The 71,651-nt window shown below is 45.7% G+C and overlaps 1 protein-coding gene across 3 annotated transcripts; it reads left to right on the top strand.

Annotated features, from left to right (window-relative positions):
- Positions 1 to 14,697: 14,697 nt before the first annotated feature.
- Positions 14,698 to 69,718, top strand: TNN (tenascin N). 3 transcript variants are annotated; one of them, XM_089910851.1, is made up of 19 exons: positions 14,698 to 15,691; positions 17,336 to 17,710; positions 18,831 to 19,094; positions 22,795 to 22,980; positions 24,322 to 24,411; positions 33,030 to 33,293; positions 36,665 to 36,928; positions 44,511 to 44,774; positions 48,135 to 48,398; positions 49,053 to 49,316; positions 51,037 to 51,300; positions 52,518 to 52,781; positions 55,103 to 55,233; positions 56,642 to 56,774; positions 57,229 to 57,380; positions 62,472 to 62,568; positions 63,473 to 63,640; positions 65,892 to 66,055; positions 68,370 to 69,718. In XM_089910851.1, the coding sequence occupies exons 1-19, from the start codon at positions 15,286 to 15,288 to the stop codon at positions 68,508 to 68,510; spliced, it is 4,155 nt and encodes a 1,384-aa protein (XP_089766977.1). In that variant the 5' UTR covers positions 14,698 to 15,285; the 3' UTR covers positions 68,511 to 69,718. The 3 variants fall into 3 exon arrangements, with proteins under 3 accessions (XP_089766977.1, XP_030618072.2, XP_022412303.2); XM_030762212.2 differs by lacking the exon at positions 36,665 to 36,928; XM_022556595.2 differs by lacking the exon at positions 44,511 to 44,774.
- The last annotated feature ends 1,933 nt before the right edge of the window (positions 69,719 to 71,651 follow it).

Genomic DNA, 71,651 nt, shown 5'->3' with positions numbered 1-71,651 from the left:
GCATAAACAACAAAATAAAAAATAATAAAAAAAATTTATTTTTAAAAATTAAAAATTTTTGTACTTCAAAGTACGCTATCAAGAAGGTGAAAAGACAATCCAAAGAATGGGAGAAAATATTTACAAATCATATATTTATTGAGTCTCTTGTCCAGAATATATAATGAACTCTTACAACTCAACAATAAAAATATGAATAATTCAATTAAAAAGTAGACAAAGGATTTGAATAGACATTTCTCCAAAGAAGATATACAAATGGCCAATAAGCACATAAAAAGAAGCTCAACATTATTAATCATTGATGAAGTGCAAATCAAAACCTCAAGATATTACTTCACACACACTAGGATGACTATAATAAAAAAGACAGATAATAACAAGTGTCGGAGAGGACATGGAGAAACTGGAACTCCTATACATGGCCAGTGAGAATGTAAAACGGTGTAGCCACTTTGGAAACCATTTGACAGTTCCTCAAAAAGTTAAACATAATAAAGTTACCATATGGCCTAGCAATCAATTTCATTCCTAGGTAAATATGAAGAGAAATGAAAACATAACATCCACACAAAAACTTGTGCACAAATGTTCATAGCAGTAACATTCATTATAGGCAAAAAGTGGAAACAACCTAAATTTCCATCAGTGGATGAATGGATAAACAAAATGTGATATATCTATATGATGGAATATCATTTGGCCAGGAAAAGGAATGAACTACTGATATGTGCTATAGAATGGATGAATTTTAAAAACACTATGTTAAGTGAAAGAAACCACTCACAAAAGATCATATACTGTATGATTCCATCTATTTGAAATATCTAGAATAGATAAATTCGTAGAGACTGCAAGCATATTAGGGTTTGTCACGGGCTGGAGGAGGGGGAAATGAGAAGTGACTATTAATGGATATGGGGTTTGTTTTTAGGTTGAAGAAAATGTTCTCAAAGTAAATAATAGTGATGGCTATACAACCTCACTAATATACTAAGAACCACTGAACTTTACACTTTAAAAGAATGAATTCTATAGTATTTGAGTTATATTACAACAAAAATATTTATAGGACTGTCTCAGGCCTTGGTGGGGGGGGCGGGTAGAATTGGACAAAAAAAATCAGTGAGCTAATAAATGTTTAGTTTGCAAAATTTACAAAATTCTTTTACGATTCTGAAATTTACACATTCCATTTTATCTCCTTCTGCCTCTTTGGTCCAAAGAATTATTGTACAGACCAGTGGATCTCAACCCTGGCTGCACATTTTGGAAATCACCAAGGGAGCTTTCAGAAAACATAATGCTTTGGCCCCACCCATGGCCAATCAAATCAGAGCCTCTGGTTTCCTTCCCCAAAGCCCTGGCATCTTATTTCATTAAAAACTCCCAAGTGATTCCCATGTGTTGCCAAGACAGAAATTTAAAAGTAGACCAAGATCTGGGCAGCACTGGTTCATAGTTTGAGATGGTTCTTTAGCTAATTCTTTTTTCCCCCTTGAGTTTATTGAGATATAACTTATATACATTAAAATTTACCCTTTTAAAGTATACAGTTTAATGAATTTTGACAAATGTATACAGTCCTATGATAACCACCACAATCAAGATAGGGACCATTTCCATTACTCCCCCAAATGCCTTCATTTCCCTTTGTAATCAGTCCTTTCCCCAATGTATTAGATGCATGTACTAGAATACTATGAAACATTAAAAAGCAGGTCCTTGAAAATACATATAAGAAAATGGAGAAAAAAAATTTACTATGTACAGTTAAGAGCAAAGAGCAGAAAAAATATATAATGTAATCTTAATTGTTAATCTTTTTTTACACATGTGCACAGATATATACATCTCTTCATATAGGTATACATTTGTAGAAAACAAACCAGTGGTTATCTCGGGTTGTGGGAATTTTAGGAAACGTTAATTTTCTTCTTTACATTTTTCTCCATGTTCTAGTTGGTCTATAATAATGTTACTTTTATAATGAAAATAGCAATGATACCTACAAAAGAGTGATCTATGGGCAAGTGATACATGAAGAGCCTCTTACAGGCCAAACTGCCATCCCCTACACGGTTCCAGGCCCCTACCTGCAAACCTAGCCCTCTGACCCCATCCACTTCAGGTCATGGGCTCATAGCAACTGTTATAGCCAGAAGAGATTAATAAGAAGATATTGACTTCTACTGAGATAGATATCAAAAAATATTGAACCAGAGAAGAAAATATTGATGGAAGAAGAATCAGGGTCTTCCATTGCCTTGAAGGGAGTAATAAACCTTCCTGTTTGTCGAATGCCATATTCTGTTTATTTCGCAAACGCTTGTGCATTTAAAGCCAAAGATGGCACATCCCTGTAAACGCTATTAGAAGTTTGAATTCAGAAACTACCACGAAGGGAAAGTGTCCATATGGGTACAAAATAGATATAATTTATAGCGGAGAGAGGAGTAAGTGAGCTGAGACAAGATCTTGACAGTGGAAGTCTACTCAGGTTTGGTTTCAGTTCCTTTAGATTCAGCAGAATCCTAGTGAAAGATACTAAAGACATATCTTCCAACCAGCTCAAACCAGACCCAAACCAGCTGAAACCAGCTCCAGGTCTCCAAACTAGACACAATTGATTCAAGCTCCCTCAGAACCAGCACACTGGTCTTCTGGATTTGGGGTGATTTCTTAGGACAAATAAAATTGGATATGACTGCAGTTGGCATGCTTTTTCCAACATTTTTCTCAAATAAAAGAAGCTGATATAATAACATGTTGGTTGAACCACCATTTGATCCAGCAACTTTGGTGTTCTGGAATGGGTTACACTTATTTGGATGAAATAAAGGGGTGAAATTAGTTTCAAGTTAAACTATTCCCCTAGTTTGGGTAGAGGCTCTGTATCATTTTTCCATTGTTGCATAGCAAACCTGTCCAAAATACAGAGACTTAATTACTTCTTTGCTCATCATTCTGTGGGTTGGCAGTTTGGGGTAGACTGAACTGGGATGGCCCACATAGTATTGGCTGGGCTCATTCATGTGTCTGTGGCCTCAGCTAGGACAGTGAGGCCTCTTTGTCCTCGTGCTCCTTCATCCTCAGAAGGCACTTGTATTCCAAGAGGGTGAGAGCAGAAGCTGCAAGGCCACTTAAGGCCCAAGCTCAGGTTCATAGTGTCACTTAGTGTCACATTCTCTAGGGCAAAGGAAATCACAAAGTTAGGCCAGGTTCAAGTGGTGGGGAAGTGGACCCAACCTCTTGCAGGGAGAAGCTGCAAAGAATCTGTGGCCGTTTAAAATCCACATGGACTCTCAAACTGAAGGCAATACAGTGTAGCTAGAAGAACAGAAAGCTTTGGAAACTGACTTCCCAGACTCCAAATTATGGCCTGTCCCTGGCTGTAATGATTTCTTCCTGGAGTTCCCTACATCTCTCTCTCTATGTTCTCAACAGGATGTCAATAAATCTCTTTGCTACCAAGAAATTAACTGAGCAATGTGGAATCCCTTAGAATGCTTTCAATTCTAAGAAACAAAATCCTAACTCAAGAAAGTTCTGAAGTAGAAAAACTTGAAGGGCAGTGAATTCAGTAGCTCAGTAGTGTCATAAAAAACCCAGATTCCTTCCATCGTTCTGCTTGGCCACACTTGATACATTTTCTTTGTCTTTGGCTAGGACCCCTTACCTTTGGTTGCAAGGTGTCTGACACAGTTTCAGGAATTATATAAAGATGTAACGATGTCTGTCTCTTCTTTGGGTCATTTATTTATTTTTTGAGTGAAGATTTTTCCTTGAAGCCCCACCAGCAGCCTCTCCCCACAACTCACTGATCCCAAATGCATTGCATGTTCCTGTCTGAATCAGTCAGTGGCAAAGACCATGGGATTACTGGTTGGTTTAGGTCAGTCAGAAGTCACCTCCTGGAGTCCAGACTCCCCTGAAGCCCAAGATCAGGAAGAGGTGAGTGGATATCTAAACAAAATTGGGGTTCTCTTGGGAAAGAGGAAGGGCAAGGCTCTTCAATAGGCAGACAACCCAATGCCTTCCACCGCGGATTAGGCCTGATATGTTTGGGGAATCTGCTTTGTCCTTAGGCATCTTGAGGCATAAATGATGGAATTTAAGGGAACATATTATGTACTTTGCAATACCATAGATAGTGAGGGGAAAAGAGGAAAACTAAGTCCTTATTCTCCAGGAGCTCATATTGAAGTTACGGAGCCTCTGCATAAACACATGGAAAAGCCAACCAGCACTACGGGTCTCGATATGAAGACTACTGAGAAGAAATCCTGTAACTCAGGTTCCAGCTGAAGTCACACTTCTTAGAGAGTTAACTAAAATCAGCTCCAGCGTCCCCCTAACAACCTGTGGCAAATCCAAAGCACCCTCTGCCCCTGTTCCCATCACCAATCTCTGTGAATTCTGTCTTGGACAGGGCGAAGGGGCTTATGGCCTGTGGTCACATCTGGCTCTGGATTCTTGCTTCCTCTGAACTCTATTGCACTGTGTCTTACATCTTATGGCTGTTTCCTTCTCTTTGTGCAATGCTGACCTGATGAAGGACCCCACTCCTCTCCTCTGATTTTTTTTTCTTCCCTTCAGGCCAGTGGGGTGAAAAAAAGTCCTTTTCAGGTTCTTTTCCATTATAGGTTATTACAAGATATTGGGTTTTGTTTTGTTTTTGTTTTTTGGCCACACCGCGTGGCACACAGGATCTTAGTTCCCCAACCAGCGATTGAACCTGCACCCCCTGCATTGGAGCGGCAGAGTCTTAAACAACGGACCTCCAGGAGAGTCCTTATTACAAGATATTGAATAAAGTTCCCTGTGCTGTACAGTAGGTCCTTGTTATTTATTTTATATATAGTAGTATGTATCTGTTAATCCCCAATTCTTAATTTATCCCTCCCCCACCCCAAAACTAACGTTTATTGAACCATCATTGTGTCCCTGGGACTAGTCAAAATTCTTTACACGTATCAACTCATTTAATCCTCACCATAACCATATTATTCCTCTTTTAGAGAGACGTAAAAGGAGGTAGGAAGGCGTTAAGTCAAAGGTCATTTGCAAGTAGCAGACACAAGCTTCAGACACAAGCAATCTGGTTCTGGACACACCCTCACACTTCTGGGTGCAACTCCTTGATCCCCCATCTCTCCTGTCCTCTTCCTTCTCCTTCTCTCCCTCTGACAACATTTGATTTCTATGGAGGTGAATGGAAAACACGTGGGCTCCTTCCATCACGTAGATCTGCGCTCCAGAATCTGCCTCAGGCAGGGCAGGAGAGGGGTGGAGGGTAGGGCTGTGACCTATTGGAATAGCTCTGGTTTGTAGAAAGTGTAAAGGCCTGGCCATCTGGTGGCAAAAGGGAAAGGGTGCTGTGAAAGGGTACCTCTATGCTTTCCTGGTGATGGGGGTCTTCTGTGGGTGGTGTGTGGGAGGCCTCTGGGAAGGGGTAGGGGCCAGAATGAGCTGTGGAATGGACTTCCTGGGTCTGCTATTGCTCTCAGGTGTCCTCAGAACCCCGCCACTCCCAGCTGTGAGCTGATGGAGGCAGGAGGTGGGGGAATCACAGGAGGTTCTGTCTCTGAGGGTCTCTGATCATTTCTTTCTGTGATGAAGGTCTCTTCCTATTTTAAAAATGGTAGACAATGAATCCCAGAGTGGCTGAAACAGAAAAAGAGAGAAAGAGACTTTATGAACGCACTTGCAAACCAAGCTCTTGGCCAGGAGACATGCAAACTCTTTCAATAACCTTATTCTGGACCTACTTAAATGGAAACAGCCTCCTGTATTTTTAGCTGCTGTGTAATTGAAGTAAAAATGAAGGGGGAAATGTGTATTTTTTTTTTCCTTTCCTAGTTAGAGGAAGAAAGAGTTGCTCTTTATCTCTTAATAGAATTTTTGCCTGGAAGAGAAAGGAAGACCCCAGAGTCCTTGTTGGCTCCTCCCCTCGTCTGGATGGGATTTAAACCCAGAGAGGGAAGCCGAGGAGAGGAGAGAACGAGGGACAGACAAGCACCAAGGTCTGCAGCCCCAGGGGCCTGGCTCCCGGGTGGCAGAATTGTTGGAAGTGGTGCCCAGCAGCCTCCGAGGTAAGAGCACCAATCTCTGAAGATTTTACCTGTGTGAGGGAGGATGGTGGCCAGGTGGGATGAAATTCACATGCCTCAGTTCCTGAGCCTGAATATCCAGGCAGTGTAACTGGTCTCCTATCACCTCCATAAGGAGTGAAAACCCAATTACGAAATATTTCCCAGGACCTGAGTAATGTGTCCTTAGATAGTAGTCTACTTGGTTCCGCGACAGGGCCAAGTACAATATTCTTCTTACTTGGCCAGATGCAGTCTGTGTTGTAGGGAAATTTCTACCTGGAGTAATAGATTTTTATGTTAAATATTTCTTTTAAGTTTAGCGTGTTCTCATCTCTATTTTTTGTTGTTGTTGTTTGCTTCTTTACAATGTCAAAGATCTCTCTTTTTGTAATTTATCTGTTATAGCTCACTTTTTTAATCCTAAAATGGCACTTTTATTTCGGTTGTGATCAGGAAACTATTATAACTTTTCCTTTTTCTGGATTTTGTATATACCAATTAAGATGATGTTTGTGAATGTACTTGAAGAGCTTTAAAGTTTATTCAAATGTTAAGTTTCATCAGTTTTGATTCTTATTTGTAAGAGGACAACTTCTCAACATTCTCATGCTATTACCCTCACAATGCTGCAAAGGAAATAGTTTGAAACGTTTCAAGAAATGATATGGTGGGCTAATTTTTGGAGGTCTTTTTATTTATTTATCTATTTGTTTATTTTTATGTTTGAGAGAGAGCTGGGGGAAGGAGAGAGAAAGAATGAGTCAGAACAATCACTTAAAAGCACAGAACTGAGTTGCTTATATAAGCATTAAAAAAAAAAGTCCTAACATAAAAACGAGAAACTGCCCACATCTGGACATAGGTTAACCACAGTGCCCGAAGTCCATTGGTTCGTGGAGAAGCCAAAGTATCACTAAAGTATCAGGTGACACCTGATCAGCCAGGACTATAGATTGGTAGCTGGCAGAACACAGGATCTTCATGGAAAAAAATCAGTGGTTTTTGGCCTTTGGGCATTTGTTGGAGACTCAGAGTTAAGGTGTTGGGAGAAGGGACTCAGGAAGGAATAAAGAGTACCAACATCAGTATCATTTTCCCAGGGAGGAGGGAAAAAAAACCACCTGACATTCTTTTATGCAATTCTGAATCCTGCTATGTCTCCAAGTATGTGGGCCGCAACTGACTCCTAGAAGAGGGAAAATAGGACAGCATGACTTCAAATCATCCTGTGGCTTCTGTTTCCATTCTAGCCCTGTTCTGTGGTTTGAAATGAAGGGTAGACTGAGGTCTGTTCCTGAGAAGTTGCCTGAGGAAATTGTGCCCAGACCCAGTGGAAACTCTTGTCCACCCAGTGCTCATTCCAGAGCCTTTGTTCCTACAGGGTCTGGATACAGACATGAGATCATGGTTTAGGTTCTGCAGCAGCATCTGGAGCTGCCAATCTGTGAGCTGATAATGCTAAGATCTCAGACCTGATCCCTGGATGGGCAGGGGCTTTGCCGGGTTTCACCGCAGTAGACTCATTGCTAATGCCAACCAGCCACCATCTGAATATGTGCTGTTGGCTTCAGAGAGGCCCAGGGAGAGTGGGTGGAGCAGTGCAAGTCCTCGGAAATTAACAAGAAAAAGCCTCTCCTCTTTGATAGAAGGCTGGAACTTTGAAGTTATTTCAGTATGTGGAAAACCACACGCTAAACTAAAGAAAGGAATTGCAACTTTTTCCTCAGGTGCCTCTCTTCATTATCAATCAGTTGAAGTAGAGTTTGTCATCAGATGCCCTAAGGACCATGGGGAATAAGGCTAATTGTATATAAGGTAATACTTAGTCATTTTGGATACTGGGTATTTGGTTTGATGTGATGTGAGGTCCCTGAATTCTTGCCCTTGTGCCCATTTTATCTCCTCCTTGTAGAAAATGGTAGCCACCATTCTCATCACCCATTTGAGCCTTTACAAGGTGGATCAAGATTCAGTTGATAGAAAAACACAATCACACAAGCCTGTGGCCACCCGTGAAAAAGTGATTGAGTGCTGAGGCTGAGTCAGCAAATGCCACCCTTTATCTTTTCCAGCCTATGGCATATGGCAGACTTGATGGAAAGAGTTCTTTTGGGAGAAGGGGTATTGCATGGCAGTGTGAGGTCTCTACAAAGATTTCTTGGGCATTCATTGGGTATATTCTACTGAACTACAAGAGTGGCCGGGGTGGGGCGGGGGGAGAAATGATGCCTGCAATATGACCATATTAAGCCTTATCACATGAAATCAATTTTTCATTCTCACCCACGCTCAGCTGCCTCGTGTCCTATAGGGCAGGGGTCCCCAGCCCCCAGGCCGTGGACTGGTTGAGCCATCCCCCTCATTGCTCGCGTTACTGCCTGAACCCTCCTCCCCCCGCCACCCTCCCTGTCCATGGGAAAACTGTCTTCCACGAAACTGGTCCCTGGTGCCAAAAAGGTTGGGGACCGCTGCTATAGGGAATGCCTGTGTAGAGAGTTCAATGTTGCAGAGATTAGAAATAAAAGTGTTGTATATAATTGGTCTGTCTGGAGTTGGACCCAACAGAAATAGTACGGCCTTGTGCATCATATGTGCTTGCAAACTGAAGGAGAAAGAGACACAGAGGTGAAACCCGTTACCTAAGGTCTCCAGTCCAGGATGAGTTGAGCCAGGGTAAGTTCTCAGTTGCACAAGAACTTGCTCTCCTAGACTGAGTATTTGGGTCAAAAGACCCTAGATTCACTCAGTGTCCAGGCTGTGGATCACTGGTAGAATACGCCCAAGGGAGTTTGGGGAAGGAGTAAATTTTCCAGGGGACTTTTGTGACATCGATGTATCCCTAGCTACCAACCTCCCTCACTTTTCCTTCATAGTTCAATGATGTCCACCCTGTCATTTGGGGATAGAATATCTTCTTTTTAAGTGATTCCACTAGAAACCCAAGATAATACAGTTTTTCTAAAACCCAAAGTAGCGCTCTTATTTGCTTGTGGTTAACTGTAAGGGCAAGATGAAGTCATAAGGGAACCCGAGAAAACCCCAAATTTAAGTAGAAGGATCTGTGACGGTGGCTAGGGAATTGGCTGCCACTCTCTTTGGTGTAAGTAGTATATTTTATTCCTGCCCTTCTTTGGAGAAAATGAGGTGACACGAAGATCATCAGCTCTAAGATTGGAGAGGACCATCTGGGATCAGAGTCCATCCTTCTCCTCTGGCCAAAGGCTTGGTTGGTAACTGACCCTACAGACAGAAGTCTTCGTCTGCTTTGTGTTTCCTAGGAAGGGAATTTTCCAGCCTCTCATGAGAAGTGACTAGAATTTAACCTCTCTATGGGACAAACACTAATTTATCTTTCCAGGGAATCATCCTTGGTACTGCGCAGAGAAAAGTACAGGCATAGGATTTAGTTACTGAGAAACTAATGTTTAACTGAGCACTCAGTACACCTTGGGTTTCCTTTATTTCCAGGAGAACCCCTCTCTTAAATATCCAGGAAGGAGGACATTTGGTCTCTTTTTCACATGTAGTAATCTTCTCATTGGATTTTTTCATTTGAGGCAGTACATATAGCAAAGAGATAAAGAACACAGATATGGGGAATGGGCTGACCTGGTGCTGGTCCCAGCTTTGCTGCTTATTAGCTGTGTGTCCTTAGGCAACTTAACCTCTCTGAGCACGTGTAACAAAGAATGACATCAATTGACTCCCAGGATTTTGAGGATTAAATGAGAATAATGTCTATAAACTGTCCAGCACAGTACCTGTCACCTAAAAAAGACACATGCAGAAAACCCAGTGGCTATTATTATTTACACAAAATATTACTTTGGCCGGGACTGTGCTGTGAGGCTGTGAATATGGAGGGAATCAACGCAGTCATGGCCACTGTCATCCCTGAGCTTATAGGGATGTCTGGGCTTAGGAACTCACACACAGATTTGGGAGACGTCAGTGTTTGGCTGGAAGTTAAAGCCACAGGAGTAGATGTGGCCGCCAAGAGAGAATGAATAGGGCATAGATGTAGAGGCCAGTGACATCAGTGTGCCTCCAGGGCTGAACCAGGAGGACTGTCCACCCTTTTCATGGTGCTTCCAGTTCATCATCACCAGGACACACCTCAAAGAGCCTTTCTCGAAATAGCAACAGCAGGCAGCATTCGTCCTGAGTCTTAATGTGCCCCGGCTCCCATTTCCCACGTCACCTACCACCCGTCCTGCAGTCAGAATTAAAGACATGTTCAGTCAATGAGACTGATTCTTGCGGACGTCTGGTTTCCTGCATGCACATTCCCAGCATGCAAACGCCCTTCGGTACATTCCTTTAGCAGTTACCTCTCTTTCGGTGGGAAACTATTCCTCAACAGAATAATCATCCCCATTCAGAAACTTATTACCCTGCATTTGTCTGAGTGACATTAGCTGCCCTCACCACCCCTCCCCATCCTTGTAGAGCTCGGTCTGTGGTCGCTGTGCACAGAAGAGGCGGGGAAGTCATCCCTTCCTTATGCTGATTTTCCTGCCACGTGTCGAAGGGAGAGAGCCAGAAGGCTTCTCCTGCTGCTCATTAACCTTGACAGAAGCGCTAGGCTGAGGACTTCCCTGCTCTCATCTTCTTTCGAGCAATCACCCTGCCCAGGAAAATCTGAGCTCAATGTGTGGCATCTGAGAGGCTGTAATTAACGAGAACGTCTTGCTATAACTCAGCAGGACGGGAGACAGCGAACGTTCCTACAAGGGCTTCTGGGGTTACTCCTATTCCAGGCCTCAAACACAAACACTGTGAGACGGCTACGCGCAGCCCTGCTGCGGCTAGTGGCAAGAGTCCATGGGTTTTTTGCATTCGCTCAGAACTGCTGAAAACCATCTGCACTCCATTTATATCTTGGAGAATAGTGAGCCGCAGGCTGGGGTTGGGGGGTTGGATGCCAACAGTGGACAGAGAGGTCTGAAGCCTGCCTTTTTAGCTCTATCGTTGCCTGGGAAGGGGAGTTTTGACAGTGTAAACTCGCGTGCAGCCCATCCATAGTAGGTGCTTTTCAGATCCATCGGTGTGGTTATTGGTGATGGCAGAGTGCTCAGGTGTTAACAGCTCAGTTAGTGGACACCATGAGTCTGGGTTCCAATCTGCGATCTTGCAGTCTCATTGCATAATCAGGGGCACATTGCTTGTTGCCTCTGAGCCTCAGTTTCCATCCTAGGGAGTAAAAAGAGAATGAGTGTGTATGACTGATTTATCATTGGGCTGAACTTTTGAAGATAGCAACGGTGAAATATCATAATTTTTATCCTATACCTGCCTTCCAATCACTCTACTGGTGTTCTTCACCTCCTCCATTCTCTGACAAAAGTCTCAAGCAGATTCCAGGGCTTTTCTGGTCATTTTGGGGGTTGGAAGAGAGCGCTTTTGTGAAAGCCAGGTCCATTCCCCATATCAGAGCCTCAGTGTCCTATCCAGACCACGTCTTTTCTTTTCACCCAGTTTAGGCCGATGCTGGAATCCACAGATAAGCGGGAGGGCAGGGGACCGCGGTTGGCCCGGTGCTTTCTTTCCTGCATCCCCCCAGTCCAACTGGCACGTTGCTGACTGAGGCAGGGACGGATGTCAGAAGAGAAGGAAAAAGGCGTCTTTATTTAGCGGGGGCTGGTGCAGTTCCCTCCGGTTGTCAGAAGCCCTTGTTATGGCAGCTGCTACCAGTGCTGGCTCCACCGGCCCCCTCTTTTATTCAGACAGTCCGCATTCTACCTTTTGTCACCTCCTCTGGTAGTTTGCCCACTGGGGTGAGCTGTGGGGCTGCACCGTAACTCTGGCCCCAGCGGCATTGTTTCTGTGACATGGACTTGACCTATGGCAGGACTTAGATATCCTTGTCTCCCCACACTCTGGGGTGCAAGCCCCTCCCTCTTTGGCCTCCCTCCATTGTCTGCTATGCAGCCTGTTCCAGGCAAAATCCCATCTCTGAATTCCTCCAGGCACGGGGCAGGCACTGGTCTCTTACCCTCCACCTCCTGTTTACCTCAACCTCCCAGCCCCAGAAAAACCTTCGGTAGAGCAGCTTTCTTTAAACTGTGTGGACATTTATTACCCACTGTCCAAATCACCTGACAACAAGAAATGTCTCACCGACCATTCCATTACCTCTGCAAGGTGTTGCATCCAGTTTCTGGGATGTAGTAGGTGCTCAGAAAAGGTGAGCTATTACTATTATCAATAATACATACTTCAGATAATAGAAAGAGCCAAGAAGGAGCGTGGGGCAAAGGGGTAACATGAAGAAGAACTTTCCTTTGGAGTCATTCTGTTGAGTTTGCAGTGGTGGCATGACCTTTGGGTACAACATACAGGACATTTTTCCAAAGGAGGGCATTGCATAGAAATGGTATACACTGAACTCATTTGTTCTTTGTATCAGAATGTCAGTTGTATCGATGCAGAACAAGCACAGGCTTGCAATCAAATGCACTTAAATTAGAATCCTGACTGTGCCGCTTACTAGTTGAGCAACTCCTGGTAAGTGAGTTTACTTTCAACACCTGGTTCTTCACCCAGGGTAAGGAGAGTAGCACCAATCTTACATGAGGATTAAGTATGAGGATTACTGCACGTAGCCAGTGCCTAGCACGTAGCGGCAACCTGACAAATAACATTTAATATTATTGTAATGTTATTATTATTTTTTTACATAACAATTCTGCCAGGGTCCTTCAGCCTCTATTTCCTCCACTTTCTGATACTGAATAAATGATGACTATTAAGAATTAAAGATTTTACACAGTATTAGAATTTGGTTTCATGACTAGGAAGTTGTCTTCCTTTTCTGAAGTTATCTGCCCAGGTCAATTCTTTTGATGGTGTTTTCAACTATGTATTTGGAGAAGAGGCAGCATCACATGAGGGCACATGGGGGACTTCTAGGAGCTAGCAATATTCTTATTCTTTTTAAAAAATTTTTAACTGAAGTGTAGTTGACTTACTACATTATATTAGTTTCAGGTGTACAACATAGTAATTTGATATTTTCATAAGTTACAAGCCATACAAAGTTATAAAATATTGACTATATTCCCTCTGCTGTACGTTATATCCTTGTAACTTATTTTATACCTAGTAGTGTGTACCTCTTAATCCACTTCACTTCTTTTGTCCCTCCCCAACCCCACACCCTCTGGTAACCACTAGTTTGTTCTCTGTATCTGTGAGTCTGTTTCTGTTTTGTTATATTTATTCATTTGTTTTGTTTTTTAGATTCCACATATAAGTGAAAACATACAGTATTTGTTTTTCTCTGTCTGACTTATTTCACTAAGTATGATACCTTTCAGGTCCACATTATTCTAGTTCTTAACTTGGGTGGTGGTTCCATGGCTGTTGCCTTTATAACAATCGATTAAAACTATACAATTTATGTTGTATATTCTTTTCAATATTGATATCACCCTTCCCAATAAAAAAAAGATAACAGAGAAAAGGAAGTCATACTCAGTAGTTGATTAAAAACCAAACAAACCTCAAAACATTTATTGGGCCCTTACTATGTGCTTGGCATGGCGCTAAGTGCTTTCCACATACAACGCAGTCAAGCAGGCACTGTCATTCCCACTTTACGGCTGAGGAGACTAAAGCTTAGGATAAGGTAGTCTTCGCAAGGCTAGACACCTAGGACCTGTCCAATTCGCCCTTTCAGTACGTCGCAGTTGCCTTGCACAATGGGGAAGGAGAGCCCGGGCTTGCATGGGACACCAGGTAAAGGACTAGGCTCCCTGACTTCTTCAATCTCTGGTCCAAATGCTTACGAGTCTCGAGTTGGTCACAGAAGTCCATTGTCAAGAGGCAGCTCTGCAGATTGGTTTCTGGGTGACAGCCTGACTGAGAGATGTCCTGGTGACTGAGTGCCTGTAAGTCAATGCGAGGCACAAACCCAGTCCCTGTGGTCTGCCCTGACTCGGCTTGTTAGTGGTCAAGAATGTGCCATCCCAGAGGGGGGTCGGGGGCACCAGGGGAGAGGGGTCCTCTTACACACTGATGGTGCTGGAGGCCCTCACCTCCTGCTGGCGGTAGAGGTGGCAGAACCTAACAGCCAGCTCTGGTCCGGGTGGTCTGACTTACTAACCATCTGAGCGCTGGAGGAGTGGAGGCTGACTGAAACCCTCAGCACATGGGCTTCTGTGCTTCTGCCTTGGGAGGTCCCCGAGAGGAATTGGCCTTGGGTCCTAACCTTACGAGGCTTACAGCCTCGCATGGACACGAGCTGCATACAAGAGTGATTTACAACACAAGAATAACCGCCAAGAGATGCACAGAGGGACCAATACATTTTTCTGAACGCTTAGCAGAAGGAGAGCTAGTTTCCAGCTGGGGTGAGGCAGGGGGTGTGAGAGAAGACTTCGTGCAGAAGGTATTTTTATTAGAAATTCTCTTCTTTTGCTGGCTTGTGGGCAGAGGTGGTGAGCAGCACACTGATCTGGGGACTGAGTACAGGCTCTGCCCTTTCCTACTGTGGTACCCAGGTCAACATGCTCTATCCCTTGAGCCTTTGCCTCCTCATCTGTGTGAGGCAGTATGATGTTATCGTGACCAGAACAGACTCTGGAGCCAGATTTCCTGGGTTCAAATTCTGCCACTCTCGGCCATGTGCCTGCGGGCAAGTCATTTGAGGTAGCTGTGCCTCAGTTTCCCTATCTCTAAAATGGGGGTAACAGTATATCCCATGAAGGGTTGTTGTGACGATTGAATGAACTTATAAATGTAGAACATTTAGGATAGTGCCTGGCACACAGCTTGTGCTCTATGTGCAGCTATAATTGTTGGTGTTGTTACTGTGGGGGTGGTATTAGTGTCAATGTATAGATCAGGGATTAGGGCGAGCAAAGCCTGGCACACAGTATGCCCTGACTACAAGACATTGTTCTTGTCATTACTGAAGTGCAGGTGAAATACAGAATTAGAAATGAAAAGGAGGGCCTCAAGGGAGTAGGAACAGTGTCAGCAAAGACAGGAGGCAAGAATGCGCAATGTGTGAAGAAGGAACAAAAAATAATCTAGGAGGCAATCTCTCTTCTGGTTTCTCAGCTTCCTGTGGACTCTTAGAATCCGTTAAAAAGGCCAATTTCCATCAGCTAATCTCCATGGCTTGCTTTTGCATGTTTTTCTGGATGCAGGCCTCCTGGAGCATCTGCTCCCCGTCGCTCCAAGGATGGGTCTCCAGGGGATGTTCTGCTTCCCCCTGGGGCTCCTGTTTGGCTCTGTGCTCTTGGTGGCCTCAGCCCCGTCCGCTCTCGAGTCTACCGGCTGCAGCGAGAAGGAGCAACAGGTCACCGTCAGCCACACCTACAAGATTGATGTGCCCAAGTCCGCCCTGGTCCATGTGGAGGCTGACCCCCAGCCCCTCCGTGATGATGGAGCCTCACTCCTGGCCCCAGGGGAGGCTGAGGAACAGAACATCATCTTCAGGCACAACATCCGCCTGCAGACGCCCCAGAAGGACTGCGAGTTAGCAGGCAGCATCCAGGACCTCCTGGCTCGGGTGAAGAAGCTGGAGGAAGAGATGGCGGAGGTGAAGGAGCGGTGTAGTGCCCAGCGCTGCTGCCCGGGAGCTGCTGGTGAGCTCACCACCTGGTATCCATTCAACAAACACTGAATGAGCACCTTCATGTGTTCCGCCAGCCTCATGAGCACCCCGCCTCTCACTCTGGGTTTTCTCTAGGGGGTGCCACCATTGGCGCTTAGCTTCCAGGGGTTACCTTCAAGCCTGAGCAGGGAGGGACCAGCAACCCTTAAAGTGAGTCTGGACTCTTGGGTCAGTGCTTCTGGATGAGAATGCTTTTGGGTGCAGTTTTACCTGGGGATCCAGTCTCTATTGTAAGGGAAAGCAACGGGTTAGAGAGGAAAGCTCAATGGCCTTGGAGCTAGACAGGATTGGGTACAAATCCCAGTTCTGCCATTCTTTAGCTGTGTGACTTTGGGCAAATTCCTTAAGTTTCCTCAACTGTCCATTGAGGAGAATTCTATCAGCTAGTCTAGTTCTGAGAACTACGGATGATATACAGAAGATTCCCGGCCATTAGGCAGAAAATCGTGAACTCTTTTATCAGTAATAAAGCACTACAATTTTTTTTTTTTTTTTGCGGTACATGGGCCTCTCACTGTTGGGACCTCTCCCGTTGTGGAGCACAGGCTCCGGACGCGCAGGCTCAGCGGCCATGGCTCACGGGCCCAGCAGCTCCACAGCATGTGGGATCTTCCCGGACTGGGGCACGAACCCATGTCCCCTGCATCGGCAGGCGGACTCTCAACCACTGCGCCACCAGGGAAGCCCCTAGTACTACAATTTGATTTTACAAATAGTGAGTCCCCCCATCACCACGTTCGTTTTTCAGCATAAACGGCCAGGCTGATCCAGATGATACTAACCAGTAATACTTTGGCATATATTTTAATGCCTGAAGAAATCGCTACCGTTAAGAGCGCCTCTCATAAGCCAGACACAGAACTAGGCACGGAGGATGCTGTCATGAATAAAACAGCATGGAACTGTCCCTGAGGGACCTTGATGTCTAAAGTTTTTAGGAAGGAAAGAGGGTGTTCTGAGACAGGAGCTGGGGCTGGTGAAGAGACAGGGCTGACTGGCCCGCCCTCCAATTGCCTCTTGCTGTCTGGGGTTAGAGAGGGGAGCCTGGTTAATCCTTCTCCCGTCTGCCACCCCCATAATGAGACTGGGCTATTTGATAGCTTCTGCAGGTCCACTTTTCCAGGCTTCACTTTGGGATCATTTCCCAAGGACCCAGCCTTGCTAGGTCCAGCCCCCTCCAACCAAGGCAAGCTCTCACCCAGCCTGGAGCTCTGATGCCTGGCCCAGGAGCCCTGTCCCTTAGTGTAAGCTGGCCCGCTGACATCCAGGTTGGGGCATTTAAGGCGGCTTCATAGAAAGGTACTAAACAATTAGCACCTTTCACAGGGGAAGGAACCAAGAGAAGTCAAAGAAGCACTCGGGATGAAAAGGGAAAGGCAAATGTGGTCCCTGTGGCTATTCAGGCATAAAATATATCAATAGATTGCGCAGGTCCTCCTCTGGCCTAGGTTGGAAAAGGCAGACTCCTTGTCTTCCCCATAGGCCCTACCCTCCTCCACAGAAAGAGCCGTGCAGGACCCTGAAATCACCAGCCTGCTCTTAGGGGCCCCAGGGAAGGAGATTCCCCGCTCACAAGCCCTCAAGTCCCAGCTGACTGTTTTCCTCTCTCGGGCAGGTCTGAGTCACCACTGCAGCGGCCACGGGACCTTCTCCCCGGACACCTGCAGCTGCCACTGTGAGCAGGGCTGGGAGGGCGCCGACTGCGAGCGGCCCGCCTGCCCCGGCGCATGCAGCGGCCACGGGCGCTGCGTGGACGGCCGCTGCCTGTGCGAGCAGCCCTACGTGGGGGCCGACTGCGCCTACCCCGCCTGCGCGGAGAACTGCAGCGGGCACGGCGTGTGCGTGCGCGGCGTCTGTCAGTGCCACGAGGACTTCACGTCTGAGGACTGCAGCGAGCGGCGCTGCCCCGGCGACTGCAGCGGCCAAGGCTTCTGCGACGCGGGCGAGTGCTACTGCGAGGAGGGCTTCACAGGCCTCGACTGCGCCCAGGGTGAGAGCAGAGATGCGCCTTGGCCCGCCTCTCTTCTTAACTTGCCCCGGCGGTCCCCACGGCACCGTTTAACCATTAATTACCTTTTGTCCTAAGAAGGGCACCCCCCCACCTTTCGCCTACATCAGAATCCCCTGGAGGGCCTGTTAAAACACAGATTCCTGGGCCCCTCCCGCAGGTTCTGGTTCAGCAGGTCTGAGGGACGGCCTGAGAACTTGCATTTCTAACAAGTTCCATGCTGATACTGCTGGTTTGAGGACCATAGTCTTACCTGATGGTGTGTGCCTGTGTTAGGTGTTACTGAATGAAGTCTTATGGCCCCAGGTGTTACTGAATGAAGTCTTATGGCCCCTGCTCGGGCCCTAGCCCTGCTGAGACTCTCTGCCTGGTTAGGGGAGGGTTCTGGCTCTAGCAGCCAGTAACAAAACTTGAGCTGAAATCCACAAAGCACAAGCTTTGCTCAGTGGCCAAAGAATGGAGAAATGGGAACTAAGTTCACAGATCAACATCTCGCACACCTGGCAAGAGAGATTTAATCCTAATGAGTAAAGACAAAGGGAGTAGGAGTGAGGCTAATGGTGGGGAGGCATATGCTTTAGTTTACCTGAGAAGGAGCAGTGCTTTTTCGAGGGAGTGGGGAGCCACTCTTTTCATCCTTGTTTGGTCCTTAAAGTCCCAGTCATGGCTGCTGGTAGGTGTGTCATTTAATATGCTAACGTAGTAAAATAAGTGTAGAGTGAAACTCAGGGTCTGTCAAAGGTCAGGTTCACCATCTTGGTCCCAGCTGCTTCCATCTTTTTTGTTCATTTGTTTGTAGCTTCCTTTCTCATCCCTGGACCATTTTATTTAATGATTTGTGTTAACTCCTGCTAAACGTGGAGGTTGGAGGGTTTTGAACAAAGACTTGGAGCAGCTCTGGCAACATAGGGGGTCAATATTAACTCCTAACCAGATAATAACTTTTGGGGGTCCACAATGGTGCCTTACACAGGCTCTGTATCCTCCACACCCACCGTCATATTGTTAAGTATAAAGTAGGTGCTCAATGAATACATATTGGCTGTGGATTCCCACCCTTCTTTCCTCACCGTCTGCATGCTTGTTCCTGTTCTGTGTGCAGTGGTCGCCCCCCAGGGTCTGCAGCTGCTCAAAAGCACAGAGGATTCCCTGCTGGTGAGCTGGGAGCCCTCCAGCCAGGTGGACCACTACCTCCTCAGCTACTACCCCCTGGGGAAGGAGCTCTCTGTCAAGCAGATCCAAGTGCCCAAGGAGCAGCACAGCTATGAGATCCTTGGCTTGCTGCCTGGAACCAAGTACATAGTCACCCTGCGCAACGTGAAGAAAGAGATTTCCAGCAGCCCACAGCATCTACTTGCCACCACAGGTGAGAAGCAGCCAGATGCCCCAGGTCTCCCAGTAGAGGCTCTGTTTTAAGCATTTTCTTCCATTGTCCCCACAAGTACCCTTCTACTACCCCAGGCCATTGCCCTGATTTGGGGTTTGGAAAACATAGCTGCTGCAATCCTAGGTTCTGAAGAAAAGTCTCCATTCTTGTTCCTCTCTCTTTCCTCCATGATTATTGGGTCCTCCAAGCCAGTGATGGAGCCTGCTGGTTTGGGGCTCACAGCATCTTCTCCATCCCTGAGATTAGTGAGGTCTGATTGCCCTGCACCCACATACAAGCAGCCTTGGAGTACACCTGCATCCGTAGGCCCTCACTGAGCCACTGTGACCATTCAGCAAGATCAAGCTGGTATGGATGGGGGTCTGCTGAAGTCACCTGTATCAGTTAGATTCATCTCAGCAGAAAAGAGAGGGTACAAACAGGGTAGCTGAAGGAGGTTTAATGAAGAGGTTATTTATAGAGGTATAGGTAGGGTTTGGAGGATGAAACACTCTAGGACTAGCATCAGTGGGGATCCACCCCAGTCTGAAGGGGCAGGGGATGGAAGTTTGTACTGAGACCCAGAAAGGACTTTAGGAGAGGGCTGCCTGATGGTAGAGGGATGCAGGCAGTCTACTGTGTCCCCACCAGGAGGGAGTGAGGAGATCAGTTGCCCTCTTCTGGTGACTCTCAATGGCTGAACATGACCAGAAACCAGAGGTCCAGGGAACCAGGCTAATGCATTTCATAGAGGTCATAATCTGGGATACAGAGCAGGAAGGAGGATGGATCTGGAGGGATGGAGTCTCCAGGGCACCACTAAATGCTATCAAAATGCTTGGAAGGACAAGCATCATTGCTTATTCTTTAGAAATTCTTATTTTCTCATGGAAGTACTTGAGGCAGCCTAGATCTTCAAGGGTTTGGAGAAACCTAGTTGTTTGAGTGATTCGGATTCATTCCTTTTCTCAGCATACTTTATTGAACATTTACTATGTGCCAGGCACTGTCCTAGATGCTAATAAAAATGAGCTGTCTCCATCTTGCCCTAAACTCTTGAGGAAAATCCAGGGACATCCAGGTGGATGGGCCTTTGACATGCAGTGTCTTTGGAGAATCATCAGACTGCCTGTCCTTTTTGGTGGTAAGGGTAGAATAGGGTAGGGATAGCTCAGTGTTGGAAAGAGCCACGAAGGACTTGTCATGCTTGGGAGGGCAATTTGTGATTGCCTTTGTCAACGCCCTCCAGCCAAAGACCCCTCAGGGCACCCCTGTAGTTGAACAAGTTGGGTTTCTTGTTGGTTGCAGCATCGGAGCACACACACCATGGGGGACCATGGGTGTCTCAGTAAGACAGTGTAAGAGGGGACTGGTGTAGAAGCTGGGCTTGTATTAGGTGATTTGGGGGAAGAGTTAAGGAAGCAGGGATTTGCTTTGGATTGCATGCTGTCAGGAACTGGGGGTAATCCTTTGATTGGTATCTTAGTGAATCTTATACAGAAAGAGGGCAGACTAGATGGAGGCTAAAGCTGTCATTGGTAAAAAAGGAACAGTCACTCATACCAGTCAGGAGGGAGGATGTTTAGTCACTTCTGTGAGTTGGACAACGTTTCGTTCATGTTTTGCCTGGGTGCAGATGTGATCTTGGAATCGTCTCGTTTGGTCTTAATTTGGCATGGCCACAGAGCACCTTGTCTGCTGTTGATGTCCTGTGGAATTGTTTATGTTCAACAGGAGAGCACTAAGGCCCACCTGTGAGAGCCAGGCCAGCTCCCAGCTGTCGGGCTCCTTTTCTCTTTCCCCATTTTTTTTTTTTTTTTTTGCGGTACACAGGCCTCTCACTGTTGTGGCCTCTCCCGTTGTGGAGCACAGGCTCTGGACGTGCAGGCTCAGCGGCCACGGCTCACGGGCCCAGCCGCTCTGTGGCATCTGGGATCTTCCCGGACCGGGGCACGAACCCGTGTCCCCTGCATTGGCAGGCGGACTCTCAACCACTGCGCCACCAGGGGAGCCCTCTTTCCCCATTTTTGTCTGTGGCTGCCTCTGCATTTAGACAGGACGCTGTTCACAGCCTCTCAATGAAGAGCCGAGACACCTGTTCTGAAAGTCTTAGCAACCCCTCTAGGCTTCTTGCTCTAGGGACTTGTAAAATCCTGTGACTGTGAAGTTGTCTTTCTAAGCTGATTCAAGTGAAACCCATTCTGGTTTGCTCCTGGGGGAGCCTCAGCCGGAGAGACACTTATCCCCATAATCATCTTGAACATTTTCATTAAGATCCTGCTTTTTCACTTGTGAGCCATGTAGGGCCCCTTCTGTAATCCTTGAGTCACTTTCATTACTCGCCTTTTGACCTGTTCCCTCAAGGAATTCCCATCTTTGAGGGAACAACCTGGAGGCGGGCAGGTAGAAGGCAGAGCTTGGGCAGGAGTGCTTCAGAGGAAACGCTCCGTGAGCTTCTTTATCCATAACAGAGGGAATCAGAAACATTCAGAGCCATGGGACCTTGAAAGCGTAGAGTTCACCCCTTGACTGATGCCCAAATTCTCTGTCCTACGTCCTTGACAAGGGGTCAGTCAGTCTGGTGGGAACACCTTCAGAACCAAGGCACTGGAGGTGAGGAAGGGGCGAGGCTGAAAGTCTGGGGGCTTGTCTTTCCTGTTACAAACTTCAGGCCAGGTGACATTGGCCTGGGATATGGACGTTGGAACTCAAAGTATTCCCAGAGACCCCAGACCCCTCTTCAACACCACCCAATGGTTCTTCCCACAGAGCCACATCAGCGATCCATTCCTTTGTAATAAGCATTATATTTTCATCTTTTTCTGAGTGGAGGGGTGAACATTTAGCCATTAATACTTTACTATGGGAGTTCCCTGGTGGTCTAGTGGTTGGGATTGCAGAGGCCTGGGTTTGGCTCAGCGTGGCCAAAGTACAAATAAAATAAAATAAAGCACTGCACTCTCTTAAAAAAAGTACTTTACTATGAATAAATGTGCACAGTAACTCTCTTCCTTCACAGGATGGACCGGTGGGGCAGCTGAGGACACCAGGTACCTGGTGGAGGTGCTAAAATTTGGTAGAAGGTGCAGGAAGAATGCTCAGAAGGACCAACTTAAAATTCTCCTACTTTATAGTTTTGCCTGTGTTTAATCCTTATAGGAGAATTTGAGAGAAGGGGAAGGAGCTGTGATTTGGGAGACTGAGGAAAGAGCTGGTTGTATTACCAGTGTTATACTCCAGAAAATTGGAAATGCATTTCCCAAACTCTACCTGGAGGGGCCTTGAGCTTCTCATCCTGAGGTTGAGTCTCTGTGGGCAGGGGCTCTGCAGCTAAAGGGTGAGTGTTTAGTTCAGAGCTGTGTGAACCCTGGCCGAGTGGGTTGGCTGGCTGGCCTAGGAGGCGAGGTTCAGGGCTTGGCCACAGCAGCGTGGACAGGGCGGACTGCATGGCATCTGATGGGGTGGGATGGGGGAGAGGCTTTCCCAAAGGACAGTCTATCCTCCATGGACAACGTAAAAACCAACAATTATTTGCTACTTCGGTAGTTCTGGGACACCTTCTAAGGACTGTGTCCTGGGGCTGAAGCCAGCTTTCAGTGTGTCAAGAAAGGGAGCTGACCTGGTAGCCAGTGTCTTGCTACAGACCTGCGGGCCCCTGCTGTTCATTGCTTTCTCTTGCCCTCCCTGGCCCCTGCCCTAGATCTTGCTGTGCTTGGCACTGCCTGGGTGACGGATGAGACTGAGAACTCCCTCCACGTGGAGTGGGAGAACCCCCCGGCCGAGGTGGAATACTACAAGCTGCAGTATGGCCCCCTGACAGGGCAAGAGGTGGCCGAGGTCACCGTGCCCAAGAGCAGTGACCCCAAGAGCCAATATGACATCACGGGTAAGAGCCAACACTGGGGATGTGAGATGTTTGCTGGTGGATGCTGAGGCGGGGACAGTGTGCGCAGAGGGGACCAGCATCTGTAGCGCTCAGGTGTGCGCAGAAGGTCCTGGGGCCCTGGGAATCACCTGAACACTGACCCGGGAACTCCCAGAGGTGAGCCCACTCTGGGGGCCCGAGGTCTCTGCTCCAGCATTCCAGCACTGCCTCTGGAAGCTTGGAGCACCTGGGTAACAGATTACACATCCGAAATGTTCTCCCAAGTCAGTTAACCCTCTGGAAGCCCCTGTCTGTGTCTCGGGGTGGGACACAGACATTCCTTTTGGAAGAACTGTGTGTGTGTGTGTGTGTGTGCGCGCGCGCGTGTGAGAGAGAGAGAGAGAGAGAGAGAGAGAAAGAGAAATTGGTTGACTGAGGTTGGTTTGTTCAGTGCCATATGTGGAAGGAGTTGAGCTAGGCGGCCTAGGGTAGGGCGCTCCTATGCCAGGTGACGGAGCTAACTCTGGCAGAGCTGGAAATCAGACGGCTGCAAATAGAACGGGGCCACGTAGGGCTGGGTAATGTTTTGTGACACCTGAAGTTTGTACAATTTTCAGTGTCTTCTTTAAGAAAAGTAATACACAATCACGAATACCCAATTCAGCACATGGCCTTGGAAGGGGCTGGTGCAGGTGAGGGGCCCTGAGGCTTTTTAGCTCCACAGTGAGTCCTCCTCTGGGGCCTTGTCCTGCCATCTACTCCCTGCATTCTGTCTTGAGAGGTCATCTTGCAGTTCTCAATGTTTTGTGCGGTGGCAAATAACGTGTGTGCCTCATACATGCTGCTGTTTGCCCACAGTTCACCACCAGAGTCTGAATATTTGTGTCATGAGGAACAATCATTCAAGTTACCACTACAGAGAAACAACAAACAAAGATAAAGAAAAAAGAAAAAGAAAGGGAAAATTAAAGCAAAGAAAATAAAGAGGGGAAAATTAAGCTAATTATTACAATGGGGAGGAAAGAAACTTTTGAGGGAAAAGGATTGTTGGGAGCAGAAAAACATTTGGGCTGTAAATACAATTGGGAAATAAGGTCTCAGTGGTCCAAGGAAGGAGCTGGAACTCCATTAACTTCATCTCATCCGCTCTGGCCCGCGCTTCATGACTGATAAGCTCCGCAGTGATGCCTTGTATTCCACTGGTCCTGCAGCTCTTTAGCTGCCTTAGGTAGATTATAGTCTTGAGGAGAGAAGCTTAGCCCTCTCCACACCCTCACAGGAGAAATCCTGGGGAAGAGCAGTGCTGGGGCTCGAGGGTCTGGAGCCTTGTACTCACACCCAGCACTGGCTGCTTGTTTCTAGGTCTGCAGCCCGGGACAGAATATAAGATCACAGTCGTCCCCATGAGGGGAGACCTCGAGGGCAAGCCGATTCTCCTGAATGGCAGGACGGGTAAGAACAACGGGGAGGCACTAAGAATGCATCTCATGTTTGTATTCTGATATTTTCTTGGCTGACTCCTCTTTGGATAAAAACTCTGGGATCTGTGTGTAGAGACAGCCTGTCTCTTTGTGTACTGACATCTTTTGGGGGGCAGGAGAGGGGAAGCAAACTTCTTCTATTTCAAATATGTTTTGCTGTTGAAAATCTCTTCAGGATCCTGGAGTCAAGGGGAAAGGCCATTTCCAGCACCTTTCTGCTTATTTTAATAGCTTCAATCACTGGGGTTTTTTTTAAGGCATTTATTATCTTGGACCTAGGCACACAGCTCCACATTACTTAAGACAGGTGATTTATAATTTTTTTCTTGTCATTCCTGTGGTGTTTTCATGGCAAACACACTCAGGGAGTTTGCTTTAAAATGTCAAAAGATATTAAAGACTTTCACATGGGAGTAGCAAGAGATTTAGCGTCTGCAGATTGAGAAAATATACAATGACCAACGTTGCTATAAATGAGTAACATGTGACAGTAAGTTTGTAATTTATTAATCAGAAAAGAATTTGAAATCCTTGTAGTTATATATGCAAGATATCCTATGTAAGTTTTAGTTTTTAGGCAGTGCTGAGCCTGTATTGAATTGTGAGCCTCCTGTGGTCACCCTGTGCTCCTGCCAAGTCGAGTCGGGAGGTGGTGATCTAGAGCCTACAGTCACCCACTAGAGGCTAATCCTTGGAGCTGGCAAAGAAGGGATCTTTGAGTTTTGAGACTTCCTTGAAAAGTTTCGTAGTTCTTTTCAGTTCAGTCCTGGCAGTAGCTGGTTAGGGTGGTGAGAATAAGGGTGAGATGGTGCAAGAATTGAATTCACTATTTCAGCTGCCAAATAGGTTGCATATCTGGAGTGTGGAAGAGTTATAGAGTTGGGCAATTATAAAAGATACTTTAATTTTCAACCATACACTATAGACTGTGCAGCCTGCATGAATGGTGAACTAGTGAAACACGTTGGTGAATTAGAAAATGGCAAGTCCTTCCTTGCTTCTAGTGCCTTTCTCTTTAGCTGTGAATTAATTGAGAGCCTACCATGCACAAGGCATTATACCACTAAGCACTTCTCATAAATTATCTCATTTAGTTCTCATCATAATCCTGTGTGGTAGGTCCTATTATTATTTCCAAGTCACATATAAGACAACTGAGGCTTGGAGAAATTAAGCTCAAGGTCGCCCAGCCAGGAAATGATAGGGCTGGGATTTGAACCCAGGATGTCCACTTTGGTGGACCCAAAACTAAAATGCCACCTACTTTTACTTCTCTGTCCATTATTTCTGGTTAATTTTCATACTTTTTACTCCCTAACTAAAAAAAAAAAAATAATTCTGTGAGTCCTCATTGTCTTTGGATAACATAGACTTCTTTTATCTTGGCCTCTGTGGACCCCTCCAACCTGGGCCATTGTTCTCAAAACTTCCCAACAGGAAGCCTTCCTGCAGCTGGACTGTTCTTGGGGCTCCCTAACACAGAAGGCTTATCTCTACCTCGTGGGTTTGGTCATGTTGTTACCCCTGCCTAGGAAATTCTCCATTGTTATCTCTAGCTATCAATTAATTCAGTTCAACAAACTTTAATTGCAGAGTACTATTGGGTCCTAGAGACACAAGCCCTTTAGATACTTCCAAAGATGATGAGCTCTGGTCCCTGCCCTTCGGGGGCTCACAGCAGTAATATCACTCATCCTTCTGGGTCATCTCCAGCGTTAGCTGCTCCGCTGAGGCCTTCTCGGACAATATTAAATGGCAGCCATCTTTGCCTTTGAATTTCTAGAGCATTTAATTACATATGGCCTTGAATTGCTAGTTAACCTTTCAAGCATATTATGCCAACTAGAAGTTGAGCGTTCAAGAAATGTTTTTTTATTGTCAATACTATTCTAAAAGCAGGATGGGATATTTTATTGGATTGCAAATAAATTTGTGTTATGTGTCTTACAACATGAAAATAAAAGACACAATAATTTCTAAGGTCAGGAAGCACTCTCAAACCTGGCTAGACAATTAATGTAAGGGGGAAAAAAAAAGAATCTCTCTTTTCTCCAGGTGTTCTGCATTCCATGAGATGGAAAAACACTGGAATATAAGAATGGCATAAGCATGTGCAGGGAGGAAATGGCACAGTTCAGGTATTTTCCATTTAACGAGTCACTCAGTGGAACTAATACCATGAAAGTGAAAGGGTCGATTGGAAATGCTCACCCTGTTAACGTACTCAAAGTGCACTGAAAGGCACTTCTAGAAAGGCAAGGCTTTAGAAACAGATCAGTTTCCGGAGAAGCAAGCACCGGCCAAGCCAGTGTCTCCAGGGAGAAATGTCCCTGAACTCCTCCATCAGACTGTCACAGCCACTTCACATCAAATGACAAGAGAGGCAGGCCCCTAACTAAGAGGTGATGCTATCCCTTTTTTCTTCATTTCTCCATCTGTAAAATGAAAGGTTGGACTAAATGCGTTTCAAGTCCCTTCTCTTATTTTTTTTATGATTATGATTTTTTAATCATGTCTATAAGTCATGCCTTTCCATGGTGAGTCTAAAACAAAGGACCGCTTGCTTTGTTATAATCTCCCACGCTCCCATGCACAGCAGAGCCTAGAGCCTAGCATATTCGCTTAACAATTTTCTCAGAACTTTTCCCCTTAGACTATGTTAAGAAATAGAAGTTTTGGCAACTCTTATTATCCTTTTCGCTTTTTATTCCTTCCCAAACACAATGCTTCATTTTGAAATGGCCCAGCCCCCAAAACTTTCCTTCTCAAACTCCTTCATGTTTCAAGATGAGCTCCTGTCAACACTCAGAACTCCTGTCTCTCACAGCCTCCCCACACATACACCCAATAGCTGAAAAACAATGAGGATCTCTAGCATTTGTGTGTTCTAGGTACCGTGGGGCTTCATAAACATTATATTCGGTCCTTCTAAAAGCATTGTAAGCATTATTATTCCCGTTTCACAGGTGAGAAAATTGAAGCCTACAAAGTTTAGGAGATTCAGAGTCAACTAGTGAATGGCATTTGAATTTAGGTTCGCTTTCCAGAAGCAAAGCTAGAGGATAGCAGGAAGGTGGGTTGATCTCTTTGTGTACATTCTCTACAAATGGTGCCTTTTGAATAATTTTATTGCCACAATGAAGTATAGGAGACCTGAGAAAGCATAGCTACTATAGTCCAGAGGCACCTCTTCCGTGAACTCACCTTCAAACCAGTAGCATAGGCCCTGTCCCCCATCTCTGCCTCCAAACCCATAATATCCTCATGGATTTCAGACCTTGGTTGTTCCATTTTCCACTACGCCAACTGGGTGACTCACAAGTGGTGGTTGTGAATGGAGAAGGCTGTCCCTAATGCCTGTGGCCATGGGTTGGAGTGTGGACCCGTGCTGTTGGGTTTGCCAGCATAGACTGAGGACAGCCGTGCCCTACCCAATCCTGTGGTGAATCTTGTTATAAAGTGGAATAATCTTTCCTGATGTGTCTAGAGCTCTTAATTAGCCTTTTCTGTATCCTCAGTTTTGTAAATTAAATCTCTGACATGGGACTTACCTTTATTCCAATACGTGCACTCAAAAGTGAATCCTACCTATCAAGCCTCTTAAATCTTGTTTTAAATCTCCCTAACCTCAGTGGCCCTGAGAAAGGTCCCACCAGGGCAGCTGGTGTCCAGCAGGTGGGAAGTTGCAGCCTGAGGAGGAAGTTGGGGCTGGGGTGGCAGGGCCTGTCTCCCAGTTGAGGCTGCTGCTGGGACTCCTGTAGGATTTGGCCAGCTGCTGCAGCTACCAGAAGGCTTTGTTCCACGGCTTTGTTCCTCTCTTCCTGGCAGAGAGGGAGGCTTTGGTCCTGCTAAGCTGGCTTCTTCCAATGATGTGGCGTATCGTGTGGGGTCACAATATCACTGAGGCTTTCCTTCTACATCTGTATCTTGGCGTCTGATTCCCATCCTGAAATTTATCAAAAAAAGAGCAGCTCTTTGAAGAGCCTCCTACTGACTTAAGTTGTTGTTGTTGTTAGGGAGTTGAGAGAAAAGGGGCAGGGAGTCCTGAGTTCCAGGCTGGCCCAGCGTCTCACTGGCTTTATGGGTTTGGAGAAGTCCCATCTCCTCTCTGGGCTTGATCTCTGTAACCCTGACATGGTGTGATTCTATTTTTCCTTCCTACCTTCTCACTCTTCATAGCCAAGATGTCTTTTCCTGGTTCTCCTCCATTCCTGGGGTTTCTGGGACTGTTGGCGGGGGAAGGAGCTTCAGGGCTGTGTGTCAGAAATCAGGCCTTGTGTCAGAAATCTATACTCTCCTGAATTGGTTCCCATAATCACTGGTGGCAGCTTATCCCTGTTCAGCCAAGTGGGATGGACTGGCCTCAATCCATAGAAAGTGATGGAAAGACAACATTCAGTTTCTTCTTTGAGGGTCATTCTCTCATCTTTCTGATCTCTGCTTTCCTAGATGTTAGAGTATTATAGTGGCTGCCACAGAGCTAAATTGTGTAATCCCCAGAGGTAGCCCCTCATCTCACGTTCATTCCTATGTGCTTTTTATCTCTAAGAAAAGATGTGTTACATAAGCTTACTTTTTGCAAATAACCTACAAAACTCTAATGTGTCTAAAAAACCAACTGCCATTGATTGACCACATACTATGTGCCAGGAGCTTTTCATACGTTACTCTATCAAACCTCATAATAATAACGTAATATTTCCTCCATCCACCCAGCTGGATGTGATGGATCTTGAGAGGGCTGCACACACAGGCAGCCCTGACCCTTCAAAGCCATGGACCTGGGCTGAGGGTCCTGGCAGCCGTGGTGGCACGCACTGATCTGGGGCAGGGAGTGGTGGTGGGAGGCACTTCTGGGACTGTGGGTTGTACAGATGTGGGAGAGGATGAGGGCCAGGGGCTTCAAGAGGCAGGACTCTCTGGGTGTTCCCCATCTTCACTTTTCCAGTCCAAATGTCCCCACTCCCGATTTCGCACCAATTTCCCCCATTGACATATCACCATTGGAGGCTCTCTTCATTACCTCCCTGTCATGTGCAGAATCATGCTATGCACAGAAAGGGGCAATGGGATGAGGTGGGAGTCCTCTCCCCCGCTGTGTACACTTTTTCCTGAGCATCCTCTTAGAGCCTGCTCGAGCCCCCAGAGGCCCAGGACATGGCCCTGTTGGTGTCTGTGTTCTGACTGCACTGCCCTTTCATCCCAAGAGGCCCACTCTACCAAATGGGTATGAGGTATGCCCAGACCCTGTCTCCCAGAGACAACAGTCTGGGACCATTTCCTCTTTCTAGTTGCCACTCCAAGTTCCAATCCACTAGTGCTTCTGGGTTTCAGGTTGCAAGAAATTTTCAGGTCATACTTTATCTATTTTATTTGTAGTTTAGTATTATCGTTCTTAGTAGTAGTCGTAGTTCCATAAGAAGAGGCCGATGGTAGTGCCGCTTAGCCTATAGTGGTATAAGGTGGAAATGTGTAGTCTTTGGTAGATAGGACTGGGTTCAAATCTTGGCTCTACCAGTTAATATGTCCAAAAGTAAACCCTTGTTCCCATTCCTCTCCCTAGCTTCTACTGCAAACCCTGCCCTCCCTCAGATCTCCCCATCTCTGTAAATGGTCACTCCTTTCTGCAAATTGCTAAAGACCCAAACCAACAAGTCATTATAGCCCACATCAAATTCATGAGCAGATTCTGGCAGCTCTGTCTTTGAAATCTCTCCAACCCACTTTCGTCTGCCACAGTTGTCCACGTTCCTGTCATCTCATACATAAACTGTTGTAGCAGCTTCCTAGGTGACCTCCACTCCTGACCTGCAATAGTCTGTACTCTCTGCAGCAGCCAGAGGGGTCCTTTTATAAAACAAGTCAGATCATGTCATTCTCCTGTGAAAACCCCCCAGAAGCTTCTCATCTCATTCAGTGCAAAAGCCAAGTTGTTACAGTGACTTTCAAAGGCATCTATTTGCCTCTTCACCTCATTGGCCTCACCTCCAGCCACTCGACCTCCTCACTTACTCTGTCCAGATGCACTGGCCTCCTGCTCTTCCCCAAATACGTGGAGCAGGGTCTTTGAACTTGCTGCTCCCTCTGCCTGGAATGAGGTTGCCCAGATTGCATGTGGCCCAATGCCTCATTTCATTTCAGTCTTTGTTCAGCTGTTACCTTCTCGCTGACCTTCCTTCTAAAATCACAAATATCTTCTGTTCCTCACTTTCTAATTCCTTTACCTTACCCTATTGGGCTTCCCAATACTATCCCCACTTGTTTATTGTCTGGCTCTTCCAGGAGAATGTAAGCTCCCTGGTAGGGAGTCTTTATTCTCTTCATTGCTTATATTAGTTTCCTAGGGCTGCTATAACCAAGTACCAAAAACTGGGTGGCTTAAAACAGAAATTGAGTGTCTCACGGTTATAGAGGCTAGAAGTCTGAAATCAAGGTGTCAGCAGGGCCACGCTGTCTCTGACAGCTCAATGTGTTCCTTCTTTGTCTCTTCCAGCCTCTGGTGTTCGTTGGCAATCCTTGCGTTCTTTGACTTGTAGATGAAGCGCTGCAGTCACACGGCTGTCTTCTTCCTGCGTGTCTTCATCTTGTCTTTCCTTGTATGTGTCTGTCTCTGTGTCCAAATTTCCCCCTTTTATAAGCACAGCAGTCATATTGGATCAGGGCCACCCTAATGACCTCATTTTAACTTGATTATCTCTAGAAAGACCCTATTTCTAAATGAGGTCACATGTTGATGTACTTCGGTTTAGCACTTAGATATACCTCTGCAAAAGGCGGGGGACACAACTCATAACACTGCTGAGTCCCCAGCTCCAAGTAGGCACTCAGTGATTGTTTAAAGAATGAGTCAGGGACTACCATTTACTATCTGTGTGACCTTGGGCAAATTATCTAATCTCTCTGAGTCTTGCATATAATTAGTGATCTAAAAATGGTAACCGTTATTAATTTCCCCAATTAGTACATGGAGAATCTGATAAATGCCTTATGTTGTTGCTATGAAGTCTGCTAAAGTAACGTATGAAAAGCACCTGGCACTTAATATGTGGTCAGTAAATGGCAGTTGATTTATTAAATAAAATATGCACTGTCTCTGGTGATGGAATGTATTTCATTTCCTTGCACACAAATAAAACATGGCCACTGTGCTTAAGAAAGGTGCATTGTAGCTGATGTTAAAGAATGTAGCTATGTAAAGTTGTAACATCTCTGCTGGAAAACTCTTGGCCAAGAGAACTACAACAGGATGGGGAAGAAGAAAAATGCTTAGGTTTCTGAGAGTAAGAGACTTTTTTGTGTGTCTTTAACCAAAAGGATCCCGATCTATTTGTAAGTAGGGTTCTCAGGGCAAGCATCTTTATTAGTGACCTTGATGGATGCACTCAGATGGTTTGCAAATGATAAGAAGCTGGAAAGGAAAGTGGCCATGTTGGATGAAAGACTAAATTATAAATGGAATCCATAAGATAAAATATAACAAGGATAATTGGTGGATCCAGGACATGTATTATATGCAAAAAATGGGGGAGATGTAGCTTAATGTGAAGGTTCTCAACATCTGAGGTACATCAGAATAACCTGTAGAGTTTTGCATACTTGTTTTTAAAATAGAGATGTCAGGGCGTATTTCAGACATGCTGAAGTAGACCCTCTGGTGGTGGTACTTAGTAGGTGTCCAATGTTGGCAAAGGTTGAGAGCCCCTGGGGTAACTGGGACAAGTATGAAAAACTTAGGGATTTTTCTGAGACTGTGGGATGAGGCTGTGTTATTGGGGGGTAAAGTGTCTGGGACATGGAGGGCATTTTGTTCTGGGTTGGTGCTTCTAGAATATAAAGTCTGCATGAGCAGGGATTTCGGACTATTTTGTTAATTGGTGATTCCTGAGTGCCATTACATGGCCATGGCATGGGATGGATGCTCAGTGAATTGTTGAATGAATGAGCTAAGTTTTGGGAATTTTTCTCTGAAAAGGGAAAGACAAGAGCATGTTTAGATGTAAGTGCCAGGTCTAGAAACTCTAAGTTGGAAGTTGGGAAGTTGATAATATAAATTTATAATATAATATAGTATGATATGATATAATTGTTTTTATAAGTTGGAAGTTGGGAAGTTGATAATATAAGTTTATAATATAATATAATATAATTAATATAATATAATACTTTTTAACTTATAGGTGCATAAATTAGCGAGGTAAAGCTGTTTGATTAAAGGAGAATTAGGAAGGAGAATGAGAATTATTCTTGCATACTTGCTGGATGGTCTCCAGGGAGAGGAATTAGGTGTATTCTATATGCCCACCAAGGGTAGACATACTCGAAGGAGTAATACTTTAAGTGGCCACACTTGGAGGAGTTTTCTCTAATGTGCTCATTGATTATAAAATGGAAGTCCATCAGTAAGACCTTTCTCAGCTTAGGGTTCAAGCAGAGGCCAGTTGTCTACCTGTCACAGATGATGGAGAGGGCCTCTTGCATTGCATAGACTATGGACCCAGGTCACCCAGATGCACTCAATCTTGGAACATTTGTGATCTTGACCAGCCAGATGCCTTCTCTACTTTTTCTTTCTCATATATTTTTATGAAGAGATTGATAGTCCAACCAATTTGGTCACTGATCGAGTGACAGAAGACACAGCGATGGTCTCCTGGAACCCAGTCCAGGCTGTCATTGATAAGTATGTGGTGCGCTACATCTCCACTGACGGGGAGACGAAGGACACAGCTGTGTACAGGGAGCAGAGCAGCACCGTCCTGACAGGCCTGAAGCCAGGAGAGGTGTACAAAGTCTACGTGTGGGCTGAGAGGGGCAACCAGGAGAGCAAGAAGGCCGACACCAAGGCCCTCACAGGTAACAGAAGGATGGGAGTCTTCACTCATTCTTACTGTCTCCCATCTCTAAAGAAACAGGTTTCCTGATGGCAAGGAGAAGATTGATTTTTGAGTCAGGAGGCTGATGCCCACCTAGCATCAACTTTTTCGTTTGCAGGTGTGTGGGTGGGGGGGTTGCAAAGGCAATTTCAAATTTCATAATTATGAATTTTTTCCTTTTTAACCTCAAGCAAAAGAGACCATCCTTTTTATTTGATACAGAAGGTCATACTTATTTGGGTTGGAATTCCATATGCGACTCCCTTGGAGTAGAGGAACACTTTCTAATTTTCATTTTTTGGACATTAAAACTCAAAACATTGGGCTGACAGTGAATTTGAATGCTCATCTCAGTTTGCAGTGACTGTATAGGCATGTTGCATGTAATCTGGAGCTCTCTTTCAGACCATGGAAATGGTTTGCCTCCTGAGTCAACATTTACCAAATGTACCAATTCTGACTTGAAGCTTTCAGAAAGTGTGAGGGCTCCCTTACTTCGTCCAGTTGTTCTGCTCAGCTGGGGCCTGCGGGTGTCCTGAGGCTGCATGGGGGTGTATCCCAGATATTCCTTCTGCTTAAAACCTCCTCTGGCGCTGTCCCTGAGTTCAGAGAAGCCTAATCCTGGAGTCCACTTGAAGTTCCAAACACTTGACAGGAATCATAGAAAACAATTCACTTATTGATTGGCCTTTTTTGTGGACACTTAGTGTAGAGACTCTCAGAGAAGCTGATAATTGGTTAGGAATATGGTTTCAGAAGCTTGACTGTCCAAGTTTTAATCTCAGCTCTACCATTTACTAGCTGAGTGATTTGGGGCAAGTTGCTTTGCCTCTGTTCCTCAGATTCTTGTCTGTAAAATGGGGCATATGAATGTCTACATCACTGGGTTAGTGTGAGGGTTACATGAGTTAATTCATGTAAGGCCTGACATAGAGAGTGCTACATAAATGATAGTCATGCTTATTTCTTAAAATGTGTCTTAGTCTGTTCGGGCTGCTATAGCAAAATACCATAGACTGGGTGGCTTAAATAACAGAAATTTATTTCCAGCAGTTCTGGAGCCTGGAAAGTCCCATGATCTGGGTGCCAGTTGGTTCATTTATTGGTGAGAACTCTCTTCTTGGCTTACAGATGGCCACCTTCTTCCTTACATGGTGGAGAGAGGAAGTTCTGGTCTCCTCTTCTTCTTAGGAAGGCACTAATCCCATCATGGGGGCCCCCATCCTCATGACCTCTTCTAAACCTAATTACCTCCCAAAGGTTCCACCTCCAAATACCATCAAATTGGAGGTTAGGGCTTCAACATATAAACTTTTGTGGGGGGACACAAACATTCAGTGCACAGAAATGTTAATCTGCATTTGGCCTTGAAGCACTTTGTGTTGCATAGCCTCCTGGGGCCAGATGGGCCTTGTCTCCTCCAGGGGAAGGAGAAGTTGACAGTAAGGATGGTGAGACCTAGTTTGTTTAAAGTCGAGGTCAGGAAACCTTCTGTAAAAGGCCAGATAGCAAATATTTTCAGCTTTGGGGACCATAAAGTCTCTGTTGCAACCGCTCAACTCTGCCATTGAAATGAGAAAACAGCCATAGACATTATGGAAATGAACTAGCATGACTGTGTTCCAATAAAACTTGATTTATAAAAATAGGCAGTGGGTCAGATTTGACCCATGAGCTCTAGATTACCAGCTCCTGGTTTATATTACACACGGCCCTCCATTCACTAGGATTTTGAGTGCTATGAAAAGAAAGAGCATGTGGGTCAACCTTTTTAAGACAGTGGAAGTTGGAATGGAGAAGAGGCTTCCCCTTTCTCAGGTGGGCATGGCGCAAGTAAAGCACCCCAGATCATGGGGAGCCACTGGGGTGTGGTATTGCTGGGGGTGTCAGGCACAGAGCTAGGCTCTGGGGGTACAAAGGTAAAAGCACAGTTTGTGCTCATATGGCATTCACAATCCTGTGGGTAGAGGAGACAAGTGAAAAAGACAAAGTGCAGTGAGTTATGTTCCAGAGCAAACAAATAACCCTGGAAGTTTGGGAACCTGAAAAAAAGTGGGGGTTAGAGGGGTCATGTTAGCCTATAGGAATAGGTGACCCCTGAACGGAATCTAGAAGGATGTGCCGCTGTTAGCAGTGGGAGCAGCATATGCAGAGACCTAAAGGTGTGGGAATATGACAGGTTGGTTTTCTGTCATGTCTTAATATGCACTTATGTTAATAATGTCATCTTTAGTGGTGTTTATGGTGGGTAGGTCTGTGAGGGGGTGCAGTAGGGAAAGATGAGGCTGGGGCGTTGAAGCCAGCATAGAATCCCAGGGTAAATTGTTTGTCCTTTCATGTCAGCTGTCTGTGTGTCTTTCATGTCAGGTGTCCTGTGCTCCTTCTAGCAAGGCCTCCCTTGGCTGTGTATCCCACTGAGCTGGCCTGGCCGAGCTGGCAAGTGGTGGTGCACAGGCTTGAAATGCAGCTGCTATCACAGAAAGCTCAGTTTTTCAAGGAGGTGGTTTTTGAAACACGATCATAAGGGCATGCTAATCATTGCACCCAATTCCTTGTTTTTTTGACTTTTTAAGAGTTTATATTTTTGAGGAGAAAGTGATATTTCATACCTCAAGTGACATTAGTAATAATAAAGAGCTCATATTTCAGCACTTACTGTGCAATATCTCATGTACTATTCACCATAACCCAGAAGTAGGTACTGATAGTTCCTTCTTTGTAGCGATGAGGAGAACAAGACTTAAGCTATACAGTTTGTCCAAAGTTAGCAACCAGGAAATAGTGTAGCCCACGTTTCAATCCAGTTTAACTGCCTAGAAACCCAGACAGAAAATCCCTACAAGTAGGATTATTTTTATCAGCCTAGACCTCAAATACCTTCACTTAAAAAGTCTCCCATTTCTCTGGCCTCAGATATAATGTTTTATATGGAAAGAACTGACAGGTCCTACTTCTGGGATATTTTTCTTCCAAAAGAAAATATTAGAGAGGATGCACAGATTTATTGAAATATAATTGCTTTCAGGTACAAGGAACCAGGAACTGAAAGAGTATATTCTGTAAACCCAGGGTAAAGGAGAAATTTGTATATGAAGATGAATTCTTTTTATCCAAAGGCAACTTGTGGAAAAAGTTTATAGAGTTGAGACTGAATATTGGCTTCGTCTGAATGCAAATAGCTCATTCTTGGAAATTTCAGACCACTTGCTTAATTAAACCCTTAAGTTATCCAAACCATTGGCATATAACAGACTCTGAAATTTGTTGAGGTCATCATTTTGGTTGTTTGTGTGCTGGCCTTTCACGAATTACAGAGTTGGCAAATGATACACTCCTTCATCTCTCTTAAAGAAATTGACAGCCCGCAAAACCTGGTGACCGAGGGGGTGACAGAGAACACGGCCACCGTCTCCTGGGACCCAGTGCAGGCCGTGATTGACAGGTACCTGGTGCGCTACACGTCTGCTGACGGAGACTCCGGGGAGGTTCCGGTGGGGAAGGAGAAGAGCAGCACCGTCCTGACTGGCCTGAGGCCGGGCGTGGAGTACACAGTACACGTGTGGGCCCAGAAGGGGGACCAGGAGAGCAGGGAGGCCGACACCAAGGCCCCGACAGGTAATGGAACATGCATCATCACTGTGTCACTGCTAAGCTGATGTCCGTCTAGGTTGGTTTTCCTTCTCTGACCTTGGCTGAAAGGGAGGCTCAAGGATGAACAGGCTGGTATCCTTGCATAGTAAATTGTGTACCCCTTTCTTAAATAGAATGGCTTCTCTTAGAATGCATAGCTTGTTCTGTTTGGTTAAAGACCAAAGCTTGGTCTTTAAACATTGACATTATTGCGCATTGTCATTTGTTCTCTGCCTGTGCACCTGCTTTGTTTTTAATGCCTAAAGGCTTCCCCTTCATATAGAATAAATATAAAGAAAGCACAAGTAACTATCATGCTGAGGGATGGTTGATCCAAAACCAAATTTTCTTCACTCCTCACTGGTTTAAAACCTTTCTGTGAAAGACCTACAATAACAAACCCAAAACAATTAAGAAAATGGTAATAGGAACATACATATCGATAACTACCTTAAATGTAAATGGATTAAATGCAACAACCAAAAGACACAGATGGGCTGAATGGATACAAAAGCAAGATCCGTATATATGCTGTCTACAAGAGACCCACTTCAGACCTAGGGACACATACAGACTGAAAGTGAGGGGATGGAAAAAGATATTCCATGCAAATGGAAATCAAGAGAAAGCTGGAGTAGCAATTCTCATATCAGACAAAATAGACTTTAAAATAAAGACTATTCCAAGAGACAAAGAAGGACACTACATAATGATCAAGGGATCAATCCAAGAAGATGATATAACAATTGTAAATATTTATGCACCCAACATAGGAGCACCTCAATACATAAGGCAAATGCTAACAGCCATAAAAGGGGAAATCGACAGTAACACAATCAGTAGGGGACTTTAACATCCCACTTTCACCAATAAACAGATCATCCAAAATGAAAATAAATAAGGAAACACAAGCTTTAAATGATACATTAAACAAGATGGACTTAATTGACATTTATAGGACACTCCATCCAAAAACAACAGGATACACATTTTTCTCAAGTGCTCATGGAACATTCTCCAGGATAGATCATATCTTGGGTCACAAATCAAGCCTTGGTAAATTTAAGAAAATTGAAATTGTATCAAGTATCTTTTCTGACCACAACGCCATGAGACTAGATATCAATTACAGGAAAAGATCTGTAAAAAATACAAACACATGGAGGCTACACAATACACTACTTAATAACCAAGAGATCACTGAAGAAATCAAAGAGGAAATCAAAAAATACCTAGAAACAAATGACAATGAAAACACGACAACCCAAAACCTATAGGATGCAGCAAAAGCAGTTCTAAGAGGGAAGTTTATAGCAATACAGTCCTACCTCAAGAAAAAAGAAACATCTCAAATAAGCAATCTAACCTTACACCTAAAGCAATTAGAAAAAGAAGAAGAAAAAACCCCAAAGTTAGTAGAAGGGAAGAAATCATAAAGATCAGATTGGAAAAAAAAGAAATGAAGGAAACAGTAGCAAAGATCAATAAAACTAAAAGCTGGTTCTTTGAGAAGATAAACAAAATTGATAAATCATTAGCCAGACTTGTCAAGAAAAAAAAGGGAGAAGACTCAAATCAATAAAATTAGAAATGAAAAAGGAGAAGTAACAACTGACACTGCAGAAATACAAAGGATCATGAGAGCTTACTACAAGCACCTAAGGCTTGCTAAAATGGACAACCTGGAAGAAATGGACAAATTCTTAGAAAAGCACAACCTTCCAAGACTGAACCAGGAAGAAATAGCAAATATAAACAGACCAATCACAAGCACTGAAATTGAGACTGTGATTAAAAATCTTCCAACAAACAAAAACCCAGGACCAAATGGCTTCACAGGTAAATTCTATCAAATATTTAGAGAAGAGCTAACACTTATCCTTCTCAAACTGTTCCAAGATATAGCAGAGGGAGAAACACTCCCAAACTCATTCTATGAGGCCACCACCACCCTGATACCAAAACCAGACAAAGATGCCACAAAGAAAGAAAACTACAGGCCAATGTCACTGATGAACATAGATGCAAAAATCCTCAATAGAATACTAGCAACAGAATCCAACAGCACATTAAAAGGATCATACACCATGATCAAGTGGGGTTTATCCCAGGAATGCAAGGTTTCTTCAATACACGGAAATCAATCAACGTGATAAACCATATTAGCAAATTGAAGGAGAAAAACCATATGATCATCTCAATAGATGCGGAAAAAGCTTTCGACAAAATTCAACACCCATTTATGATAAAAACCCTCCAGAAATTAGGCATAGAGGGAACTTACCTCAACATAATAAAGGTCATATATGACAGACCCATAGCCAACATCATTTCAATGGTGAAAAACTGAAACCATTTCCTCTAAGATCATGAACAAGACAAGGTTGTGCACTCTCACCACTAGTATTCAACATAGTTTTGGAAGTTTTAGCCACAGCAATCATAGAAGAAAAAGAAATAAATGGAATCCAAATCAGAAAAGAAGAAGTAAAGCTGTCACTGTTTGAAGATGACATGATACTATACATAGAGAATCCTAAAGAGGTTACCAGAAAACTACTGGAGCTAATCAATGAGTTTGGTAAAGTAGCAGGATACAAAATTAATGCACAGAAATCTCTTGCAGTCCTATACACATTCATCATTTTTCAATGATGAAAAATCTGAAAGAGAAATTAAGGAAACACTCCCATTTACCATTGCAACAAGAAGAATAAAATACCTAGGAATAAGCCTACCTAAGGAGACAAAAGAGCTGTATGCAGAAAACTGTAAGACACTGATGAAAGAAATTAAAGATGGTACAGACAGATGGAGAGATATGCCATGTTCTTGGATTGGAAGAATAAACATTGTGAAAATGATTATACTACCCAAAGCAGTCTACAGATTCAGTGCAATCCCTATCAAACTACCAATGACATTTTTCACAGAACTAGAACAAAAAATTTCAAAATATATATGGAAACACTAAAGACCCTGAATAGCCAAAGCAATCTTGAGAAAGAAAAACGGAGCTGGAGGAATCAGGCTCCCTGACTTCAGAGTATACTACAAAGCTACAGTAATCAAGACAGTATGGTACTGGCACAAAAACAGAAATATAGATCAATGGAACAGGATAGAAAGCCCAGAGAAAAACCCATGCACATATGGTCACCTTATCTTTGATAAAGGAGGCAAGAATATACAATGGAGAAAAGACAGCCTCTTCAATAAGTGGTGCTGGGTAAACTGGACAGCTACATGGAAAAGAATGAAATTAGAACATTCCCCAACACCATACACAAAAAAAAAACTCAAAATGGGTTAAAGACCTAAATGTAAGGGCAGACACTGTAAAACTCTAGAGGAAAACATAGGCAGAACACTCTATGACATAAATCACAGCAAGATCCTTTTTGACCCACCTCCTAGAGAAATGGAAATAAAAACAAAAACAAATGGGACCTAATGAAACTTAAAAGCTTTTGCACAGCAAAGGACACCATAAGACGAAAAGACAACCCTCAGAATGGAAGAAAATATTTGCAAACGAAGCAATGGACAAAGGATTAATATAAAAAATATACAAGCAGCTCATGCAGCTCAAATCAAAAAAACAAACAACCAAATTAAAAAATGGTCAGAAGACCTAAATAGACATTTCTCCAGAGAAGATATACAGATTGCCAATAAACAGATGAAAAGATGCTGAACATCACTAATCATTAGAGAAATGCAAATTAACACTACAATGAGGTATCATCTCACACTGGTCAGAATGGCCATCATCAAAAATCTATAAACAATAAATGCTGGTGAGGGTGTGGAGAAAAGGGAACCTTCTTGCACAGTTTGTGGGAATGTAAATTGATACAGCCACTATGGAGAACAGTATAGAGGTTCCTTAAAAAACTAAAAATAGAACTACCATATGACCCAGCAATCCCACTACTAGGCATATACCCTGAGAAAACCATGATTCAAAAAGAATCATGTACCATAGTGTTCATTGCAGCTCTTTTTACAGTAGCCAAGACATGGAAGCAACCTAAGTGTCCATTGACAGATGAATGGATAAAGAAGATGTGGCACATATATACAATGGAGTATTACTCAGCCATAAAAAGAAACGAAATTGAGTTATTTGTAGTGAGGTGGATGGATCTAGAGACTGTCATACAGAATGAAGTAAGTCAGAAAGAGAAAAAGAAAAACCATATGCTAACACATATATGGAATCTACAAAAAAAAAAAAAGAAGGCTCTGAAGAACCTTGGGCCAGGACAGGAATAAAGGCACAGATGTAGAGAATGGACTTGAGGACACAGGGAGAGGGAAGGGTAAACTGGGACGAAGTGAGAGAGTAGCATTGACATATATACACTACCAAATGTAAAATAGATAGCTAGTGGGAAGCAGCCGCATAGCACAGGGAGATCAGCTTGGTGCTTTGTGTCCACCTAGAGGGATGGGAAAGGGAGGGTGGGAGGGAGATGCAAGAGGGAGGAGATATGGGGATATATGTATATGTACGGCTGATTCAATTTGTTATACAGCAGAAACTAACACACCATTGTAAAGCAATTATACTCCAATAAAGATGTTAAATAAATAAAGCCTTTCTGTGGTGCTTATTTTTGTTTCTGCTCTTTGGATGAGCGTTTTTTGCAGAAATAATAACGTTTTATTAGCTCAAACTAAGCAAATGTCTAGTCACTTTTAGCATCCAATATGTATCATTTTAGTAATTAAGATGTCTACATCCATGTAATTGTACATACTTTATGTAACTTTAAACCTGCTCCTCTCCATCAGCTTGGGCCATTTGTGGGCTAACTGCCTGCCCTTGAAGGGGGCGTGCTCGGCTTCTCTTGTATTTCCAGTCCATTCGTTAAGCACTGTCCTTCCAGAGTGCTAACTCGAGCTCCTGACCCATTTATGTTTGGTACGTGGGAGGTAAGGGGTGTCGGGAGGAGGAGAGGTGAGGGATCTTGCTTGACAGTAATAGTCACAGCTGGCTCGGGTCTGTCGTGGGGCCTAACAAGGGTTAAAACTAACTTTTCCTTCATGGAACACTTCCTTGTGTTCTTCAGAGACACCTCATCTGTCCTCTTTCACTGTAGTGATTCTGTAGATACATGCATGTCTCCTACTCCCCTCTGCCCATACATCTGGGGGTGCCCTCCAGTGCCCTTCTCTGGTGAGGCGTGAGGTGAGCCCACCTCACCCCTCTGGGTGATCCTCTTGGACTGCTTCTAAAACAGTCCCAGGTGGGCTTTCCTTTCTTCGGCCCACATCTGGTCCATGGGGAACACACATGCATCCTTTGTCCATGCAACCAGATGTATGGGTCTGTTGCGATGCTGCAGCCTCTTGCTGCTCTGCAGCAGCACAACCAGCTATTTTCTCACCTCTCAGATATTTTAGGCACATGTCAGACACCAGCCCACGGTGTTCCCCAAGCTTTGGGCAGGGTTTCTCAACCTTGGCACTGTTGATAATTCTTTGTTGCAGGGGTCTGTCTTGTGCATTGTAGGATGTTTAGCTGCATCCCTGACCTCTACCCATTTGATGCCATGAGCCTCCCCATTCCACACTGAACTGAGAGAAGCAAAAATATCTTCAGACATTGCTGATCACCCCTGGTTGAGAACTTTTGCTCTGGAGTATATATAAACAGCTCTGTAAGGGATCCCATTGCAACTGCTTATTCGAGGCTTGGCTCTCACCCATGGGACTCACGGTATAACTCTCTCCAAAGAAATCCACTCTTTTAAGTCCCACCTGTTTGTACTCTCCAGCCTCTTTCGTAATCTGGAGCTGGTTGGTCAATCAAAGGCCACAAAACTGTTGGTCCTGCCTTGTCTGTGGGCCTTCGGGTTGGAAAGTAAATACCAATTTTCTTGGGGGTCACAGTCTAAACCAAGATAAGAATAGTCCCACTTGAACATACTGTTGCATATATGTGATAGGACCTTAGGGTAACGGCTTTTGCAGTGAACTATAGGCATACCTCAGAGATGTCGTGAGTTCGCTTCCAGACGAACACAATAAAGTGAACATCACAGTACAGAAAGTCACATGAATTTTTTGTTTCCCAGTACATATAAAAGTTGCATTTACATTGCACTGTATCTATAAAGTGTGCCATAGTGTTATGTCTAAAAAAGCTTAATTTAAAAATATTTTATTGCTAAAAAATATTAATCATCATGTAAGCCTTCAGCAAATTGTAGTAACATCAAAGATCACTGGTCACAGATTACCATAACAAATAAAATAATAACGAAAAAGTTTGAAATATTATGGGAATTACCAAAATGTGACACAGAGACACAAAGTGAGCAAATGCTATTGGCACATGCAGAATGGTGCCAGCAGACTTGCTGGATACAGGGTTGCCACAAACTCTCAATTTGTAAAAAGTGCAATAGCTTTGATGCATAATAAAGAGAAGCACAGTAAAATGAGGTATGCCCGTATGTGGAACAAAGAAACGCTATTATTTTCTTGGTGAATACATATGCAAACACCTTCCCTGTGTGTAGTATGGAGGAACATAATCCTGTACATTCATAAAATATCAACAAACTGATATCATTTAAAATAGCTTATGGTCATTGGGCATCCACTCTGCCAGGAGCTGTCGTAAGGGGCATGTTATTAACTCACATAATACCCATCTCTACAGGGTATACACTAATATTATTTCCGCCTGCTTTTTTTTCCTATAAGCACTGTGATACTTCAATATTTTCAAGGCCCCTTTCTTCTTATTTATTTGTTTATTTATTTATCTTTGGCTGCATTGGGCCTTCATTGCTGTGCACGGGCTTTCTCTAGTTGCGGCGAGCGGGGGCTACTCTTCGTTGCGGTGCGCAGGCTTCTCATTGCGGTGGCTTCTCTTGTAGCAGAGCACGGGCTGTAGGCACGCAGGCTTCAGTAGTTGTGGCATGCGGGCTCAGTAGTTGTGGCGCCCAGGCTTACTTGCTCCACAGCATGTGGGATCTTCCCGGACCAGGGCTCGAACCCGTGTTCCCTGCATTGGCAGGTGGATTCTTAACCACTGCACCACCAGGGAAGCCCTCAAGGCCCCTTTCTACATGACATTTTTTGTCTTGGTTTTCAGAGCTACTCAGAGAGATATGTACAATAACTATTAACAACTCAATGTTATGAATGCGGAGAAGTGAAGTGCCTTGCCCAAGTTCACAAAACAAGTTAGTAATTTATGAAATGAGATGCATGCATGGAACATTAGTTCTTGAAGGAACCCTGGAGTCCATCCAACCTGAAGTCCAGATTTACAGATCAAGAAACTGAAGCCCAGCCAGGGGCAGCAGAGTTGTCCAGGGCCACAGCTCTTCTGACTCTGGTCCTACTGTTCATTCTGCTGTCCTGTTCTGCTGCCTTGAAAACCCACAAGTCCAGATGTAGAAAGAGGTCTACACCCATGAAACAACTGAAAACTGACATGTGAGATAGGAAGATTCTAAGAAGAGGAAGCTGCCCCAGCCCAAACAGCATGGCCACAAGATCTCACTCTAGTAATAGTGTTTATTGATCCCCATTTTCCTTTCAGACATTGACAGCCCCAAAAACCTAGTGACCGACCAGGTGACAGAGAACACGGTCACCGTCTCCTGGGACCCGGTGCAGGCCGTGATTGACAGGTACCTGGTGCACTACACCTCTGCTGACGGAGACTCCGGGGAGGTCCTGGTGGGGAAGGAGCAGAGCAGCGCCGTCCTGACGGGCCTGAGGCCAGGCGTGGAGTACACAGTGCACGTGTGGGCCCAGAAGGGGGACCAGGAGAGCAGGAAGGCCGACACCACGGCCCCGACAGGTAACAGGAGCGAAGAGAAAAGCAAACTAGGGTGTTTACTGTGGGCTGATCTACTACTGTTGAATTATGGCACTGCTGCTTTTGTGGCCCATGACCTCAAGGACTGTAGACTATTTTAGGAGAGTTTGCTGTAAAAAAAACTCTGTTCACCTAAAGAAAGAACAAAGCACAGTAATGGGCTCAGTACTGAGCAGTTCCATGAATGTCTTAAAACTGTTTTCCAAAGCCTGTGTTTTTAATCAGTTATAGGAAATCATAGGGAATTAGGTAAAGCCAATATAAAATTCTTAAAAACACTGGGTTAAAGTACTTTTTTGTGGCAAGGTATTTTATTTTTTACTTAATATATGGTGCTTAGTTTAAAGGAACAAGTGTTACCCTTGGCAGCTGGAGCTCTGTGTTCATTTCAACATATAGCTAAATTTTTGTGTGTGTGTGTGGTACACGGGCCTCTCACTGTTGTGGCCTCTCCTGTCGTGGAGCACAGGCTCCGGACGCACAGGCTGAGAGGCCATGGCTCACTGTCCCAGCCGCTCCGCGGCATGTGGTATCTTCCCGGACCGGGGCACAAGCCCATGTCCCCTGCATCGGCAGGCGGACTCTCAACCACTGTGCCACCAGGGAAGCCCCATGTAGCTAAATTTTAATGAATATTTATAAGTGCCAGGCCTCGGCTACAGCAGTGAACAAAATAATACGTTTCCTACTCTCTTGAAGTCCAGTGGGAAAGACAATCAACCAGCAAACACATTTATAAGTATAAATTATAATAAGCTCTATGAACAAGATAAACATGGTGTAGGTGTAGAGAATAACAGGGCAAGGATGGAATGGGGAAGCAATAGTTAAGATACACATTGACAAAAACACCCAAATAACCGTGGCTTAAATAAGAAAGAAGTTTATTTCTCTCTTGTGGAATGGTCAGAGTGTAGGGGACCAAGGCTGATAGGGTAGCTCCATGGTACAGGAGACCTATGCTCCTTCCGTATTGTTGCTCAGCCATTCCTAGGGAGTTGCCTGCATCTACATGGTCATCACCTATCCTCACTCCAACCAGTGGAAAGGGGTAATGGAAAGGGAAGAGCATGACCGCACTGCACACATCACTTCTCACATTCCACCGGCCAGATCCAAGACACAGTGCCAGACCTCAGTACAAGGGGCGCTGGGAAATGAAGTCTTTAGCTGGAGGGCCGTGTGCCCAGCTTACAATTCTGTTCTACTATCCCACCCAAAACAGTGGCCACTAGCTACATGTGGCTCTTTAAATTTTTTTTTGCGGTACGCGGGCCTCTAACTGTTGTGGCCTCTCCCGTTGCGGAGCACAGGCTCCGGACACGCAGGCTCAGCGGTCATGGCCCACGGGCCCAGCCGCTCTGCGGCATGTGGGATCTTCCCGGACCAGGGCAAAAACCCGTGTCCCCTGCATCGGCAGGTGGACTCTCAACCACTGCGCCACCAGGGAAGCCCTAAATTTTAATTAATTAACAAAAATTTAAAAATTATTCCCTCAGTGATACTAGCCACATTTCCAATAGTCAGTAGCCACATGTGACTAATTGCTACTGTATTGGGCAGTGCAGATTATGGACTATTCCCATCGTTGCAGAGAGATCTGTTGGGCAGTGTGCTTGCAGAGGAAGGGGAGAATGTGTATTGGGGAAAACTAGCCATTTTGGGAAGAATATGTGTGATGGCCCTGAGCTGGAACAGCATGAGATGGTTGAAGAACTGAAAGGAGGCTGGTGTTGCTGGAGCATTGAGGATGGGAGAGAGAGTGGCATGAGACGATGGGGGAAGGAAGAAGGGTCAGATCATACAAGACCACATGGTGCTTCAAAGAGGGAGCGTGCTACACTTATTAGAAGAAGAGTGGCATGATGCGATATTCATTGTTAAACAGTTATTCACGCCAGAGGAGAATAAATGGAAGAGATGATAAGGGTAGAAGGGGGAAGTTTAATAAAGTCGGGGGAGAGGTGGTGATGACTTGGACAAGTGTGATGGCAGTAGGGATGAGAAAAGGGGATATCTGGGCACATATTTGGGAGGCATAAATGACAGTATTTGTTGATGGATGAGGTGTGGGACAGGAAGAAAGTGAAGGACCAAGTATGACCTATGTTTCTGACTTGAGTAACATGGATGATTGGGGCATCATTTTCTGAGCGATAAATAGGTTTGAGGAGGAATGTTAAGACGTTTAGACATTTGAGCTTGAGATACTCATGAGATTCCTTGGTTAATTGAGCGACTTATTTATTGATTCCACAAATATTTATTGAGTGTCTAATACATGCTAGGCAATGTGGTGGATATGCTGTTGTAGATACAAGTCAAGGGCTCAGAGTTGATACATACTGGGCAGCTGTGAGCATCTGGCTGGGATTGAAAGCTGTGGACATGGGTGAGATCACCTGTAGGGAGAGAGGAAGAGAGGAAACCTTGGGCACCCCGACATTTTCAGGCTGCTGATGAAGGAGACTGAAGAGGAGGAGTTAGGGGTTAGGAGAAACCCAGGGGAGTGTGTAGTCACGAAAGCCAAGAGCCGAGAGTGTTTCAAGGCAGAGGGAGTGGCTCAGCTCTGACAAATGCTGCTCAAAGGTCGAGCAACGCGAGGATGGCAAGTGTCCATAGGATTTGGCAACATGGAGTTGTTGGTGACCTAGACTAGCAGTTGTAGTGCTGTGCTGTAGAAAATGCCAAGTGTCATTGAGCTGAGGAGTGAATGGGAGGAGAGGAGTGAAACTGAGATATGCAGACGGTTCTCCTGAGAAGCCTGTTAGTTGAGCAGGGGGATGAGAGATCTAGAGCTTGTCTGTCTGGGAATAATGGTAGAGGAGGAGAGATTGATGCTGCAGGTAAGAGGGTAGGTGAAAGGGAACAAAGTCCTTGAGAAGGTGGGAGGGCTCAAAATTCAGAGGAAACTGGTCTAGGTTTTAACACAAGAAAACAGTTGGATCTCGGAGTCTTTTCATTTCGCTGGGTCTCCCTTCTCCTCCCCTTTCATACAAGAGAAGAAGCTTGAAAGATGTAACTTCTCAGCTCTCAAATTCTGTGAAACAAAATAGCTAGATACCATGGAGATAACAAAAGAGGTTGTTTCAGTCGCCATTTGGGTGGCTTATCTTGTTGCTCAGGAGATTTTTATTTTCGTGGGAACTAGAAGGACAGAAAACTTCCATGTTGATAAATTTGGAGAAGATCTAATTCCTTCCTGTTTTAATATCCAGTGGCTTGTTTCCCTGGAAAATGTTTTCAATGGAATTGTATTGCTAATAAAGATAAAGTGAATGACGATGAGGAGTTGGGATGTCCCCGCTTGGCTCTAAAATTCAGCCTTTCCTTTTTAAAAAGAAATCGACAGCCCCCAAAACCTGGTGACTGACCAGGTGACAGAGAACACGGCCACCATCTCCTGGGACCCGGTGCAGGCCGTGATTGACAGGTATCTGGTGTGCTACACCTCTGCTGACGGAGACTCCGGGGAGGTTCCGGTGGGGAAGGAGCAGAGCAGCGCCGTCCTGATGGGCCTGAGGCCGGGCGTGGAGTACATGGTGCACGTGTGGGCCCAGAAGGGGGACCGGGAGAGCAGGAAGGCCGACACCACGGCCCCGACAGGTAATAAGAAAAAGATGGTCAATTAAAATTGAATTTTGAGGGTGTGAATTTGGGTGTACACGGTACCAAAAGATGCGGCTTGAGTTGAGAGACTTTGCAAAGAGAATCTTAAAGATCAAAAAAGAAGGTGAGTTCTAGTGGTGATCTCAAGTGCTGCGCTTCCCTGACATTGACAGCTGCCAATGGAACCACTCAATCAAGCAGAAGACAGAAGTAAAGTTGTGCAGTGGCCGTGTTTTTAGCAGACCCAGCAAAGACACTGATAGGCTCTGGTCATTGCAACGCTCGTGATAATACTTTCAGAGTGATTGCTTGGGAAGTAGCCCCTGATAAAGTGATAAATTAGATACCCTGAAGTCATGGCAGATGTCTAATTGATTGCTTTGATGTGCCATAATGTTGCTAAGAAGACATTGTTCCTCCCACATTTTAGGGAGCTGAAAGCCAGGGAAGCATGTCAAGTTTGTAATGAGCAGTCCTTTGAGATGGAGAACCAGGGGTTACTTTCTTCCTCGACTCCCACCAGGCCCTCTGGATGGGAATACCATTGCCTTGTGCCAGTAGGGCTCTAGGAGATAAAAATCGTAGTGATGGGGTGGTGGGTATCTCTTACATGGCTTCAAAGCTTAGGTTTTCCCAAACATTTTCTTAAAGAAATTGACAGCCCCCAAAACCTGGTGACCGACCAGGTGACAGAGAACACGGCCACCATCTCCTGGGACCCGGTGCAGGCCGTCATCGACAGGTACCTGGTGTGCTACACCTCTGCTGACGGAGACTCCGGGGAGGTTCCAGTGGGGAAGGAGCAGAGCAGCGCCGTTCTGACGGGCCTGAGGCCGGGCGTGGAGTACACGGTGCACGTGTGGGCCCAGAAGGGGGACCGGGAGAGCAGGAAGGCCGACACCAAGGCTCCAACAGGTAATGGAGCATTGTTCTTTGAAAATGTAAGCCCTGTCATACTGTCTATGGCACGTCCAGTTTTGTTTTTCTGTTCTAAAACTGGCAGAATTGATGATTTCTGGAAGAGCAGGATGGTAGACTCCTGTCAAACCACACACCAACCCTCACTCTGTTTTTACACATTATATCATAATGAAGAGCTCATACTTGGCCTCACACTTTGATCTTGTGAAGGTAAATGGTGATTGGTGTTATCCACCGACTGTTCCTCCAATTGTATATTTCCTTTGTGATCAATCATTAAATATTTCTTCTTGAAAGGGAAGAAATAAAAAGAAACCACATGTTAGGATCTGTGAGCTAAGTACTTTAGGAAAATGGCTTTTGCTGTAATCTCTTTGGAACAGGGAAGAGTTATTGCTGTCTTAGTGGATAAATTCTCTTTGAGTACTGTGTGCTCTGTTCTCAGGATCCTAAGCTTGCATTTTTATACAGTAATGGTTCATACTTTGTAAAGTTCTTTCATCTCTGTTTCCTCATTTTTTAAGAACAGACTTATTGAGTTGTAATTTACACACTATGAAATCTACCCTCTTAAAGTGTGTAATTTAGTGCGTGCAGAGTGGTGCAACCATAGCCACTGTCTAATTCAGAATATTTTCATCACCCCAGAAGCTAACCCCATACCATTAGCAGTCTTCCCATCCCTACTTCCCCCAGCCTTAGGAAACTACTACTGTCTATCTCTAGAGATTTCCTTATTCTGGACATTTCATATAAATAGATTCATATAATATGTGGCCTTTTGTGACTGGCTTCATCACTAAGCATAATATTTTCAAGGTTCATCCATGTTGTAGCTTGTGTCAATATTTCACTTTATTGCTGAATAATATTCCATTATATGGATATAATACATTTTGTTTATCCATTTGTCAGTTTATGAGCATTTGGGTTGTTTCCACTTTTTGGCTATTATAAATAATGACGCTACGAGTTTTTGTGTACAAATTTTTGTATGGCCATATGTTTTCAATTCTTCTGGCTATATACTTTGGAGTGGAATCCTGGGCCATATGGTAATTCTATGTTTAACTTTTTGAGGAGCTGCCAAATTGTTTCCAGAGCGGTGGCACTATTTTACATTCCTACCAGCAAGGAATGAGAATTATATTCCTCATTTAGTTGGTACTCAGAGGACTTTGTTGAGACGGGTAGAGCAAGAATCAATATGCCCATTTTACAGTTGAGAAACCTCAGGTACAGAGAAGTGAATGATTTCTACAGTTCACAAAGTTAGCTGATGATTCATGGAGTCAGATTTGTGGAATATTCATGGAATATTATGGTACCTTAAAATCTGTTTGGCAAGGCCCACATTTTACAAATGAGGAGTGGAGACCCAGCCAGAGGCAGCAGAGTTGTCCAGGGCCACCGCCGGCTGATGGCAGAGCTGGGCCTAGTTCCCTGGCTCCAGCCCAAGGCTCCACCTGCTCCTCCACTCTGCCTCTCAGGCTGGGACTGGATTGTAGCTCCTGTGACTCTGACCTAGTGCTCCTTCTGCTGTCCTGTGCTGCCTCCTTGAGGATCCAAGAGTCCAGCTGTGGTGAGATCTACGTCCATGAAACAACTGAAAATCCACAAAGGAGATGGGAAAACCATTAGAACGGAGGCTACCTCACCCAAGAAACATCGTCTCACTCTTTGGTGCTTATTAATAGTGCACTTTTCCTTTCAGACATTGACAGCCCCCAAAACCTGGTGACCGACCGGGTGACAGAGAACACGGCCACCATCTCCTGGGACCCGGTGCAGGCCGTCATCGACAGGTACCTGGTGCGCTACACCTCTGCTGAAGGAGACTCCGGGGAGGTTCTGGTGGGGAAGGAACAGAGCAGCGCCGTCCTGACAGGCCTGAGGCCGGGCGTGGAGTACACGGTGCACGTGTGGGCCCAGAAGGGGGACCGGGAGAGCAGGAAGGCCGACACCACGGCCCCGACAGGTAACGGAGCATCTTTCTTCGGGAACGTAAGCCCTGTCCTGTTTAGCCTACGGCTGGTCATGTTTTGTTTTCCTGAACGCACACTGGCAGAGTTGATGATTTATTGAAGAGCATGATGGTGTTCCTTCATAATAGACTACAAGCCATCTCTTATTTCCCTTTAACTTTACAAGTCAGGTCCACCTGGCAGTCTCCAAGCTACAAGTCTGCTATGACTGCATGGTATGTCCAGCCACTGTTCCTCTGAGTGTGTGAATCTTTTGTTCAGCATTGAGGGTCTCCTATTGAGTTTGTGATCGGAAACAGGAAATGAATTGAAATGTCATTAATATTAATCATAACATGTTCAAAATTCAACTTCAAAAAAGTAGACTTTCTATCCACCAGAGTGAGTAGTTGTATGTGGTTTACTTTACTGTAAATGAATCATATGATAATTCTAGTTTGGAGGATAAGAGTAATTTCTATGTTATGCTCTTTTTCTTAATCGAAGTATAGTTGATTTACAATATTGTGTTTTTTTCAGGTATAATTTCTAGGTTATATTCTCATTTTATTGTGAAAGAGATGTATGATTATATTTCTATACCATGATTTAGCCAGCAAACCATCATTACAAGTGAATCTATATATGCTAAAGGATATTAAAACTCGATTTTAATTTTGCTGATTTGTTTAACAACACATACTGAGCATTTTCCATGAGCCCTTTTCCTTACTAGGCAGTGGGAACCCCGCGGGAGTAGAATACAGCCCTCTTCCTCTGGGAGCTTACATTTGCACCTGGCTAGTAGAACCTTCTTGTATGAAATGGGAGGTCTTCGTTGACATGATGCTAGAAACAAAATTATCAATATTAGCTGCTTGTGAGCAGAGACCATGTCTTCTTGAACTGGACCCTGCACCCTGCCTGGTCCCATGCCTTACATCTAGTGGGTGTTTTGACATATGCTTATAAAATGAAAAAAGAAATTTGTTTTGCTAAACTCTTGGTAGAGGTAATAGTATAGATGCTTAGACTTTGGTCTACTGTGCCTTCTCTTTGAGGAGTCAGAGTCTTCCTGGGGAGAGAAGACATATGTCCGTGATGCAGTTAGAGCATGCAAGATGGAAAAACCACAAAACATGAAAGGGTGTCACCCCAAGAAAAATGGCTGTGAGCTTCCGCACTCTGTGGCCTATAAATAGTGCATATTGATCAGCATTTTTCCTTTCAGACATTGACAGCCCCAAAAACCTGGTGACCGACCAGGTGACAGAGAACACGGCCACCGTCTCCTGGGACCCGGTGCAGGCCGTGATTGACAGGTACCTGGTGCGCTACACCTCTGCTGAAGGAGACTCCGGGGAGGTTCCGGTGGGGAAGAAGCAGAGCAGCGCCGTCCTGACGGGCCTGAGGCCGGGCGTGGAGTACATGGTGCACGTGTGGGCCCAGAAGGGGGACCGGGAGAGCAGGAAGGCCGACACCACAGCCCCGACAGGTACTGTCAGGGACGACGGGGGGCATCAAACTCTTCACTCCTATCAGGAAACAGTCTTCCTCCACATCGGCTGGGGAGCGGAGCAGGGAACACAGTGTTTCACCTGTGGGCATTCTTCAACGTGCTTCCCTTTTCACCTTTTTAAGGTAATGTATGTTGACAGGACAGTTCAGATGAAGATGAAAGAGTGTAGAGGAAGTGGTGTGAAAGTAAGACTGTGTGACTCTTCAAGATGGCTGCGCAAAAGGTAGCCTCCCTTCCTACCCCGCCTCACCCAGCCAAGCTCCCAGGCTCTCTGCCCTGGCTATGAGAACCTGGCTGGGCCTCAGTTTAGGGAGGAGGGAGGCAAGGAGCCTCTTCTGCTTCCATCTCCAGACTGGGGGCAGTGGTGGAGCATCTTCATCCCCTTACTACAGTTGGCGACCAATGGGGCCTGGACTGCTTGTCTTTTCTGTGCGTGATGAGGCCCCTGGTGTCGCCGAGCATCACCACGATCAGGCCTCAGAGGGACCTGACGGGATCACTGAGCCCACCCTGACATCCGTGGGCCTCTTTAGACAGTCTGGGCAAGGCCTGGGCCGTCCCCTGTGTGGCCGAGTACGCCATGCGTGGGTTTTTAATCAAAAAAGTAATACATGCTGATAGTAAAATTTTTCAAACTAAACAAAGATATGTAGAAAGAAAACCTCTTGTCCACATCCCAGTGCTGACACCCAGTGCCGCTCTCCCGAGGCAACCAGCACCTTCCTCCTTCCTTCTCCCCTCCCCTTCCCTCCCTTCCTCCTTCCCCTCTCTCTCTGTCTTCCTGTCTCTTCTTCTTTCCTTTATTCCTTCTTTCCACTCTTCCTTCTTCATCTTCTCTTTGCTTCACTTTCCCCATTTTTAAAGACAAAAATATTTCCTCTTTCTACTTTGCAGAAATGTGGAAATAACTAAGACGACATCTGAAGTTCATAACCCAGGGATGGGTGGGCAGTCAAAGAGGTGGCAGAAGCCAACTTGAGATATTTAAATAGTTAAGGTTTTGCTTTGATTTTGAAAGCAGGAAATTCAGTTTTTCCGTGTGATGGATGGAAGAAAATCCATACCAGATGTTATGTTTTAGAAAGTCACACTAAGCTGATGTTACAGAAGCTCAAAATTTGTCAAAATATCCTAATTCAAAGCGATAGCTGCCTGATTTCTATTAAAATACTGCAATTCAGTTCTCAGCTGAAATGCTACTGGGTAGAAAATAGCTTGGAGACATCTTTTTTGGAAACTTCTAAATTAAAATCACCTCCTATGATAATGATTTTTCAAAATGGAAATTTCCATTCATATCTTGTTTGGTTAAAAGAATCTGACCAATTATTGTGGTGTTGACTAGAATTTTTGCTGAGATTTAGTTTTCCTGGTCTACAGTGCACACACACGCCCACACTTTCCCTCTGGTGTTTGAGTGGGAAAGTGCATAGGAGCCAGAAGAAATCTCTGGTTTTCCTACATCTCTACTACCCTTTCTTCCTTTCTCTCCTCCTTTATACAAGCACCTCCCCCGCTTCCCCATTCTGTACGGGGTATGCATCTTAGACTGCATACTTAGTTATATAAGACATAGAACTTTATATTTCTTTTCTTTTTTTTTTTGGCTATGCCACCATGGGGCTGTGGGATCTTAGTTCCCTGACCAGGGATCAAACCTGGGACCCCTTCTGTGGAAGCATGGACTTCTAACCACTGGACTGCCAGGGAATTCCCCAAACTTTATATTTCTATACCAACTTAATTTCCATCATAAGCTCCCATTCTGCTGGTTAGTTGGAAATCTCAGGAAATTTAGGGTCACGCTCCTTCCCCAGGGCTGTATGTAAGGTCTTGGGTGGTTTTCCAAGGCCAGGGAGTCCCATCCAGTATTTCGGTCATCCTTCTGGGTAGCTGTTTGCTGAGTGCCTCTGTGTGCAGGGACCTTCCAGATCTGCCTTCCCTCATCCTTCCTTGCCACTTTGGGAGCCCTGCGATCTCAGGGAATCTGTCTGCTGATTGAGATTGCTCATACCCACTGCTCTCTGGAGATCTGCTGGGGAGGTGGGAGCCCAGGTTCACTCCCTCTGGGACTCACCCAACTCCCTGTTCCTTAATCCTCTTGTCCTCGGTGGGTTTATACTTTTAGAAACACGGATCCTAAAGGCCTTGTGGCAAGGAAGAATGGAGCCTGCTACCTGCTTGATGGGAGGAAGAAAAATGGGAGAATATATAGGGAGAAAACATAAGCCAACACCTCAAAAATTACCTTTTCTCATTACCTTAGTAATAATAATTACTTGGTGTTTTATATACAGACATTGACCCTCCCCAAAACCTTCATCCGTCTGCTGTAACACAGTCTGGTGGGGTATTGACCTGGACATCCCCCTCTGCTCAGATCGATGGCTATATTCTGACCTACCAATTCCCAGATGGCACTGTCAAGGTACTGGATGCTCCTTGTCTTTTCTCTTCTGCCCCTGCCCAGCCTCCCTGTGAAGCAACTCACTTGGGCCAGCCAGCTTGATAGGTGGCCCCATGGCAACCTGCCGATGAACACGTTGATCCTTATTGATCACCACCTATGTGCAAGGGACAATGCTAAACTTGGTCATCTGTGAACAATTTATGTGTGGTCTCATTTTTTAAAAAATAAATTTATTTATTTGTTTATTTTGGGCTGCGTTGGGTCTTTGTTGCTGCGCTCGGGCTTTCTCTAGTTGTGGCGAGCGGGGGCTACTCTTTGTTGCAGTGCACGGGCTTCTCATTGCGGTGTCTTCTCTTGTTGTGGAGCACGGGTTCTAGGTGCGCGGTCTTCAGTAGTTGTGGCTTGCGGGCTCTAGAGCGCAGGCTCAGTAGTTGTGGCTCATGGGCTTAGTTGCTCCGCGGCATGTGGGATCTTTGTGGACCAGAGCTCGAACCCGCATTGGCAGGCGGATTCTTAACCACTGCGCCACCAGGGAAGTCCCGTGTGGTCTCATTTCATAGGACTAACCTTTGTGCCTGCTCCTTCCTAGCTGACCGTCACATATCTGCTGGCCACACAATCTGCTCCATGTTATTTGGTTTAATGTCTGTCTTCCCCAATAAATGTTAGCACCATGAGGACAGGGAATTTTTGTCTGTTTTGACTATCCTTGTATCTGAAGTGCTTGGAACTTAGCACTTGGTTGGTGTTCGAAAAATATTTATTGAATGAATTGATTAACCCTTATTTCAAGAATTATACCTCCCGTCTGGAATCTGAAGTCCAGCACATTTTCGTAACTTGTCCAAGTGGGAAGTTATTATTCTCTCTCCTTCACAAGGAAAAAAGAAGAGAGGAAGGAGAAAAGGAAGGGCCCCTTGATTTATTCATTATCTCAGTTAACGCTTATGACAGTCCTGCCAGGAAAGTTCACCCTATGTTTATAGAGCAAGTAAGACAGTTTCAGAAGAAAGGTTATTGAAAAACCAACTATCTCCCTGCCTCACAGATAACCATAGCCTGCTTCACCTTCCCATTAACTTCTCAGCCTGGTGTTGCCAGCCTGTTTCTTCCAGTGGTGGCTGAGGTTGGTGCCCCAGCATGTATTTGGGGGGCAGAGGTCGCCAGGACACCTAGTGGGTGCTCTCCCAGTGGCAGTGCCAGGTGCTGGTTTCCAGCTAGAGCTCCCAGAAGTGCTGAATCTCCATGGCACAGCCCTTCAGAGAAGCAGCTAGAACCTACTTGGATTCTGGCTTGCCAATGAGCCCTCGAAGAGACAAAACTCTACCCTCCCAGGTAGCTTCTGTCATTAGCACCAGGGAATACTATTGACACCTAGGGTGCTGGGGGCGATAAATGAATGTCTACTGTCTCCTTTGTTTGGTAGGAGGTGCAGCCTGGAAGAGGGGACCAGAGGTTTGAGTTGCAAGGCCTTGAGCAGGGTGTCACCCTCCCTGTCTCCTTGGTTGCCTTTAAGGGTGATCGCCGGAGCAGGAGTGTATCCACCACCCTTTCCACAGGTAACGTGAGCTCGTGCACTCTGCATAAGAATGCAGTGGAGGACAAGCATTGGAGAGGCCAGAAGAGGTGTCCAAGGAAGAGCAAGTGGCTACAGGATTCTGGATTTCTCTAGACAGGGGGAAATGGAAGGGGGGTCATGAGTTCCAAAGAAATCCATCCCATGGTAGAGAGACGAAGGAGGGGAGTGAAATAGTGTTATTTGGTGAGAGAGGAGTTGGGTCGGAGGAGGAGGAAATGATGTGAACTTGACCTTATTTCTAATACATTTGGAGGGTTTGATGAGAGCAGAATGAGTGAGAAAAAAAAGATGTGAGTGAAGAGTTGGAAGAAGCAAAGTAGTAGGAGGTTCCAAACTAATTTCTAAACATAATAATGTTAAAATAGGGGACAAGCCCCACTCCCCTCCTCCCTCGCCCTTCTCCTAACGACACTGTCCCTCTGCTTGGCTCCCAGTTGGTGCCCGTTTTCCACACCCTTCGGACTGCAGTCAAGTTCAGCAGAATAGCAACGTCGCCAGTGGTCTCTACACCGTCTACCTGCACGGGGATGCCAGTCGGCCCCTGCAGGTGTACTGCGACATGGACACGGACGGAGGCGGCTGGATCGTGAGTCACACGGAGCCCTGGGCTGTGTCTTGTTTCTCAGGCCAGGAAGCTCTATTTCTTCTTCATACATGGGAGGGAGGAGCTTTGGTGGCTTGCTGCTGTTTTTAAAGAGATCCCACCCCACTGGCAGAATAGAGCCCGAAGTACTTCACTCCTGGGGTAGAGCAGGCTTTGTAAACTAAGGCTGATGACTGGGAAGGCTTGTGGGTTTATCACTGTCTACTAATGCCCTTTACACATGTGTTAACCTATATTTTACTCTGTGCAAAGCACTCTCATAAACATGACCCTCACACATAAGCTATAGAGTAAGTGAGAGAGATTATTGTTCATATTTTATAGGTAAATTGAAGCCCAAGAGGAGAAGTGCCTTGGCTAAATCACATGAGTTAATAACAAAGTTGGGACCAGATTTTAGGACTCCAGCCTCCTGGGTCATTGGTCTTCCCAGTGGGTCATCTCAGGCCATCCAAGATGGAAACACATGGCCTCTTTGTGGGCTCAGTCCTCTGAATTGGAGCCGTTGTCCAAGTTCTGTATCCTGGCTCCACAGTACAGAAGCAAGGCCTTTGGAACTTTGATACGAAAGGCTAAAACCTGAGAGAAGGAAACTTGGCAATGTTCTGACTGTCCCTCTTCCGTGTGGAGGTTTTACTCTCTGTGGACCAGTAAACCACATGGTACCTTCTTTGATTGCATCTGCCTGATCCAATTATATGATGAGCTGCTTTTGAGAGTTTCAATCTGATCTTTCCATCTCCCCCACCCCCTTCTTCCTGTACCCGAACAGAGAGAGGCTCTCACTGCTCCAGACCAGCCTGCAGTCCTACCCACTGTGCTTCCACCACTCACTGTGGGGAGGAGAAAGCATGATCTCATAGAGCTCCAACTATGTTCATTTACACATTCGCTCAGGGGCCTGCAAAACCAAAGACACTTGAACAGCCACTCATAAAATGATACCATCTAATAAGCAGCAAAGAAGAAAACTTATTATCCACACAGCTGCATCTGATGGCTGAAAGGCAGTAATGGGATTGGATGGGGGAAATTCCTGATTGATTTATAAAAAATAATGGAACAGAATGTAACATGGGAGGCCTTCCACCTGACCAGACTCACAGGGCTGTACCTGCTGCTTCTCATCAGCACCATTGTAGCTCTAAGCATTCTGTCCCTTCAGGCTTGAAGCCAGTTCCCTGTGTTTGTGCCCATAGATGCCCATTGGCAGGATGTTTGTACTGTCCAGTGCGACCTTTTTGAAAGCCAGCCTCGCACAGGGCAGGAGATGTGTGTCTAGAGCAAGCTTTCGAAAGAGACGTGCTAGTCTGTCTGCCTGGGAGTAACCATGATTTTTCCACAAATATTTATTGAGTGCCTACTATGTGTCAAGTACTGTTTTACATACTCAAGAACCAGCAGTGAACCAAACAGACAAAAGTCCCTGACCTCAAGGATCTTGCCTTCTACATCTTGCCCATGCAAGTGACCTTTACCGGAACACAGACGTCAGTTCTAGAAATAACAGATTCACTCTGGGTTCTAAACAATGCCAGTCCCCCACCCCCTCCCAAGTCTTGTTTTCTCACCCAGACTCCTGAAGATAATATATGAACTGAAATTCTATAGGGTTCTCCTCAAAGCTACCACACTCCAGAAAATATACGGAGTCCTGAAAACTTCTCTACCAAATCTTTTACTGACGGTTTCCATGTTTTGGGGGGTTCAGGAGTCTGCTGTCATTGAAAGATGATCATCTTATGAATACATTGCTCTTCTAAATTGAGCTTCTCAAGTCCCTTTAAGGAGATTCTTCTCCATCCCAGGCAGCAGAAACCCAATTTGATTAACAGGCCAGGACTCTGCCGTGAGTTAACTGAGGCTATGGGTGGGAGGCTGGAATGAAGACCCTCAGGGAACACTTAAGTGTCTCAAATATTTCCGTCTTTGTTTTCCATCTTGCAAGTCCTAAGGACTACACGAGAGGCTCTGTCCACAGGCATTTAAATGAGATTTTCATTTTTTCCTCTTGGTTTAGGCATTCAGGACTGTGAGTAAGTTCTAGAGTGCAGTGAAGCTCTGTTGTGTAGAACCAGGCAGAAAGAGATTTTTTTCTCCTTTGAGACTTACTTGCTAAGGGGCTTTTGTTACCCCAGATAGTTCATTATAAGGTATTTTCACCTCATAGAAGGGAATAGACTAGATTCTGATTGAGTCAGTTAAGGCTGACTGATCAAGATGTACAAATGATCCCCGTGGGTCAGTTCATTTGGAACCTGATATCATAAAATGCAAGCTAACATGTATTGAGATCTAATAATCACTTATTATATCTGTATGTATGTGCCAGACTCTGGCCCCTATACTTTATGATTTATCATGATTGATGACCTTGCTGAAGCCTTGATTTAAAAGAATGGCAAATGGGCTATTAACATCTTGATCTAATAGTTTAGAGAAGTGAGGCTTGTCAAGGTTAACTAACTTGCCCAAGGACACCGCTAGTAAGTACAGAGCTGGGTCTAAACAGTGATGCCAAGAGCATCAGAACCATGTTTTTGGAGTTTCCCTAGCCAAGCTGAAGCATTAGTAAAACAAACAAAGAAAAAAACAAATTAAAAAATGCTTGGGCACTGTGTTCATTGATTAGAGATAGAGACCAAATGCCAGGAGGACAGGATCAAATTTGAGCCTGACCTTATAGTATAACTAATTATATCAGTGGGAACAGAATTTGATGCAAGGTGTGTGGAACCAAACATTGGCGCCCACATCTGCCCTAGGATTCCAGTGTCGGTGATACAGGAGTAGTCCCAGGTGCTAGGAAATTAACAGTTAGCCTCAGAATCTTACGACATGCTTTTTGAACAACAGGGTCAGTAGAGCTGGTTTTTTCAGGCTTTCTCATGGAAAGATGAGGAGGCAGTGTTTTATCTTTGCATCAGCCACTGAATAGTTAGTTGTGTAACTCTGGCTGTTTGCTTCTCTGAACTTTCACATCTGTAAAATGGCATTGTATATTCTTGCCCTGGAGTCAGCCCTTAACAAATGCTCAACAAGTGATTGTTACGCAAGTGAATAAGTGAAAAAAGAAACGAAGGAAGCCAGTAAAGGAAGGGGACATCTCTAAAAGACGGACACGTGAAAAGATGGGAAAGGGAAAAGCAGTGTTAGTGCAGTGGGTCGTTGTTCGCCATGACGATCCCTAAGTTCTGCTCAGAGGCTCTGTATCCTTTTCACATGTCCTGTCTCACGAGTCCTCCCAGCACCTCTGAGGTAGACACCTCCTTCCCGCTTCTAACCTGTTGGACAACAAGCTGACTGAGGCTCAGGAATAGAAATGATGGACTCACCAACGCCCTGCCAGGACTCCCACCCATTGCCGTCTTCGTTCAGTGCCTCCTGGGCCAGCAGACAGGGAGCTGGCGGTGAGCTCCCACTCGGAGCTCTCGGCATTGTTGTGGGCAAGCTGCCCTCTCCTCCTTCCCCGTCTCTTCCCAGAGAAAAGTGTCAAGAATGCTCAAGTATCAGGAGGTCTACCTCATCAGATTCAAGATAAAGTGCTCGACTTCAAGGCACGTGGTGTGAAGCATGGTGGAAAGGGGGGCGGGATTGGATTTTGTGTTGGGCGTCTGCTTTTGAATGAACACGAAGGAAAGGAGGCGGAGAGGAAGATGCCACTCCAGCCTTGGGGAGTTCCAGACTCATTTGTGAAGTCAGCTAGGATGGTGTCTAGCGTGGCCCTCAAGGCCAGGAGGAATTAGCATACATAGGTGTGTTTAGCTTTTAGGCACTTTTTAGGTTTACTTCATAGAAAAGAATCCAATGTACTCTGACTGGAACTGCCTCCCTTCCTCAGATAGAGGAAGTTTTGAAAAGAAAGCAGCCTGTACTCTCATGAAACAGTCGCACCTCTGTTTCCACGTTGTCCCTTCTCACTCACTCTTCAGCCCCGTCCGGTTTGCCTTCTGCTCTTGTCGCTCACTAGCACAGCCTTTGCTCAAGCCACTGGCGATTCTGTGTCACCAGATTCTGTGGACAGTTTGGACCTCGTGCTCCCTGACTTCTCACCAGCATTTGATACTATTGGGCACACCTTTCTCCAGCGGCCTTTCTGGTTCCGCATTTTCCCAGTTGTCCTTCACGTCACTAGTTGCTCCCCTTTCGCCTTAATGAACTTATCCTGCTGTGTGTGGCTCTTATATCTCGGGGTCTGCAAGGCTTCATTCTAGGCCACTTTCTCTTTTCAGTTCCTGTTTTCTTCCCAGGTGGTCTCATCCTTCCAGCGGCTTCATCTTCCTCTCTACGTCCTGGTGGCTTTCCATGTTAGTTAGGATAGAATGGGCTATGCTACAGTAGCAAACCAACCCCAAATTTCAATTATTTAACCCATAAAAGGTTTTTTCTCACGTGTGCAAAGTCACTTCTCAGTGGTGACTCAGGAATTCAGGCTGATCACAGCTTGTGGCCCTGCCCTGTCATCATGTGGCCTTCACCGTGGCACCATGGCCCAGGGCAATGGAAGAGAGAGTGTGGAGACCCCCAGCCCATGAGCTATGCTCCTGTTTACAGTCCTGTGGTTGGAACAAGTCATATGGTTCCAGCTTAGCTGCAAGAAAGGCTGAAAAAGAAAGTCTCCCTGTGTTCAGGGGGTGAGGAGAGTGAAAGGGGACTTGCTGAGCACCCAGCACTGTCTCAGATACACAGGTACACCTTCTAAGTCCAGCCTGGCTCTCTCCTGAGAACTCTAGCCCTTACATTCAGTGGTTCCTATGGCATCTTTGTTCACCAGGATACCTCAGAAGTCACTCACACTTACCAGGTCCCCAGATGAGCTCTGCGGCACTAGCAGAAACTGTCCTCTCTCACAGCCCCTTTCCCAGCGATCGGCTGAGTGCCCAAACCACGAGAGGCAGTCTTGACATTCTCCTTTCTCTCAGCTCCACTTCCAGTCCATCACCACGTCTGTCAGTTTTCCCTTCTGTCCCCTCTGTCCATCCTCAGGGCAGCCCCAGTCCACTGTGCTGCCCTCTGTCACTCAGCCACGTCTGTTCAGGTATGTCAGAGGGAAACGTCCATCTCCCTCTTCAGGTCTTCCAGAGGCGGAACACTGGGCAGCTGGATTTCTTCAAGCGCTGGCGGACCTACGTGGAAGGCTTCGGGGACCCCATGAGAGAGTTCTGGCTTGGTATGACCTTTAAGCATGCATAAAGGCTGAGGTGCAAACAGGAGACTCCCCTCTGAAAAGCTGGTCAGGCAGCTTGCGGAAGCTCACCACGTTCAGGAAGAGCTCCGAGCCACAGGGACTCTCTGAGGAACCTGCCGACCAGGGCGTTGGTGTGGCCGTGTCGCTGGGAAGGTTCTCATGTGCTCTGGGCGTGTGAGAGGGTGGGACTGTCACAGGTGGGTGGGCTTTATGCTGCATCTAAGGCCCGCACAAGCTGCCTGCAGCCTGAACTTTTCAGAAACCACAGGAGGAGAAAAATAGTTGATTGATCGGGACTCTGGGCTCTCACTGGGAGGTCATACGAGTCCCTGACGTTCTGCTAGTAATGCCAGTCATTATGGCATTGTTGTTTTTTCCCTTTTACGTCTGCTCTATTCTGGAGCAGATGTTCGTAGAGAATGAAATAGCCAAAAGCATCAATTGGGAAATGAAGAATTAAAAAATCGTAATCTGGATACTCAGCGTCTGATAGAGTAGATGATGTTTGTGGTTTGCTTGGTACAAAAGTCCCTTCGGTGACCTTAGAGTCAGTAGGTGATCTCCTCTCCCGCTTGTTGAGACCAAGGATGATAAATAGAACAGCTTCTGCTTGAGAGAGAAGGAGTCAGTGGGGGCAGATTCATCCCACAATTAACCCCTCCGCTCCCTCCCAGAGGATGTGGTTTCCACACTCAGAAGCATGACTGTGCCAAAGACATAATGGGATGAGAAAATGAGCCCCCCAGAAGAGATGGTGTAGGGAAGGCCCCCATTAGCAGAGGAGGTAAAGGCTAAGGCAGCTTTGCGGGGTGAAAGTCTCCGATGCCACTGGTGGGTGCTCACACACCGGTTGATTGGTTACCGGAATTCCATTCCTGATTCTTAGGACTCGACAAGCTACACAACCTCACCACAGGCACGCCCACCCGCTATGAGGTGAGAGTGGACTTACAGACTGCCAACGAATCTGCCTATGCCATATATGACTCCTTCCGAGTAGCCTCCAGCAAGGAGCGGTACAGGCTGACAGTTGGGAAATACAGAGGCACAGCAGGTAAGACAAAACGTGTCCTTCCTGCTGGGGTCTCCTGCTCTGTGTGTCTGAGGATTGGTTGGCCACCTGCCATGGGTCTCGGGGGGACAGAATATTGTTCTGTGGAGGTGAATTGTCCTCACTGACAAGTGAGGCCCCACTCCCCGCAGGGGATTAAACAGAATCATTGAAGCAGTCTTTTTTTTTTTTTAAACACATTATACATTTTTATTTTATTTTTTTCACCCTTCTTTATTTATTTTATTTTATTTTTTTAACATCTTTATTGGAGTATAATTGCTTTACAATGGTGTGTTAGTTTTTGCTTTATAACAAAGTGAATCAGTTATACATATACATACGTTCCCATATCTCTTCCCTCTTGCGTCTCCCTCCCTCCCACCCTCCCCACCCCACCCCTCCAGGGGGTCACGAAGCACCGAGCTGATCTCCCTGTGCTGTGAAGCAGTCTTTGACTGTCAAAAAATTGGAACTTCTGTACATTACACACTGATCCCCCGCCAGTAAAATCCCTCCTCTTGTACTCCCCCAATTCGGGCTGTTGTACATTAGCCGATGAACCCACATTCTGAGAGGTTTCATGGCGTCTGCCCACCACTCATTCGGCTTCAGCAGTGTGGCTGCCGTTCTTGCATAGCAGTGTGTGTGTGTATTATATACATATATTTTTTTCTGAATGAATGAATGAGGTTGCAGGACAAAAGCTCTCAATCTTTAGCTGGCATCTGAAGGGCTTGTTAAAGCACAGACTGCAGGGTATGACGGTGGAGTTTCCGGCTTTGTGTGTCTGGGGTGGACCTGGGGCTGTGCCTTTCTAACAAGTTCCAGGTGCTGCAGCTGCTGGCAGGTCAGGGTCCACGTTGAGAACCACTGCTGTAGATGGTCAGAGACAGCTCGTCCTTGTTAGGCATAATCAATGCCTGCTGTTGAAATAAGGAAGCTTCCTGTGGATCGGTGTCTCAGAAGGAACTCTGGGCTTGGAGTCTCAGGTCGGAGATTTGAGTCCTGGCTCTGCTGCTTGTGGACTGTGGGACCGTGACAAATTCCTAGAGTCTAACCTCTGTGAGTTTGTTTCCTTATGGGATTAAGAGCTGCCTGACCCACCCCTCAGGCTTGCTGTGGGCATCAAATGAGAATGTATATGTGAAGGTGATGGGTAACTCAGAGATCAGATTAAATGGAAGTATTGTTATTGTAGGAACAGAACTTGATTACGCTTGGGATTGATATGAGCCCTTATTGCATTTTATGAGCTGAATTAAAAAGTAAACTTATAAAAGGATGACAAATGTGATGGGGAAATAGTAGAATACAAGTAAAATAATTAAGGCAGATTTCTAGATAGGATTAACGAAGCACTTAATTGTACCTATGTGCCCAGAAGGTCCCTAGAAGTTCAGGTGTGTGTGTGGGAGGATTAATAAGGAGAATCTTCCTCAGGAGTGGGGTTGAGCTGGGCTTTGAGGAATGGTGAGGCTTTGGAATGATGAAGGGCAGAGAGAAACAGGTGAGCAGAGGCATGGAAGATGGATGCGTCCACTTCACACGTGGAGGGCGCCTGTGCGGCTAGTGGGCTGTGAGATTGTGCAAAGGGTACAGCCAAGTTACAGGCCTGAAAAGCCAGGAGGAGGAATTCACTCCACGTGGGAGGACGTAGGCCTGAGATGATGAAAGTGGACGCTTAAGCTTCGGAAGAGCTAGGAAAGCTGTTGTGTTAACACAGGCCTGGAGAGAGACGAGAACAGCCCAGGGTGGCAGCCGTGGGTGCAGGGGTGTATAGGAGTGATCTGCAGAAGGAAGGGCTTGATAATGGGGTACACAGGATTGTCAGATGTGGCTCGGGGGGACCCAGTCTGGGTGACTGGGAGGATGCTCAAGCAGAGACAGGAGCACAGAAAGGGGGTTAGTTGTGTGAGGGTGGTCAGGTACTATGGGGAGCGTCGAGGAGTTTGGTTTTGGGTGTTTGGATATTTTACTGTGAAGCCTCTAAGTGAAAATGCTTTTAAAGCTATTGGAGAAACAGGCCTGAAGTTTGGGTGACAAGCCCGGAAAGAGAATCTGTTCATCCTTACCGTGTTCTCATCTTGGCGATTTTGAGAAAAGAGTGGCTCCTTGTGGCCTAACGGACTGGATCCCTGGCGTTTTCATGCTTGGAGGTTTTCCTGCCCCCAGTCCTCTTTCAGGCCAGAGTTTGATCACGCCCTCAGGGATGAAACTTGGGCTCTCCCCTCTCATGTCTTCTCTCCTGCAGGGGACGCTCTTACTTACCACAATGGATGGAAGTTTACAACCTTTGACAGAGACAATGATATCGCCCTCAGCAACTGTGCCCTGACGCATCATGGCGGCTGGTGGTACAAGAACTGCCACTTGGCCAACCCTAATGGCAGATACGGGGAGACCAAGCATAGTGAGGTAGGTGACAGGTGAACATCTTTTTTGTCCCAGGCTTTTCCCATATTGTGTTCCTAGAGTGACACCCTCCAGACTGGTTTGGCTGACCCTCTCCTTCTGATGCCAGCAGTCAGGGCAGTAAGACTTCTTCTCCAGGCTCCATGGCCTTGAGGTCAAGGCCCTCCCTGCCCATCTGCTGCAGCCCCTCCCCACTCTACATTCCCACCAATGCTGTACCCTTACTCAGTGCAGGGAGGTACTCAGGCTGCCCACCACTTAATAGAGATGATATGGGTCCCACACCATCTCACTTTACGAGTTCACACATGGACACTGTCTTGGTCAGCTCAAGCTGCTGTAACAAAATAATATAGCCGGCATGGCTTAGACAGCAGACATTTATTTCTCATGGCTCTGGAGGCTGGGAAGTCCAAGATCAAGTTCCCAGCAGATTCAGTTCCTGATGAGAGCTCTTTCTGGCTTGTGGATGGCCACCTTTTCACAGCATCCTCACATAGTGTGGAGAGAGAGAGAGAGAGAGCTCTGGTCTGTCCTTCTCTTCTTATAAGGGCACTGATCCCACCATGGTTGACCTACCCTCATGACATCATCTAACCCTAATTACCTCCCAAAGGCGCTATCTCCAAATACCGTCATGTTGTGGGGTCGGGGCTTCAACATATGCAATTTGGCGGGGGAGGGGCACAAACATTTTATCCGTAACAGACACTTCAGAATTCTTTCTAGTCGTTCATCCAGTTAAACCAGAGCTATTTTTCTCAGTCCTTTGATCACGGGGAAAACAAAGTTTTCTGTCTTATGTCAGACCCACCCTTGGATCCACTTCATCCAGAGCCACCCAAAGTCTGCCCAGAGCGTTGTGCTAACTGGTTTCTCCAGTTCAGGAGTGTGCACACAGGGCCAGGAGCTGGCGAGGGCTCCTCCCCCGCTCCCTTGCTCTGCAACTTTCCAATCAGTGATTTCTTGAATCCTCTTGCCCCGGGAACATCGTAGTGATTCCTCGCCAGCTTCCAGGCATCTCCTGCCTGCTCCCTCACAGCTTCTTAAAAATTGCATCTTTGTTCCTACCCATCATGAATCCATCCCCTCCATGAACTCTCCCCTTCCTGGGTTTCTCATTTCCCATCCTAGATCTTGATCCTAGCCTTCAGGAAGCCACCTCTCCCCAGAACTCATACATAGTGTACCAATATGACTGTAAATATTAGTACATCTGAAGTCTAGGTACATTTTGATTCCTTTGGTCCTAACCAGGCAGCAGGGACTCCCAATCCTTATGTGATTTTTCAAAGGGAAGAAGAAATTTGTCCCCAGGGGAGCCATGGAGGGTGTGCCCGTGAATCATGGTGGCAGCATGTGGGCTGACTCAGGGAAGCCTGTGACCAGAGATCAAATATTTGAAATGAGCAGCCAGCATGCCCTAAACCATCCCCATATTTGCTAATAAAAGACATTCATCTGCTTAATGTGCTTTTCACAGTTTGCAAGGCATTTAGCTTCTTGTTTATTATTTACCTCACAAATTAAAATACATAAAATTGGTCACTTGGGCTCTTTATTGGCCAGGTTGCAAGGTTATTAAGCGAATTAAATATTATTGTGCTCACCCTTCAAAAGTCGTAAAATGAGATTTAGTTTTCAGCAGACTATTTATTACCCCAGAGCTAATATCTAAACAGTCTAAACTGAAAATGATTTTCCACAATTGGCCAATTAATATGTTTACTGTTGCCTTTAATTTTTTGTAAAGGAAAAGTGAGGCAAAGATAATTCGATCATTGCTGGCCAGGTTGACCCCGCGTTACCTTTGCTGCTGCTCTGGCCTCACCCGCCTCCTGGGCTCACACCCCCCATCCTCCAACCACAGGGGACTTCCAAATTGTCAGCCTGTCTAACCTCAGCTGCCCAGCAGAGGGAGCACGCTTCTAGATTCCTGTCTCACTGCCTTTATAAATACCCTAGTCTCTCCCCTAAGCAGAGAGGGAGTAGTTTCCCTGGCAAAGAAACATTCTTTGGTACCATAATCCACCCCACCCTCTCCCAGGTGCCTCTTCTTGATGTTGGCTTATTTATTTATTTATTTATTTTTTGCGGTACGCGGGCTTCTCACTGTTGTGGCCCTCTCCCGTTATGGAGCACACGCTCCGGACGCGCAGGCTCAGCGGCCATGGCTCACGGGGATCCACCCGGACCGGGGCACGAACCCGCGTCCCTTGCATCGGCAGGCGGACTCCCAACCACTGCGCCACCAGGGAAGCCCTATTTATTTGTTTTATTTATTTATTTATTTTATTTACTTATTTATTTAATGTAGGGGGTGAACTGGGAGCCATGGAAAGGACATGAATTCTCCATTCCTTTTGTGGAGTTGAAGATCCGCCCTCATGGCTACAGCGGGGAGTATGTCCTGGGCAGAAAGAAGGAAACACTGGGAGAAAATTCGAGAACATTCTGACGGCCCATTCATGCACTTATTGCAGAAGAGGAGACCAGCCCGGGGTTGGGGCCTGTGTAAGCATGGGGTGGGGTGGGTACTAATGACTGGCTAATGGAAGTCTGAGGGGTGCTCATAGCCCTTGGCTTCTGAGATGCCTCGATAACCTGCAGGACAAAGCATGTCACCAAGCTTCCAACCATATAGCTCACTTCCTTGTCACGTGCATTTTGCCCACCTGTATTGTGGGCCTGAAAATCAACACAAAAATAGCTGCACAATGTGTATGGGCGAGACAGCACTGGAACTGCAAGGTTTTCTGCTCTATCTTCAGTAACAAACATACGGGATTAGGGCAAAAAAAAAAAGGGGCGGCGGATAAAGAATCACCTAGTACTTCTTCAACTGGAAATCTCTGGAAATTGGTATATATATATTCAGGGCTCTGCTAATACAAATCTTCTGTCTAAAAAGAAACACCAAAGGGGGGTTTGACGACAAGGGGCTGAGGTAGCCTGAAACTTACCTTCCATTACCACTGGAAAATTGGTAAAATCTTTTTTGAGGAAAAAGACATAAATCTTCCCCTTTTAAAAATAATTGCTGATGTTATGAGGAAGAATAAAGGGAACCAAAAGGGACCAAGAGGGATTTGAATTTTGCTGTGTTCTGACCAGTATCCGGCATGCTGGAAACCCCAGCTTCCATGTCACTGTTATTTTTAAGTGCCCCCTTTCCGGCCACCTGCATTATCACTCTTGTAGATCTGCATATGTTGTGAATAAATTCTCACTTATTTCAACTTTAAATAATTTGACTCTCTTGGTAATTGGTTCCTCCCAAAGACCCTTTCCTGTGACTCCCTTTCGTACTGTCAAGTCCTCAGCTTCCCTCCTCTCTCCCTCCTGCCCCTGCCCTCCCCCTACCCCACCCCGCCCTGTCGGACCCCTGGGTTTACTGAAAGTGCTCAGCACCAGAGGCTTATTGTTTGAGTGGACACTTGGCAAGGTCAGATCCTTTTGGCTTATTTTCCTATCACTTTGGAAGGTTTTTCTGTGGCAAAGTCAGTGACCATTGAACAAACTTAAGTTCCTATTCGAGAAAAAAAAATAAACCACTTGATTAAAAAACATTTGCCTTGTGTTGTTTTCCCCACATAAGTACACTTGAATTCTAAATTTAACCTAAGTGCAAGCAAAGGTACCATCTGTGCATTATAATGGAGTTTGGTTGGCCTCTGACTGGTGTGATGGCCAATAATGGTATTTGGAACCAGGAAGTGGGTGAGTGGGGAGGAAGACAAGTGCCCTAAAAGCTGCGGTCCTCCTCGAGGGTGCTGGAGTCGTTTATTGCCTTGGGTTCTCCAGGTTTTAACCTCTGTCCGAATGCCAAGCCATACTTCCGAAACAGTGTTTGTCAACCTTTAAAATTTTCAGCATCCCCTTGGCTCCCTATACACATGCACTGAGCAATGCCCTGGTTAACTTCTCGGTCTGATAAAGTGTGGTCTGGATGAAGTACAGTGTCAGTGTTGGGGCTAGTGGTTTAAAAACGTGCTTGCACCTCTCTCATCAATTCAAGGAGAATTTAAGTGTCTGCCTGCTTATCAGGCAGTGTTCTGGCACCGGGGAGCCAGTGGTGAGCTCACAGAGGTAAGCAAGCCAGACGTGGTCCTTGCACTACTGGATTATGTGTGCTGTCATTCATCCACTCATTAACTCATTCATTCAACAAATATTGATTAAGCCGTATTCTGTGCTGGGCTCTACTCTGTGCCCTGCTGCTATAGAAGTGAACCAAACACAAGATTCCTGCTCTTGTGCTTATATTCTACTTGTGGAGACTGACAATAAAAAACAGATACACGTACAATTCCCAGAAGTGATGAGTGCCATGGAAGAAAATTATAGTAGGATTAAGAGATGGAGGGGGAGATTGGTGGCAGAAGTGGGGGACTCCACGGGCCTCTCTGAGGAGTAGATATTTGCAGAGACTGGCCAGATGTCTTTAGTTTGATCCAACTTCCTCAGGGCTGGAGGCTGAGCTAATTTCCTTGTCCGTTTTAAAGCTCCCTTTCACAGCTTCTCAGTTCCGAGGCCTCTGGTCTCCCGTTTGCACACGAAGTTCTCACCTTGGTGGCTCGGGAGCCCTGTGCTCATCCCAGTGGGTGCAGCCTCTTTAGAAAAGAAAAGCCTCCTTTGCAAAGTGGATCAAACCCTGGAATGATTCAGAGCGGGGGTGGGGTCGGGTGCATCGTGGGTGGTGCTTCCCAAATTTAACTGCACTTGTCACATGTGCCTGGTGGGGCAGCATTGCTGGGCCGCAGCCCTTCTGACTCAGCAGCTCTGGGCCAGGGCTGCTGTTGGATGGGTGACCGCTCTCTGAGTAGCTCTGGTGGCGCAGGGGGCACCCTCTGATGGCCTGTTTGCTCAGGAGGCGTCTGTGATGGTGGCAGCAGCACAGCCCCGTCCGTGTTCACCAACCCTGGTGTTTTCCCACCGCTGGCCAAGAAGAGGGCTTGTGGGAAATGGGAGCTGTTTCTTGCATTCTTTTGCCCGTAGGGTCCTTGCTGCCCTGAAGGGACAGGACAGAGAAAACCTCAGTTGACCCTTCAAGGATTCCACTGGGGCAAAGAAGAAAGTGCAGGAGGTGGGAAGCTCATTCTCAAAGGATGTTTGTCTGACTGAGGAGAACATTCCAGACCTAAATCTCTGTGCCTGACCTCATTTTAACATGACCAGCTCTGGCAACTCCTGCTCTGGTAGCTGAATATAGGCCCCAGAATAGATTTCTGGATAGACCTGCTTTTTCAAGGGTCCGACACATTTCTTAGAGCCAGGTTATGAGCCATCAGGGTTTTGAAGCTTAAGGGACAATTCCTACCGGATAGAACGAACCAAAGAAAACAAAAGCTGTCATAGAAGGGACAGATGGCACAGCCAGGCACTAGGGTAAAAGCGAGGACAGAAGTATCACAAGCAGTTGATAAAGTCTCCGAGCCATTGCCTGTTGCACGCAAGATACTAGCAAAGCCTCGATGAGCAGAACACAGCCCCTGCTCGCAGTGTGGTGGGGATGACCATGGGGACAGACCACGACAGTGGGCACTGCGACGGGGAGAATGCTGTGAGCAGAGCGGGGTGCCCTAGAAAGCACTGTGGG

This window comes from Delphinapterus leucas, chromosome 1 (genome assembly GCF_059928025.1).
Source record: "Delphinapterus leucas isolate spDelLeu-1000000601 "Yukka" chromosome 1, BTC_Dleu_Yukka2, whole genome shotgun sequence".
NCBI classification, from domain to species: domain Eukaryota; kingdom Metazoa; phylum Chordata; class Mammalia; order Artiodactyla; family Monodontidae; genus Delphinapterus; species Delphinapterus leucas.
This window is presented reverse-complemented; position numbering and strand designations above follow the sequence as displayed.

Coding starts and splice junctions, on each gene's coding strand:
- TNN (XM_089910851.1), top strand. CDS start 15,286: ATGGGTCTCCAGGGGATGTTCTGCTTCCCCCTGGGGCTCCTGTTTGGC. Junction 51,301..52,517: donor CGACACCACGGCCCCGACAG/GTAACGGAGCAT, acceptor TTTTCCTTTCAG/ACATTGACAGCCCCAAAAAC. Junction 62,569..63,472: donor CATGAGAGAGTTCTGGCTTG/GTATGACCTTTA, acceptor CCTGATTCTTAG/GACTCGACAAGCTACACAAC.